The 72,089-nt window shown below is 41.3% G+C and overlaps 1 long non-coding RNA gene and 3 pseudogenes across 1 annotated transcript; 3 read left to right on the top strand and 1 right to left on the bottom strand.

Annotated features, from left to right (window-relative positions):
* Positions 1-38,544: 38,544 nt before the first annotated feature.
* Positions 38,545-38,840, bottom strand: S100a11-ps3 (S100 calcium binding protein A11, pseudogene 3; annotated as a pseudogene).
* Positions 38,841-43,480: 4,640 nt separating this feature from the next.
* LOC120101744 (uncharacterized) lies at positions 43,481-50,346 on the top strand. Its single transcript, XR_015683918.1, has 3 exons — positions 43,481-43,594; positions 48,764-49,004; positions 49,168-50,346. It is a non-coding gene; the product is annotated as an uncharacterized LOC120101744 (long non-coding RNA).
* Positions 45,740-46,855, top strand: LOC148006573 (sperm motility kinase-like; annotated as a pseudogene).
* Positions 50,347-69,638: 19,292 nt separating the features above from the next.
* Positions 69,639-70,348, top strand: LOC134486175 (calcineurin subunit B type 1-like; annotated as a pseudogene).
* The last annotated feature ends 1,741 nt before the right edge of the window (positions 70,349-72,089 follow it).

The following is a 72,089-nucleotide window of genomic DNA, read 5'->3' as shown; positions in this document are numbered from 1 at the left end:
ATTATCAATGAGTGCTTACCATGTGTGTTTTTCTGTGATTGGGTTACCTCATTCAGGATGATATTTTCTGATCCATTCTATTTGCTATGTATTTTATGAGGTCATTGTTTTTGGTAGCTGAATAGGACTTCATTGTGTAGATTTATCACATTTTTTGCATCCATTCCTTTATTCAAGGGCATCTGGGTTCTTTCCGGCTTCTGGGCATTATAAATAATATGAACGTAGTGGAGCATGTGTCTTTGTTGTATGCTGGAGCATCATTTGGGTCTATGCCCAAGAGAGGTATAGCTGGGTCCTCAGGTATTGGAATGTCCAACATTCTGAGGAACCTCCAGACTGATTTCCAGAGTGGTTGTAACAGTTTGAAATCCCAACAACAAAGGAGCAGTGTTCGTCTTTCTACACGTCCTTGCCAGTATCTGCTGTCACCCGAATTTTTTATGTTAGCCATTCAGACTGGTGTGAGGTGGAAACTCAGGTTTCTTTTATTTGCATTTCACAGATGACTGAGAATGTTGAACATTTCTTTAGGTGCTTCTTGGCCATTTGATAATCCTAAGCTAAGAATGTTTTGTTTAGCTCTGTACCCCAATATTTAGTAGGGTTATTTGGCTCCCTGAAGTCTAACTTCTTGCGTTCTCTGTATATGTTGAATATTAGCCCTCTATCAGATGTAGGATTGGTAAAGATCTTTTCCCATTCTGTTGGTTGCCATTTTGTCCTAATGACAGTGTCTTTTGCATTACAGAAGCTTTGCAGTATCATGAGGTTCTATTTGTTGATTTTTGTTCTTAGAGCATGAACCATTGGTGTTTTGTTCGAGGTTCTTCCCCATGTTTTGTTCTATTAGCTTGAGTGTATCTGGTTTGATGTGGAGGTCCTTGATCCACTTGAACTTAAGCTTTGTACAGGGTGATAAGCATGGATCGATCTGCATTCTTCTACATTCTGACCTCCAGTTGAATCAGCACGATTTGTTGAAAATGCTATCTTTCTTCCATTGGATGATTTTGGCACCTTTGTCTAAGATCAAATGACTATAGATGTGTGTGTTCACTTCTGAGTCTTCAGTTCTGTACCACTGAACTACCTGTGTCTGTACAAATACCATACAGTTTTTAGACTATTGATCTCTAATACTCCATGAAGTCAGGATGGTGATTCCCTCAGAAGGTCTTTTGTTGTTGAGTATAGCTTTCACTATCCTGGATTTTTGTTATTCCAACTGAATTTACAAATCGCTCTTTATATCTCTGTACAGAATTGAATGGGGATTTTGATGGGGATTGCATTGAATATGTAGATTTCTTTTGGCAAAATGGCCATCTTTACTATATTAATCCTGCCAATTCATGAGCATGGAAGATCTTTCCATTTTTTGAGATCTTCCTCAATTTCTTTCTTCAGAGACTTGAATGTCTTGTCACATAGATCTTTCACTTGCTTGCTTAAAGTCACACCAAGATATTTTATATTATTTGCGACTATTGTGAAGGGTGTCATTTGCTGAATTTCTTTCTGAGCCTGTTTATCCTTTGAGTAGAGGAAGGCTACTGATTTGTTTGAGCTAATTTTCTACCCTGACACTTTGCTGAAGTTGTTTTTCAGGTTTAGTAGTTCTTTGTTGGAACTTTTGGGGTCACTCAAGTACAGTATCATATCATCTTCAAATAGTGATATTTTGACATCTTCCCTTCAAATTTGTATCCTTTTGACCTCCTTTCTCTGTCTGATGACTCTGGCTAGGACTTCATATACTATGTTGAATAAGTAGGGAGAAAGTAGGCAGCTTTGTCTAGTCTGGCTAAGGGTTTATCTATCTTGTTGCTTTTCACAAAGAACCAGCTCTCGGTTTTGTTGATTCTTTGTATAATCCTTTTTGTTTCTACTTGGTTGATTTCAGCCCTAAGTTTGATTATTTCCTGCCTTCTACTCCTCTTGGGTTTATTTTTTTTTTTCATTTTGTTCTAGAGATTTTAGGTGTGCTATCAAGCTGCTGACATACATTCTCTCTTGTGTTTTTGTTTTTGTTTTTGTTTTGTTTTGTTTTGTTTTGTTTTACAGGCAGTCAGAGATATGAGGTTTCCTCTTAGTACCGCTTTCATTGTGTCCCATAATTTTGAGTATGTTTTATTTTCATTTACCTCAAATTCTAAGAAGTCTTTAATTTCTTTCTTTATTTCTTCATTGGCCAAGTTTTCATTGAGTAGTGCATTGTTCAACTTCCATGTATATGTGGGATACCTATCATTTTTGTTCTTATTGAAGACAAGCCTTAGTCTGTGGTGATCTGATAGGATGAATGGGAATATTTCTTATCTTCTTGTATCTGATGAGGCCTGGTTTTGTGGCCCATTAAATGATCAATTTTGGAGAAGGTGCTATGAAATAGGTTTATCCTTTTGTTTTAGGAAGAAATGTTCTGTAAATATTTGTTAAGTCCATTTGGTTCATAACTTGTTAGATTCTCTATGTCGTTTTTTATTTTCATTTCCATGATGTGTCAATTGATGAGAGTTCCGTGTTGAAATCTCCTTGTATTTTTGGATGAGGTGCAACATGTGATTTGAGCTTTAGGAAGGTTTCTTTTATGAATGTAGGTGCCGTTGTATTTGGAGCATAGTTATTTATGATTGGGAGTTCATCTTGGTGCATTTTTCCTTTGACAAATATGAAGTTTCACTCCTTATCTTTTTGATAACTTTTGGTTGAAAGTATATTTCATTTGGTATAAGAATGGCTACTTCTGCCTGTTTCTTCAGACCATTTGCTTGGAAAGTTGTTTTCCAGCTTTTGACTCTGAAGTAGTTTGTGTCTTTGTCTCTGAGTTATGTTTCTTCTATGCAGCAAAATGCTGGGTCCTCTTTACATATCCAGTCTGTTAGTCTATATCCTTTAACCTGGAAATTGTGTTCATTGATGTTAAGAAATATTAAGTAATAGTGATTGTTTATCCTAGTATTTTTGTTGTTAGAGATGTAATTATGTTTGTGTGTCTCTCTTCTTTTGGTTTCGGTGCAAGGAAATCACTTTCTTGCTTTTTCTAGAGTGTAGTTTCCCTTCTTGTATTGGAGTTTTCCAACTATTATCCTTAGTAGGCCTGGATTTGTAGAAAGATATTGTGTAAATTTGGTTTTGTCATGGAATACCTTGGTTTCTCAATCTCTGTTAATGACAGTTTTGCTGGATATAAAAGCCTGTGCTGACATTTTTGTTCTCTTTGTTTCTGTATGACATCTGTCCGGATCCTTTTGCTTTCATAATCTCTGATGAGATCTCTGGTGTATATGTGATAGGTCTGCCTTTATATGTTACTTGTCCTTTTTTCCTTACTGCTTTTAATATTCTTTCTTTGTTTTGTGCGTTTGTTGTTTTGTGATGGGAGGAATTTCTTTTCTGTTCCAATTTATACGGAGTTCTGTAGGCTTCTTATATGTTTATGAACATCTATTTCTTTAAGTTAGTAAAGTTTTCTTCTATAATTTTGTTGAAGATATTTACTGGCCCTTAATGTTTGGAGTCTTCACTCTTTTCTATACTTACTATTCTTTTTTTTTTATTAACTTGAGTATTTCTTATATACATTTCGAGTGTTATTCCCTTTCCCGGTTTCCAGGCAAACATCCCCCTCCCCCCTCCCCTTCCTTATGGGTGTTCCCCTCCCAACCCTCCCCCCATTGCCGCCCTCCCCCCATAGACTAGTTCACTGGGGGTTCAGTCTTAGCAGGACCCAGGGCTTCCCCTTCCACTGTATACCTACTATTCTTAGGTGTGAATTTCTTATTGTGTCCTGGATTCCTGGATGTTTTGGGCTAGGAGCTTTTTGCATTTTGCATTACCTTTGATGTTTTTATAGGTGCTTTCTATGGTCTCTTCTGCCCCTGAGTTTCTCTATTCTATGTCTTGTATTCTGTTTGTGATGTTTGCATCTATGACATCTGATCTCTTCCCCAAGTTTTCTATATCCAGTGTTTTCTCCATTTCTGCTTTCTTTATTCTTTCTGCATTCATTTTAAATCCCGGTTGGTTTTGGTCAATTCCTTCATCTGTTTGTGTTTTCCTGTAATTCTTTGTGGGATTTTTGTTTGTACTTTTTAAGGGCTTCTACCTCTTTACTTGTGTTGTTCTGTCACTGTTTCAAGGAGTTATTTATTTTCTTTTTAAAGTTCTCTATCATCATCATGAGGTTTGATTTTTAAATCCAAATCGTGTTTTTCCAGTGTGTTTGGGTATCCAGTATGTGCTTTGGTGGGAGGACTGGGCTATGATGATGCCAAGTAGTCTTGTTTTGTGTTGGTTAGATTCCTGTGCTTTCCTCTTGCCATCAGGTTGTCTCTGGTGTAAGCTTGTCTTCCTGTCTCAGTGGCTTGCCCTCCTGTAGGCCTCTGTGTCAGTACTCATGTAGACCTGTTTTCTTTCAGCCATATCAATCAATGAAGAACTCTGCTCTCAGGTTTGTAGGTGCTCCTGTTTTCTGGCTTTCAGTTCTTAGCACAGGCAGAAACTCAAAGTTTCCTTCCCCTGCCTCTTCATAGGTCCTTGTGCCCAGGGGGCACATATGGCCCTAAGTGATTTTCTCTTGGGTCAGAAATGGGGGCACAAAGTAGTTGTCTTCTTTGAGATCTCAGGATTGTCTGTACTTCTGAAGGTCCAACTTTCTCCACCACAGAATTTTGGTGCAAGGAGCTGTGTGACTGGCTCAGTTCAGTGCCAGGCACAGTCAGAAACCAGAAGTGTCATCTCCCAGAGGATTTTTGCCTTTGTGTGTCCTCAGTCCAGCAGGCAGGTCACTTGGAGCAGAAAAGTTGGTCTTCCTCTTCTCTCAGGTGTGTAGCCACTCCTGGCAACTGGCTTTCAGCTCTCAGTGTAGGCAGAAACCAGATGTTATAGTTTTTATCAATTTCTACTTTTTCTGCATTGGCACCTCTAATTCTCATGTGAGGGTAGTAGACTAAGTCCTGCATTCTCCGGGCTCCTATGTGTTAGAAAGATGGAACATTTTACTATGTATAAATGTACTTTCTCAGGTACAATTCATTTGTAGTCAGGTGTCCTCAGTTATCCCTTATGACACTCAAACATGGGCAGGTTTTTGGCATAGATCATAGTTCTATGTGCTCAACGAGTGGAGAATCTACTTGTTGTTGGGCAATCAAGGACACGAGGGCCCAATTTCTAGGGCCACCCACTGGGATGTTGTGTTCTTCTGTGGGTTGGAGTTTAGACCTTCCTTTTGCTGTCAGAAGGCTTCTCTCCCTATAAATAGCACCATGGATATGAATGGTAACAAAGGCACAATGGCTTTTTGTGTATCTTGTCTTTTTTCTACACTAATGCCTTGGTCAGAGGTGCCAGTTCAGCTTTCTTGGCTGACATTCCTACCTTTACTGGATTTCCCTATATGATCTCAGTCTTTGAGTCCACCACTGCTTGAGCATACTAATGTCCATCCTGAATGAGGCTGTTGCCACTGTCGAACAATATTACTTCTTCCTCCATAGAGGTGGTATTTGGTCCCATGGATGTGGGCCAGAATGTCCAAGCAGCCATGCAGAGGCCTATAGATTGAGGCAGGGGGTGGCAAGCTCACAGACCTTGCATCACTGCTGAGGGAATCTTCCATGGCCCCTGGTCTGGGTGCTCACAGGCTATAAGCAAGGCCACAGATGTCTGCAGACATGGAGAGACAGACAAATGGAGACAGGAAGCTGGAAGTCTGAGCAAACACACACACACATGTTGTGGCTTAGCTCCTGCAAACACTCACCTGCTCAGACCACACAGAAAGCTTCTCACAAATTAAGCCACCATGCAATTCACTCAAATATCTGACACTTAGAGTCAGCATTCAGACAGGAAGCAGGAAGTTTAACACAGTGTTAATTATGTAAAACCACAAATATACACATGACCCTAAAATAGTTTTGCTGGCATCAGTATCCTCCATATCATTAGTCCCATGTGTCATGGGGAATTTCCTAAATAATGCACAAAAATGTAGTGCATGGAAGCATTACTGAGCCCCAACATAACTTGTAGAAGACAATCTGGTGCAACTCAGAGCAGCGTCTTTATTCTATTCAAGCTAGCTCTGACCATTCAGCTCACCACAGCAATGGGGATTGGGTATGGTTGGTGGGTGTGCAAGCATCTAATTGGAGAGTTACCCTGGCCTTTAACATAATTGGCTGGTACTGGGAGTCATATCATGTACTTAACTTTTGGTTTCCTCTGCATTGGTGGTCGTTAGGCAGGGAACAGGCTTTTAACAGGCAGGGAGTTCATATTTGTAGGAGTGAATAAGCTGAAGATGCTGGTCTTGTTGTGAATTAACCTAGAGGCTGGAGCTAGACTCAGGCTCTGTTGGGAGGTAACTTGGAAAGTAATACTAGGTACCAGCCTGTTAGATTTCTAAGTTCAAACTTAGGTTAGATTCTGTAAAATGGAGTCTGAATTTAAAAGATTTGACTTCTCAGAACTAGTCACAATACACCTGAAAAGCATAGGAAACAAGTACGAAATCAAAGAGAAAGACAATGGATGGTAAGAAGGAATAAGGATCTAAGCAGAAAAGAAGGACCCCAAAGACATAAATTCAGTGCGAAGTGTATCTTTATTCATAGCACAAAGCAAGTCACTGGTAGCTCAAGTGTCATCGACTAGGGAAGACTAATTCCCATCAGATTATAAGAAATGACGATGTTGCATCGGATGTCACTTGAATCCCGGAGATCTGTGGGCAATGATTTTATAATTGAGAGTCCTCTAAGAGGGAAACCTTAAAGTTCTAGGCACTTTGAACTTTCTGAAATAGAATCAAGCTAACAGAAAACACCTAAGCAGATGAAAAAAGCCAGCATACATCTAATAAGGAAACCAAAACCTGTATCTTCACAAAGGAAGCCCATGACTAGAGGTAATCACCGAGAATTCTCACCAAGGCCTAAAGAAACAACTGTGACCTGTGATCCTCAGGACGTACCTTGAAGTAAGGAGGGAAGGATGACATGCACACAAGAAGCTATTATTATGCCAAATAGAAAGATGTATAAGGACATAATAAGAAACAAAACTATAATATAATTTTCCTGATGCATATAGTGTGGGAAGCCCAACGTTCATACATTACTAAGGAAACGAGTCAGTGAGCAAAGTTCCATCTAGGTAAGCATTAAGCTCCAAAGTCAGCTCTCCAGTGCAAGTATAAAAAGACAAACTTTTGTGGTCAAAATTAAACCAAGATTTCTACTTCATTATCAAATATTCATCCATTGCATGGTCATGTTTTTGTGTGTTCTCAAGAGTCTTTCACTGTTAGCATTCTTTATTTCACTGTACAACACACACTCCAGGACTCATTATGTCCCTTCCAGCACAGTTGCTGCTGAGGGTCTGTTTCCCTATAGGAGGCAATGCTGAAGCTCCTATGCTTGTATACTCACACAGAGACACTTGTTTCTTTCTAGCAGGAAGTGCTTATTTCTAGATTCTCAGTGCTATCAATGTTGTCATCTGGAAATCTTCATATTTTAAGTTTCTGAAGATTGTCTTGCTCAAAACAAATCCTTAGAATCCATGATGTTCTAAGTTTGTCCTCAAGTTGTGTTCCTGATGGGAGGTCTATGCCCATGCTGGGCTTAGGTTATGTAAGGGAAGCATCTCATTAAGAAGACAAAACGAAAAGGGCAGAGGCATTAGTTGAACTCCTTAGAGGTAGAGGAAAATTTGGAAATTGTGTCTGATTTATTGGATAACCAATGGAGAGTCATATCCTCTATTCTGGTTGAATTTGAACTGCCATGTTGGCCTCATATTCAAGATTAAATATGTTGCTTTACTTGGTCATATTTAAATTACTTTGAAGCATGTTTATATCCTGGATTTGCTATTGTATATTTCTGAAGCGATTTTGACAGTACTCTTTCAGGACTGCTTATGAGGAAATGGTGATGGTTTTTATTTTACTCTTGGCTTTGGTTTTTTTAAATCATGCCTCGCTAATGTTTCTTAGGACTTATATGATGGTGGGCTTCTTTGTTGATTCTAATCTCTATAACTGATTAGTAAAATTTTCTCCAAATATGAATAGGAGAAATGAAATTTTGAACAAAATTGCCATTCAAGATATGGATGCTTTGTGACTTTGAGTAGAAGTTGTACAGTTAAAGACAAAATCAATCCTTTCTCTAAAGGAGCTGAATGGGCTTGCAACACCATACGAAGAACAACACCAAACAACCAGACCTCCTAGGGACCAAACCAATAACCAAAGACTATACATCAACTGACCCATGTCTCCAGGTGCATGTGTAACTAAGGGTAGCCTTGTTGGGCACCAACAGAAGGAGAAGCCATTGGTCCTGTCAAACATGGGTGCCCCATTGTAAGAGGATGTTTGGTGGAAAAGGGGAGTGGTTGGGGAGGGGAATACCCTTTTATAATAAGGTAAAGGGGATGGGATAGGGGGCTTCTGTCCGGGAAACCTGGAAAAGGATTAACATTTGAAATGTAAATAAAAAATTATCCAGTAAAAATACAAAATCAAAACAAAAACACAAGCAAAAACAAAATAAAAAACAACATAAATAGGACAAATGTAAGCCTCAGAATGTCAATGGAAAGTACTTAAATGTGTGTGCTGCTGGACACCTTTATTGAAAGTTATCCAGTACAGCAAACACACTGCCACAGCCATCAGATGTCATCATGAGGGTCTGTTTCCATGGAGGGTGGGCTGATGTTTTCTAAGGCTTTATAACTGGTCTGTCACCGTGAGGTTCTTTGCTGCAAAATGTAATTGATCCTTCCTAGGAGGATATGCTTATGTCTAGGTTCTGAGAGTTTCTAAGGCTCACATCTTGGATTTGTACATATGTGAAGTTTGTGACGAGGTGCTTATTGATAATGAATCCTTGAGAGAATCATAGAATGAAACTATGATTATTTCAGTCTCTCTGTAAGTTGTGTACCTGAGGGGAAATGCATGTACATAGTAGTATGGAGGTGTCCACAACATGTGAAGGTTTTAGGGGAAAAATTTCACCCTTGAGATTAATGGCAAAGGTGCTGAGATTGTGGACAAGAAGCATCAGAAGTCGACTGGTTTCTCTATTGTGTATTTAAAAATGAATATGACACAGATGGCAGCAAGGCAGAGATGAACTTATAAAGAATCTGTTGGAACAAGAAATTTTAGATGTGACTAGCATCCTCCATTAGAGCCTCTGGTTTGGCCAGTAACCTGGCTCAAAGAGCAGATGTGAAAGTATGAATAAAAGCAATAAAAAATGCACTTCAAGTCCCAGTTTCAGTAAGAAGAGTGAGAAAATTTGCAAATCAACCTGCATTAGGGTCCTCAACATTGGTCCCTTACCTAAATTTAGGGTCATCAGAAAATACTCATCAGTTGAACTGCTGGAATTAGGGCAGGCTTTTAAACAAGGAATAAAGGAGAATGGTGGAAACACGCTGTGGAACTGTGGGAAAAGAAAGGAATCAAACTGAATCAGTCTGAGTACAGAGGAAGGAGGAAAACTGAGTTATGTAATGTTCCCCTTTTACTAAAGGCAAAGAACACATAATCTGAGACAGTATGAGGGAAACCAGCCTTTAATGGATTGGCATATCAAACCCATGGGGAACACATTGTTAACTCCGGGGCATGTCCCCATAAATATCAAGGGCTGGAAATCCAAAAGAGAGTGATGGGAGCTTTGATGGGAAATCAGAGGAAGAGACACTGTTTGGAGCTCAATTCACCAGGACAAATGAAGTTGTATTCACAGGAAACGTAAAGCAAATGTTTGATCCAGCAGAGAGATCCCTGCTAGTACAGAACTTTAACAAAATTGCTCCACAGTTGTTAGGGCAGGACCTTTAAGTAATAGACAAGGCTTTTGCTGATCTAAATGATTTAGATGATCAAGAATGTGGAAAACAGGAAAAACTGTCTGATTGGGTTGCAGAAAGATGAAGGTAGCTTGATTTGTGTCAAGGTGGAGTCCCCTCACCCCATACACACATAATTTCCAAGAAAAATCAACATTGGTGAAACAGATTTTCTCCTAAGCAGCTCTGGAATGGTTCTGTAATAGAATGATTCAGGTAAAGATGATCAAGTCCAAGGCAAACATTTTCAAAGACTAAGAAATGTTTGGTTTTTTTTTTCTAGGAAAAATTTATGCTAGGCAGGGAGATGCTTTGTTCAACTGTAAACTCTGACATAGTGAAGTTTGTTGAATGAGGGAAGCTAAAGCTATATGAGACAGCTACAGTGCTAACCAAGCACCCCACACTCATACGAAGCCTGCAGGTAGAGCAGGCAAGAGCACAGTCTGGTATCACGTTGTCCTGAGTAGGCGTAAACACATTAATTGAGACTTACTGTGTTGGTGATGGATGAAAATTGTAGAAGGCTCTGTGAAAGAGCTCCAGCATATAAAAGTATAAAAGCTCAGAGAAATTACTTATGATTACAGGGATCTAATTCAGTTAGGAGCTTCTGTCTGTGTTTTATACCCACCTTGATCTGTGGAGGAATTGATACTGATACAAGTGGATAGAACTTTTCCATGGAGTGTTAGACCGTGCTTATGTTCAACTTTAGTATCTTCTTAGTGGTGAACTTCTGGGATCCACTGTCCCTGGCTCAGAATAGATGAAACAGTTTGAGTGCTTCAACAAGGCCACCTTTGTAATCCTTCTGTTTCTTAGGGGATGCTGGTTCAGGACTTGGCTTTGTCCTGCCCATCCTCAGGAAAACATTTTGTTACATGGATGACACAAGGCTAATCTTTGAGTGTTTGTAGAACTGGCAAACGATTTGAGATCCACCCAGGTATGTCTACATTGCAATCCTACTTGGGCTGGGTTCATTTAAAGGAAAAAGTACAAAAGGTACCTGTATGAAAATGGTTCTCCCAGAAGCAATGTTGTAATTAAATGAAAACCCAGTGCAACGGATAAGCTAAGCACCTGAGAGGTGATGGCCATGGAAACCCCTGAGGGCCCACAGAGCATACATTCTATTGCTACTGATGCTGTTATATGCCAGAAGTAAACAGGCAAACACTGAAGATAAATCTTTGACTATAGGACATAGGAAATGAAGCTGGGACTGAACTAGAAACTCCCACCCTGCTGGTAGGCAATCACAGTTGTAGAGGTTGCTGGTAGAGATCAGTCACCAGCATTCCTGTTTACCTATGTACCCTGCTGATTAAATTAGTGACAAGCCAGACAGGATGTTGCTCTCATTCTGTAGCAGCTAGGTTAACATGCATAAGTCCATAAATCTTCTGATGGGAATAAAGACCAACTCCATAAGAGGAAGTTTATATCTGATAATGTAAGTCTGTACAAAAATCTTCAGATTTGCTGGTCCTGGGTCAAAATGGACAACAGCTTCGATTATTTTATTATTTGGATTAGATGTTCCTGTCATATTGCCTTCTAAACAAGTGTGTTTTTAATGCCATAGATTGCTGAAGCTGTCAGCATCAACTCAACCACCACTGAACCCCTTAAGATCAAGGGACTGTTGCTGTGATGCAGTGGGCTGATTCTTAGTCATAAGTGGATAAGTGTGCCCTCCCTTCCTAGGCTCAGGGACCATTGCGGAAGAGGTGGCGGAAAGAATGTAAGAGCTGCAGGATGGGGGTAGAGTGCTGTGTAGCTGTTTCCTGCATGTTTGATCAATTACAGCCTACAGAGAAGATCCTTAGCCAAAAGGTAACCAAGAAAAGTAGCTTGAGAAAGTCCCTGAGCTGACCAGATTCACTAGGGCAAGAGTAAATAATATTGGTTGCTGAGAGTTTTTTCAATGAGGCAAGCCTTCAAAGAAGACTTTCAGACAATGCAAACTGTATAGACTCTCAGATCAGACCAGCTGCCTTGCAGAAACAGAAAGTAGCTGAGCTGACTAGAAGTGGTATAGATTAACTGAGTCACTTTAATGTCTATGCTCCAACCAACTGAGCTGCATCAAAGAATACTCTCCCACTTGCGATGTCTGTAGGCTGTGCAGTTTGTTGCCACTTCCCAGCCTTTTTGAGATCTCACCTATGCTTTCGTGTGCTCTGTGATAATTCTGTATTTGAATAATTTCTACTTCTGTAAGTAACATTATCCCCATAGTTCTGTAAGTAACCCCAATAAAACTCATTGTTCACCATGGTGAAATTTGTTCCTATCTGTTCTTTTTTCTGTCCTGTGCTCTGTGTCTGGGGTGAATAGTTATTTGTGTTATTTCTCAAAAGATGAGTCTCACTCAAATGCCCTTCCAGTTCCACCATCTCTATGGAAAGGCACATCACAAAATATAGCACATTTTAAAGAACTAAGCCTGGTGTCCCACATCTGTAATGTCAGTATTTAGGAAGAGGAGGGAGGAAGCTGGAACACCTCTTCATTCCCTGCACAAGTTGCAAAATGCCATTTGCACTCCTTACCAGCCCCCACCCCCACAGAGATAATTCTCTGCCAGTTGCAGCAAACTCTGAACCAACATATCATCAAGCCTAGTCACAATAGTTTCCAGCAACACAATCAGGAGTGCTTACATGGGTTCAGGTTTTGAGCATCTTTGGACATAATCCCAGCTCATACCTTACAAGTCACCACCATCCCAAGACACATAAGCCCCCTCCCCTGGCTTGCTAACTTAGAAGCATGACTTCCCTCTTTTTCCCCTGTGAGATCTCTGAATCCACTGGACAGCTGCTTCCTAATAAATATTCCCTTAGGCAATAGAACATATTTGTTAACCATTTTCTTATGTATATATACTTCACAATAGCATACTCTAAGTGTAGTGGTCATATGCAGCATGGGTTTTGTGTATGTGTAGGTGAAAGTCCATCTTTTGAGAATCAGTCTGAACAGAGGTCATCTAGATTAGAGGCAGGGGCCCTTATCTGTGAATTCATCAACAGAAACCTTCATATTCTCTCTCTCTCTCTCTCTCTCTCTCTCTCTCTCTCTCTCTCTCTCTCTCTCTCTCTCTCCCTCCCTCTCTCTCCTTGTTTCTGTGTATTCATTTGCTTTTCTTTGTGTGTTTGTGTCTGTGTATATATCCTTTTGTGGTTGGGCGGGCATACTGTGTGATTGGAAGGTACATTCAAGGGTGTAAATAGTCCATGACAGATGCTTAAAATCATAGGATAATTTTATGAAAATTGTTTTTCCTTCCATGTTTACATGGTTTCAAAAGATCAAATTTCTCCCATCAGGGTGAGTGCCAACTCTCTTTATCAATTGAGATTCCCTGCCAACCTCAGAAATGAGATACTTATTACACACTTTGGAATCAGCCATGTAGCACACCAATGTAAGCTGTGATAGGAAAAGGGTATGTCCTCAACACATAACACACGTTCTACTGTTAGGCCCATTCGTATGTCCTCAACACATAACGCACGTTCTACTGTTAGGCCCATTCGTATGTCCTCAACACATAACGCACGTTCTACTGTTAGGCCCATTCTAGTACATACTACCATAAAACACAAATTGGTTTTGGATAATAAAATCATTAAAACATATGAACCATCATATTCTAGTTGCTCTGAATGACATTCTATGACACACAAATATAAACAAGCATCAAGGGTTCACACTATTGCTGAACTTACTATAGTCACTTGCAGTTATCCTCTGGTGATCTCAAGATTCAGGTGTATCTAGAAGGTGTATCTAGACTCCATCTCAGAGCAGATGGCCACACCAGTTAACTGACCTTCTTTGTAAACAGGAACCTACCCCATATCTTCTTTTTTTTTAATTCTTTCCACTTTATTTACAATTTCTATTGAAACAATCCATTATACTTTATTTTTTTAATTCATTACCCATTTTATTTCAAATTAACTTTTGACTGTTGGCATGCTCATAAACCTTTTAATATAGCCAATATTTTCTTTTCTTTTTTTCTTTATTAACTTGAGTATTTCTTATTTACATTTCAATTGTTATTCCCTTTCCCAGTTTCTGGGCCAACATCCCCCTAGCCCCTCCCCCTCCCCTTCTATATGGGGGTTCCCCTCCGCATCCTCCCCCATTACCGCCCTCCCTTCAACAATCACGTTCACGGGGGGTTCAGTCTTGGCAGGACCCAGGGCTTCCCCTTCCACTGGTGCTCTTACTAGGCTATTAATTGCTACCTATGAGGTCAGAGTCCAGGGTCAGTCCATGTATAGTCTTTAGGTAGTGGCTTAGTCCCTGGAAGCTCTGGTTGGTTGACATTGTTGTACATATGGGGTCTCGAGCCCCTTCAAGCTCTTCCAGTCCTTTCTCTGATTCCTTCAAAGCCTACCCCATATCTTATACCTGTCACCACATGTAATATATGCAACTCAAGATAGTCTACTCACTCACGTTTATATCCCCAGCATAGCTTCCACTGTAGTACACTGAAAGTTACATTTGGGAGAGTCAGATCTTACACGCACATTTTCAGCTCTAGCAGATTTTATGCTTCCATTTCCTGCTTGTGATCATAGTCATCAATTGTATCAATGATGATGTGATATGAAGACAGATTAAAGACTTCAGGTGAAAGGTTGTCAGAATGGAGAAGAATAAGATCCAACTCTGTCCTACCTAGAAGAAAGAGAGCTGTGGGAAAAGACGTCTATTGTTTTCAAATGTGTTTCGATGCTTCAGTCCTGCATTGATGGGGACACAGGACAGTCAGGAGAGGTAGAGGGAGAGTGGAACTGGGAGAGGCAGAGGAGGGGTAATGAGGGGGAGGAAAAAAAGGAGGCAGTATCTGGTACTGGTGGGGACTGGGTAGAGGTACAGAGGGTCAGGAAATCAAATAAAAATATGTAGCATTGGGAATGAGGAAATGGGGGTGGCTACTGGAAGGTCCCACATGCCAGGGAAGCAAAAGGCTCCCAGAACCAAAAGAAGCTGACTTTAGCCAAAATCCTCAGGGAAGGGGAGACAGAACTTGTAGAGACTACCTTTAGAGAGTGTCTCCCAGATCGAGGGATGGGGCCACCCACTCATCTCAAAGGTTTTAACCCTGAAATGTTCCTGTCCAAGGGAATGACATGGACAAAAATAGAGCACAGATTAAAGGAAGGGCCATCATGAGACCACCACACCTACGGATTTATCCTGACTGCAGACAAAGGAATGACAGGGACCAAAAAATAGAGCACAGAATGAAGGAAGGGCCATCACGGGGCCATCCCACCTGGGGATTTATCCCGTCTGCAGACACCAAACCCCAACACTGTTGCTGTTGCCAAGAGGTGCTTGCTGACAGGAATGACCACAGCGTTATGGAAGATACACGTGAGGGTGAGCCTGAAACTCTAGACCCGACACCTAGAAGAATGTGCCTTTCTTAGAGGCAGCACATAGTTGATTGCACTCTTGTTCCCTCTGACAGGCTTTAGAGCATCTTCATATGAAGAGATCAGAGAAGTACTGCTCTTCTTGGACTTGAACAAATCCTGAGTGGACAGATGTGGTGACCAACATACCTGCCCTGGTCAGCATGGGTGACTTTGCAGAGGAAGGAGAGGCAGAAAGCAAGAGTAGCCTGGCCCACAGACAGCTAGGGCTTTTCTATGACTGGCAGACCCACAAAGGTCCCAGGAAGAACTGGACTGGGCCAGTCTGCATCAGTGACACAGCATGTCTTAGTGTCAGCAGGAAACAGATACAAAAGAGTGATATGACATTCCTTTCCCACATTACAGGTTGAATACTAGGTCACAAAGGAAGTCCCTTGGGCACACTGTGAAAGTGACCCCTCTTCATGATCCTGTTCATCCCGCTGGCTGTGGAAATAGATGGAACCCAGTCCCTGGCTTATCATTCTCATTAGAAATTTGCCTCCGGAACCAGCAATGGGTCTGTCATCAGACAACACTCTCAGGACCCGTTAAACATCAGACTAGTAAAAGACTCTAGGGACTAGTTTTCTGTTTTGTATTTCTCAACAAGGGTCAAGACACCACAAAAAACCACAGAATAAAAAACCTGAGGTCATAGGACCTCACAGAAGTTGCACTCCTTTTTAACCAGGGAACCTGTATGTGTCTGACCTAGGCTCTTTGCACTAATTGGAAATTGATATGTCATATTTGGTTGATATCCCTGAGGGGTGGCGCTGCAGTTTTCTGAAAGAATCAGGAGTGGGCTGTGGGATTGTGCACAAGGACTTGAAGGAAGATGAAACTATAGTTAGGGTATAATATATGACAGAACAATAAGAATGTAATAGTAGGTAGGAAACGGACTATTCAAGGATTTACACGTGACTCTGCAGGGACATTATTGAGTTCAACAATACTAACTTCTTTTAGATTGAATCAAGTTGAGTTCATATTAGTGTAAACCATAAACCAATAATGCTAGTGGGTAAGGTGGAGACGCAGGGAGTAAGGGAAGAGGATGGGAGAAAAATGTGGGGTTTAAAGGCAGGCAGATTTTCAAACACTGACTCTACAAGGCAAAGAACCAGGACTTGACAGCCAATCTGAATCTAGGTGTGACAGTCTCCATGAGCCTCCGGAGGAATCAGGTATGAAAACAGATGGATTTTAAAGTGTTGGATGCCAGTCTGAGACATGATCCATTTTTATTTCAGGAAAGTGTTGGCCCCATTGAGTTGTAGAAGTTCTATCACTGTCTTACATAAGGTTTTATTTCGGGGCTGGGGATTTAGCTCAGTGGTAGAGCGCTTACCTAGGAAGTGCAAGGCCCTGGGTTCGGTCCCCAGCTCCGAAAAAAAAAAGAACCAAAAAAAAAATAAGGTTTTATTTCTGTGACCAGACACCATGATCAGAGCAACTCTTATGAAAGAAAACATTTAATTGTGGCTGGCTTACAGTTCAGTCCTTTAGTCGATTGTCACCATGCAGCATTGGGCATACAGACAGTCATAGTGCTGGACTGCTAGCTGAGAGATCTATATCTGGATTGCAGGCAGCAAGAAAGAGACAATAAGCCACTACTCCTAGCTTGAGGTTTGGGGATATCAAAGTCCACTCTCAGCAAATACCTCCTCAATGAACACCATGGTTACCTCAACAAGTCACATCTGCTAAGAGTGCCATTGCTTATGGGCCTTTGGGGGTCAACTGAGTCAGACACTCACACTGAAACTTATACACAATCGAAGATGGGGATTTGGGGAAGCACTCTGTGGAAACTAATTCTGGACATTACAATCAGGTAATATCCTTCAGTAAACATGTTTCAAAAACCTAGGTAACCTGCTTCATATGTGTTCCAATTCTATATGGTAAGAAGCAGAGAGCAAAGCTGTGGACTACCTCAGGATAGAAGTAAAAAATGGGGTTCAGAGCTAAACAAAGAATTCACAGCTGAGGAATGCCGAATGGCTGAGAAACACCTAAAGAAATGTTCAACATCTTTAGTCATAAGGGAAATGCAAATCAAAACAACCCTGAGATTTCACCTCACACCAGTGAGAATGGCTAAGATCAAAAACTCAGGTGACAGCAAATGCTGGCGAGTATGTGGAGAAAGAGGAACACTCCTCCATTGTTGGTGGGATTGCAGACTGGTAAAACCATTCTGGAAATCAGTCTGGAGGTTCCTCAGAAAATTGGACATTGAACTACCTGAGGATCCAGCTATCCCTCTCTTGGGCATATACCCAAAAGATGCCCCAACATATAAAAAAGACACGTGTTCCACTGTGTTCATCGCAGCCTTATTTATAATAGCCAGAAGCTGGAAAGAACCCAGATGCCCTTCAACAGAGGAATGGATACAGAAAATGTGGTACATCTACACAATGGAATATTACTCAGCTATCAAAAACAATGACTTTGTGAAATTCATAGGCAAATGGAGGGAACTGGAAAATATCATCCTGAGTGAAGTAACACAATCACAGTAAAACATACATGGTATGCACTCATTGATAAGTGGCTATTAGCCCAAATGCTTGAATTATCCTAGATGCACAGAACACATGAAACTCAAGACAAATGATCAAAATGTGAATGCTTCACTCCTTCTTTAAAAGGGGAACAAGAATACCCTTGGCAGGAAATAGGGAGGCAAAGATTAAAACAGAGGCAGAAGGAACACCCATTCAGAGCCTGCCCCACATGTGGCCCATACATATACAGCCACCCAATTAGACAAGATGGATGAAGCAAAGAAGTGCAGGCAGACAGGAACCGGATGTAGATCTCTCCTGAGAGACACAGCCAGAATACAGCAAATACATAGGCAAATGCCAGCAGCAAACCACTGAACTGAGAACGGGACCCCTGTTGAAGGAATCAGAGAAAGGACTGGAAGAGCTTGAAGGGGCTTGAGACCACATATGAACAACAATGCCAACCAACCAGAGCTTCCAGGGACTAAGCCACTACCCAATGACTATACATGGACTGACCCTGGGCTCCAACCTCATAGGTAGCAATGAACAGCCTATTAAGAGCACCAGTGGAAGGGGAAGCCCTTGGTCCTGCTAAGACTGAACCCCCAGTGAATGTGATTGTTGGGGGGAGGGCGGTAATGGGGGGAGGATGGGGAGGGGAAGCCCATATAGAAGGGGAGTGGGAGGGGTTAGGGAGATGTTGGCCCGGAAACCGGGAAAGGGAATAACATTCGAAATGTAAATAAGAAATACTCAAGTTAATAAAGAAAAAAAGGAAAAAAAATAAAAGTAGTAATAGTAATAATAGATGGGTTTTACACATGGTTCCCTGACAGCTACCTAGATTCTTCTAAGTCTGGATTGTACTTTTATTCTATTCACAATACTTGTTTCAGACACATATTTCAGAAAATTTGTTTTATGCTTTTTATTTTTAATTTTTTATTGTTATTTCTCTTATTTGTTGAGATTTTAAATGAAGGAAAAAATAAATAAAAAGGAAAGGGCATGGCCGCTCCTAGGTATGGTAGAGGAGAAAGTTTACTCTAGATAAAAAGGTGAGCATAGGCTGGGGCGTCTGGGAGAGTCCAGAGTAGACACAACTCTGAGCTGTGTGAGGAGAAGGGAAGAGGAAGGCATGGGAAAAGTCGAGGACCAAAGACAGCAAAGAGTTCCCGGTCCACCTTAAAAAGGACAGGGAACCACAATGACTCAATTTATATAGGGAACAGTATCTTAAGGACAACCCAGCTTCTGCGTTGAGAAGTTTAAAGAAGGGGGCGTGGTATGGCAGCCAAGAGGGCTCTAACAGGTAGGGACTGAGGGGCAGCCAGGTCCACTATGATATATTAGATCAATGCCCCAGCCTTTGTCCCTGGTTTGAAATCTAACATCCCAGCCTTTTGTTGAAAGTAAACGAATGATAAGGGTTGACCTGTAATCTTCAATGACTACGTCCTGCTGATATTGAGACATTGTCATTAGGGACCCAAAAGAGCTGGAGTGCAGAACAGGTCGGGGAAGAGCAGGTTGTTTCACTCTGTCCAGGCTGTGCAGGAGCATTTGGGGCTAGGGAAGTGGAGGTAGTGTCGGATCAGTCTGTGACGCTGGACCATCTGGGGCTGGTCCCTTGGAAACTGTCCAGGATGCAGGTTTTCGAGGGAACACCTGGAACTGGGAAGCTGCTGGAGCGTACTTAGATCATTCCCTTCTTCCCTGTCCTTCCAATCTCCAACTTGGTGTGTGTGTGTGTGTGTGTGTGTGTGTGTGTGTGTGTGTGTGTGTGTGTGTGTGTTTGCATGTTGCCTGTGGAGGACAACTTTGTGGAGTCAGTTTTCTCCTTCCATCTTGACTCAGGTCATCAGGCTTATGCAGTCAATGCTTTACCCACTGAGCCATCCCAAGGGCCCATAGTTCAGAAATATTTTCAAGTCATCTTTAGCATTCTTCACACTGAACAATACACACTCCGGGGATCACTGTGTCCCTTCCCGCACAGGTGTTGCTGAGGGTCTGTTTCCCTATAGGAGGCAATGCTGAAGCTCCCATGCTTGTATAGTTACGTGGAGACACTTGTTTCTTTCTAGGAGGAAGTGCTTATGTCTAGGTTCTCAGTGCTATCAGTGTTGACATCTGGAAATCGTCATATTTTAAGTTTGTGAAGCTTTTCTTGCTGAAAATAAATCCTTGGAATCCATGATGTTCTAAGTTTGTCCTCAAGTTGTGTTCCTGATGGGAGGTCTATGCCCATGCTGGGCTTAGGTTATGTAAGGGAAGCATCTCATTAAGAAGACAAAACGAAAAGGGCAGAGGCATTAGTTGAACTCCTTAGAGGTAGAGGAAAATTTGGAAATTGTGTCTGATTTATTGGATAACCAATGGAGAGTCATATCCTCTATTCTGGTTGAATTTGAACTGCCATGTTGGCCTCATATTCATGATTAAATATGTTGCTATACATGGTCATTTTCAAATTACTTTGAAGCATCTTTATATCCTGCAATTGGTATCCCATATTTCTGAAATGATTTTGACAGTCCTCTCTCAGGACTGCTTATGAGGAAATGGTGATGGTTTTTCTTTTACTCTTTTTTTTTATCATGGCACACTACTGTTTCTTAGGACGTATATGATTGTGGGCTTCTTTGTTGATTCTAATCTATATAACTGATTAGTAAAATTTTCTCCAGACATGATTGGGAGAAATGAAATTTTGAACAAAAATTATTATTCAAGATATGGGTTCTTTGTGACTTTGAGTAGAAATTGTACAGTTAAAGATAAAATCAATCCTTTCTCTAAAGGAGCTGAAGGGGCTTGCAACACCAGACAAACAATGACACCAATAAACCAGAGCTTCTAGGGTTTAAACCAGTAACCAAATACTATACATCAAATAACCCATGTCTCCAGCTGCATATGTAGCTGAGGGTGGCCTTTTGGGTACCAATAGAGGGAGAAACCGTTGGTTTTGCAAAGGCGGGGCCCCCCATTGTAGGAGAATGTTTGGGGGAAAATAGGGTGGTTGGGTATGGGAACACCCTTACAGAGCTACCTTACAGAGTAAAGTATAGGGGATGGGATAGGGGGTTTCTGTCTGAGAAACCTGGAAAGGGATTAATATTTGAAATGTAAATAAAAAATTATCCAGTAAAAACATCAAAACACAAACAAAATAAACAAGAACAACATAAATACGACAAGTGTAAGCCTCAGAATGTTAATGGAAAGTACTTAAAAGTGTGTGCTGCTGGACACCTTTATTGAAAGTTATCCAGTACAGCAAACACACTGCCACAGCCATCAGATGTCATCATGAGGGTCTATTTCCATGGAGGGTGGGCTGATGTTTTCTAAGGCTTTATAACTGGTCTGTCACCATGAGGTTCTTTGCTGCAAAATGTAATTGATCCTTCCTAGGAGGATATGCTTATGTCTAGGTTCTGAGAGTTTCTAAGGCTCACATCTTGGATTTGTACATATTTGAAGTTTGTAAAAAGGTACTTATTGATAATGAATCCTTAATAGAATCATAGAATGAAACTATGATTATTTCAGTCTCTCTGTAAGTTGTGTACCTGAGGGGAAATGCATATACATAGTATAATGAAGCTGTGCACAACACAATGAATATTTTAGGCGAAAATTTCAGCCTTGAGATTAAGAGCAAAGGTGCTGAGATTGTGGACATGAAGCATCAGAAGTCGACTGGTTTCTCTATTGTGTATTTAAAAATGAATGGGACACAGATGGCAGCTAGGCAGAGATGAACTTATAAAGAATCTGTTGGAACAAGAAATTTTAGATGTGACTAGCATCCTCCATTAGAGTCTCTGGTTTGGCCAGTAAACTGGCTCAAAGAGCAGATGTGAGAGTATGAATAAAAGCAATAAAAATGCACTTCAAGTTTCAGTAAGAAGAGTGAGAAAATCTGTAATCCAACCTGCAGTAGGGTCCTTAACATTGGTCCCTTACATAAACTTAGGGTCATCAGAAAATACTCATCAGTTGAACTGCTGGAATTAGGGCAGGCTTTTAAACAAGGAACAAAAGAGCCTGGTGGAAACTAGCTGTGGAACTATGGGAAAAGACAGGAATCAAACTGAATCAGTCTGAGTACTGCGGAAGGAGGAAAACTGAGTTATATAACATTCCGCATTACTAAAGACAAAGAACACATAATCTGAGACAATATGACGGAAACCAGTCTTTAATGGATTGGCATATCAAACCCATTAGGAGCACATTGTTAACTCCATGGTATGTCCCCATAAATATCAAGGGCTGGGAGTCTAAAAGAGTGTGATAGTATCTTTGATGGGAAATCAGAGGAAGAGACACTGATTTGAGCTCAATTCACCAAGACAGATAAAGTTGTATTCACAGGAAATGTAAAGCAAATGTTTGATCCAGCAGAGAGATCCCTGCGAGTACAGAACTTTAACAAAATTGCTCCACAGTTGTTAGGGCAGGACCTTTAAGTAATAGACAAGGCTTTTGCTGATCTGAATGGTTTAGATGATCAAGAATGTGGAAAACAGAAAAAGAAGTCTCTCTGGGTTACAGAAAGATGAAGGTAGCTTGATTTGTGTCAAGCTAGAGTTCCCCCCCCCAACCCATACATACATAATTTCTAAAAAAATCAACACTGCTGAAATGGCAAATTTTCTCCTAAGCAGCTCTGGAATGGTTCTGTAATATAATGATTCAGGTAAAGATGATCAAGTCAGAGGCAAACATTTTCAAAGACTAAGAAATGTGTATATTCTTCTAGGAAAAATTCATGATAGGCATGGAGATGGTTTGCTCCGCTATAAACTCTGAAATAGTGAAGTTTGTTGAATGAGGGAAGCTAAAGCTGTATGAGACAGCTACAGTGCTAACCAAGCACCCCACACTCATATGAAGCCTGCAGGTAGAGCAGGCAAGAGCACAGTCTGGTATCATGTTGTCCTGAGTAGGCGTAATCACATTACATCAGACTTACTGTGTTGGTGATGGAAGAAAAATGTAGAAGGCTCTGTTAAAGAGCTCCAGCATATAAAAGTATAAACGCTCAGAGAAATGACTGAGAATTACAGGGACCTAATTCAGTTAGGAGCTTCTGTCCATGTTTTATACCCACTTTGATCTGTGGAGCAATTGATACTGATATAAGTGGATAAAACCTTTCCATGGAGTGTGCTTATGTTCAACTTTAGTATCTTCTTAGTGGTGAACTTCTGGGATCCACTGTCCCTGGCTTAGAACAGGTGAAACAGACGGTTTGAGTGCTTTAACACAGTCACTTTTTAATCCCTCTGTTTCTTAGGGAATGCTGGTTCAGGATGTGGCCTTGTCCTGCCCATTCTCAGGAAAACATTTTGTTACATGGATGATACAAGGCTAATCTTTGTTTTGCAAATTTGGCAAACTATTAGAGAGCCGCTCAGGTACATGGGTAATTCTGTCTACCTTAAAGTCCTACTGGGGCTGGGTTAATTGAAAGGAAAAAGTACAAAATGTACCTTACCTGTATGAAAATTATACCCAGAAGGCACGTGGTAAATAAATGAAAACCCAGTGCAACCAATATATCATCAAGCCCAGTCCCTTTAGTTTCCACACCCAGGAGTGCTTAAGCAGGCGTTCTGTTTTTGAACATGTTTGGACATAATCCCTTTTCATACCTTACAAGTCACCACCACCCCAAGACCCATAAGCCCCCTCCATTGGCTTCCTAGCCTAGAAGCATGACTTCCCTCTTTGTCCTCTGTGAGATCTCTGAACCCACCACACAGCTGCTTCCTAATGAATATGCTTTTATCTACTTCTAAATCTGCTCTAATCTGGCCTGTTTCTGTCTCACTGAGGGACAGTTAATGCCATTTAATAAGCTTGGGGCAGTCTGAATTTTATACCCAGTTCCATTCAATCTTTTCTGTGAAGTGGCCCCTGTGTCAATCACAAAAAGAAACAATGAAAGAAAATACCCTAGACACAGGACTTTAGGAAACATAAGATAAGTTTCTTAGATGACCACACAAGAAAAGGAAATTGAAGAAATCTTCAATATTTCCTGAATTCATTATACAGTGGAGATTCTTATCAACTCCATGTAGATATGAACCAAACTACAGAGCTCAGCAGAAGTTCCTATGCATAATGAACCCTACAGATCTTTTTGAAGCATTTTTTTCATGTGTATGTGTTGTTTACATGTTTACATGTGCACTGCCTTGACTACCCTGTGCTTGCAAGGCTAGAAAATGGCAATGCTCATTGGAACTGACATTATAGATTGCTGTGATCTGTATGTGTGTTTTGGGTGTTGACCCCAGGTCTTCTTTTTTTCTCCTTAGATATTTCTTTATTTACATTTCATATGTTATTCCATTTCTCAGTTTCCTGTCCATAACCCCCCCTATCCCCTACACCTTCCCTTCTTCTATAATTGTGTTCCCCCTCCCCATCCTCCTTTGCTACCCTCTGCCACATTCCCTTACACTGGGGGGTCCAACCTTGGCAGGATCAAGGGCTTCTCCTTGCTTTCTTGCCCAACAAGAAAGTAGTATCCTCTGCTACTTATGCAGCACATCTGTCCACTCAGGATTTGTTCAAGTCCAAGAAGAGCAGTACTTCTCTGATCTCTTCATATGAAGATGCTCTAAAGCCTGTCAGAGGGAACAAGAGTGCAATCAACTATGTGCTGCCTCTAAGAAAGGCACATTCTTCTAGGTGTCGGGTCTCGGTAGAGTTTCAGTCTCACCCTCACGTGTATCTTCCATAATGCTGTGGTCATTCCTGTGTAAAGGGTCGGAAAGAGGATCAGAAATCAGAGCCTGAGTTCCTAAACACTATTTGCACTTCAGCCTTACAGCCAGGACAGAACTGCTGGACAATCCCAACTTCTGAATGATGAAAAGGTATAGAACTACTATTTTAAGTTTCTGCCTGTCACCTGCCTGACCAGATTCTTTCTCCTGTTCACAGAAAAATGATCTTTAATATCAATAAAGCCCTTCTTGCTCATTCTTTCTTTACTCAGTGATTGCTGCTATAGCTTTCAAAGCACAATTTATTATTATTATTATTATTATTATTATGTCATTCCATTTATTTACATCTCAAATGTTATCCTACTTTTGCTTTACGCCTCCATAAATTCTTCCTCCAACATCTGCCCACTCCTCCCCTTTCCCTATGTGAGTGTACTACACCACAAACCCATCCTCTCCATTCCCATTGCTCCAGCATACTGGGGCACCAAAATCCCACAGGGCCAAGGGCCTCCCTTCCCATTGACATAAAACAGGCAATCCTCTGCTACCTATGTACCTGGAGCCTTAAATCCCTTCCAGTATGCTCCTTGGTTGGTGGTCTAGTCCCTGGGAGGTTTTGGGTGGTCCACCCAGTCGATGTTCTTTTTATAAAGTTGTAATTCTCCTCAGCCCCTTCAAACCTTCCGCCAGCTCCCCCACCAGGGTCCCTGACCCTGACCTCAGTCTCCAAGGGACCACATCTGCATTGGCCAGTTGCTAAGTGCCTCTTGGCAACAGCAACAGTGTTGGGGTTTGGTGTCTGTGGACAGGCTAAATCCCCAGGTGGGGTGGTCCTGTGATGACCCTTTCTTCAATCTGTGCTCTATTTTTTTGTCTCTATCGTTCCTTTGGACAGGAACACTTCTGGGTTAAAAACTTTGAGATGGGTGAGTAGCCCCATCCCTCGACTGGGGGAGACAATACCTAGAGGTAGTCTCTACAGGTTCTGTCTCCTGTTCCCTGTGCATTTTGGCTAAAGTTAGCCCCTTTGGGAACTGGTAGCCTCATGCATCCCTGGCATCTGGGAGCCTCCAGTTGCTACCCCTTTTCCTCATCCCCGACTGCTACACATTTTTATTTGATTTCCTGACCCTCTGTACCTCTCTCAACTCCCCTGCAGTACCGGATACTGCCCCCTTTTATCTTCCCCCTCATCTCCCCCTCCTCTGCCTCTCCCAGTTCCCCTCTCCCTCCACCTCTCCTGACTGTCCTGTGCCCCCCTCAATGTAGGACTGAAGGATCAAAGCACATTTGAAGACAATAGAAGTCTTTTCCCACAGCTCTCTTTCTATGTCTTTAGGACAGAGTTGGATCTTATTCTTCTCCATTCTGAGAACCTTTCACCTGAAGTCTTTAATCTGTCTTCATATCACATCATCATTGATATAATTGATGACTATGATCACGAGCAGGAAATAGAGGCATAAAAATCTGCTAGAGCTGGAGCTAACCCAATCACAGAAAGACATACATGGTATGCACTCATTGATAAGTGGCTATTAGCCCAAATGCTTGAATTACCCTAGATCCCTAGAACAAACGAAACTCAAGACGGATGATCAAAATGTGAATGCTTCACTCCTTCTTTAAATGAGGAAAAAGAATACCCTTGGCAGGGAAGGGAGAGGCAAAGATTAAAACAGAGACTGAAGGAACACCCATTCAGAGCCTGTCCCACATTTGGCCCATACATATGCAGCCACCCAATTGGACTAGATGGATGAAGCAAAGAAGTGCAGACCGACAGGAGCCGGATGTAGATCGCTCCTGAGAGACACAGCCAGAATACAGCAAATACAGAGGCGAATGCCAGCAGCAAGTGACATATAAAGGGAGAGTCATATCTTACACGCACATTTTCAGCTCTAGCAGATTTTTATGCCTCTATTTCCTGCTCGTGATCATAGTCATCAATTATATCAATGATGATGTGATATGAAGACAGATTAAAGACTTCAGGTGAAAGGTTCTCAGAATGGAGAAGAATAAGATCCAACTCTGTCCTAAAGACATAGAAAGAGAGCTGTGGGAAAAGACTTCTATTGTCTTCAAATGTGCTTTGATCCTTCAGTCCTACATTGAGGGGGGCACAGGACAGTCAGGAGAGGTGGAGGGAGAGGGGAACTGGGAGAGGCAGAGGAGGGGGAGATGAGGGGGAAGATAAAAGGGGGCAGTATCCGGTACTGCAGGGGAGTTGAGAGAGGTACAGAGGGTCAGGAAATCAAATAAAAATGTGTAGCAGTCGGGGATGAGGAAAAGGGGTAGCAACTGGAGGCTCCCAGATGCCAGGGATGCATGAGGCTACCAGTTCCCAAAGGGGCTAACTTTAGCCAAAATGCACAGGGAACAGGAGACAGAACCTGTAGAGACTACCTCTAGGTATTGTCTCCCCCAGTCGAGGGATGGGGCTACTCACCCATCTCAAAGTTTTTAACCCAGAAGTGTTCCTGTCCAAAGGAACGATAGAGACAAAAAAATAGAGCACAGATTGAAGAAAGGGTCATCACAGGACCACCCCACCTGGGGATTTAGCCTGTCCACAGACACCAAACCCCAACACTGTTGCTGTTGCCAAGAGGCACTTAGCAACTGGCCAATGCAGATGTGGTCCCTTGGAGACTGAGGTCAGGGTCAGGGACCCTGGTGGGGGAGCTGGCGGAAGGTTTGAAGGGGCTGAGGAGAATTACAACTTTATAAAAAGAACATCGACTGGGTGGACCACCCAAACCTCCCAGGGACTAGACCACCAACCAAGGAGCATACTGGAAGGGATTTAAGGCTCCAGGTACATAGGTAGCAGAGGATTGCCTGTTTTATGTCAATGGGAAGGGAGGCCCTTGGCCCTGTGGGATTTTGGTGCCCCAGTATGCTGGAGCAATGGGAATGGAGAGGATGGGTTTGTGGTGTAGTACACTCACATAGGGAAAGGGGAGGAGTGGGCAGATGTTGGAGGAAGAATTTATGGAGGCGTAAAGCAAAAGTAGGATAACATTTGAGATGTAAATAAATGGAATGACATAATAATAATAATAATAATAATAATAATAATAATAATAATAAATTGTGCTTTGAAAGCTATAGCAGCAATCACTGAGTAAAGAAAGAATGAGCAAGAAGGGCTTTATTGATATTAAAGATCATTTTTCTGTGAACAGGAGAAAGAATCTGGTCAGGCAGGTGACAGGCAGAAACTTAAAATAGTAGTTCTATACCTTTTCATCATTCAGAAGTTGGGATTGTCCAGCAGTTCTGTCCTGGCTGTAAGGCTGAAGTGCAAATAGTGTTTAGGAACTCAGGCTCTGATTTCTGATCCTCTTTCCGACCCTTTACACAGGAATGACCACAGCATTATGGAAGATACACGTGAGGGTGAGACTGAAACTCTACCGAGACCCGACACCTAGAAGAATGTGCCTTTCTTAGAGGCAGCACATAGTTGATTGCACTCTTGTTCCCTCTGACAGGCTTTAGAGCATCTTCATATGAAGAGATCAGAGAAGTACTGCTCTTCTTGGACTTGAACAAATCCTGAGTGGACAGATGTGCTGACCAACATACCTGCCATGGTCATGTCAGGAAAGCCCTAACAGGCCCTAGAGCAGCACCACTGAGCACAGTGCACCACATCTTGGCAATGGCTCCTGGCAGACAGCCTTGCTTTCCTCCTTTCCTGAGTGTCTCACTCCAGTCCTAGAACAGTGTTCTTTCTAAAATCCCTTGTCTTTGGCCTTGAGAGTCATTCTTCATATTTTTAAGATAGTGGCCAGGGGTGAATCTGTAATCCTAGATAAAGTACAGGATTGAGATCAAATTAGTATGAGTATGCAACATAAAAATAAAATTATTTTACACATTGCATTTTGATTATGGTTGAACATCCTGCAACTCATTCCAGATCCTCCCAACCCTCCCACTTATCCAAATCCATATCCTATCCCTATATCTTGACAAAACAAGCAGGCATGTAAAAAGAAATAAGATGATTATTAAAAAGTATGGCAAAATTCAAACATTACAGTAGGACAAAACAAATGGACAAAAAGGAGCTAAAGATAAAACCTAAGAAACACATACAGATACAGAGACACACACATTTGTATGCACAAACAACCACCCACCCAAACACAGAATCAAAATCCTGTGTATGTAAGCAAAAGTCCCACAAGTTAAAAAGACTAAAAGAAAAACAAACTAAAGCAAAAACCTGAACCAAAGCCTTGTGAACCCAGCAGGCAGGCAAGCAAGCAGCAATCCCTAAGAAGCACTGAATTTATTTTGCATTGTTTGCCTAGTTTTGGGCATTGGATCTACCCTTAAACATGCTTTTTAAACCCACTGACACCTATTTGGAGAGAACTAATCTTTTTCCTATGTAAACTCTTATCAATTGAAGATAGTTTCTGGGAGGAGGCTCTGAACTCATGATCTAATGGCCACACAATGGTAATCTGCTAAGACCATCACTCTGGGGCAGAGTCTCAACATACAGCTTTCAGGAACAAACCATTCAGACCTGGGCATGACTTACTCACCAGAAAGAGACCTGGTAAGCACTCACAATGCTTCTTCCCCTCCCTGCAGTGGCTTGATTGTCAGATGTCCCTCAGCTCAGGTGGTCACCAGTTAGTAGCACTGTTAGAAGTGCTGCCCAGTTGAGAAAATGAGTCTCTGGAAGTGAAACGTGAGATATTTACAGATGCATGAAAAGGTACCTGGAAGTGTGTGTGGGGTGTTCTGTGATCAGGATGTAAAGGGAATCAATAAATTAATACTAAAAGCTATTACAGTTTCCACTTTCTGTCTGCTTTCTGCTTCTCAATGAGACACAGTGTGACCTCACATCACTGCCATTGTGCTGGTCCCTACCCTCAGACTGTAAGTTAAAATAAGCCCTTCTGCCCTTAAGTTCCTTTATATCAGCATTTGGTTATAGTAACATGAAAATTAAGTAATTCACTCCCTGTCTTGCAAGGTCAGCTTCATGCTGCAGGATCTGGGAATGACATACACAGGGTATTTAGTTATTTAAGTTGTGGGAGAGGGAAGCTGAGGAAGACTGGTGGAAAGGGTAGATCTGGAGGCCATAGGTAGGAGGTGGGCCAGAAGACAAATAGCTGAGAAGAGTTTGGGGAACAACAGGGTCTGCTTTCTGGGACTGATCAAATTCCACTCTCTGCTCTGTCTCATGGTTTCCTGTAGAATGTCAAACCTCAGCTGCCTTCATGGCGAACAGACTTCTTTACTGTGCTCACACCCATGGTCCAGAGACCCTTTGCCAGGCATCTCAGCCCTCCCAGTAGGTCCAGGACAGCAGGAGGATCCTCTAAGACAGTGATTCTCTTCTTTTGGTTCTCTACTTTCAATTCTCAAAATAACTGCATCCCACAAAGAATTAAGAATTACAGTTTCCCCCCAAAGTCTCAAGTATCCCCTATTCTCAGGCCTGTGACCAAAATAATAATAATTGCAAACTTATCATTATTTAAACTTTAACTTTTGACTTAATATACTTCAGAGTTCCGAGGTCAGCTACTTTCATTCTCCTGGGAAGCTCTAATGATAAATGACATGGGCAAAGCTGCCAGGCAGTGACTAGAAAGAATCAGTTAACCCTTAACTCAGTAGTTTCACTAGCTTTATGTTTATTTACATTGCACACAATGACTCTTGCAAGAGTCGCAGTATTTTGACTTAGTTTTACTAGTATATAGTTTTATGCATTCTATACTTCTTTATCCAGGAACCACTCTCAAATATTATGCAAAACTTATATCCTAACCAATAATTTTTCCTTTCTTGGGGGTCTCAATGTTGGCTACAATTCATTTTCTTTTCTTTTTTTTTTTTTGGTTCTTTTTTTTCGGAGCTGGGGACCGAACCCAGGGCCTTGCACTTCCTAGGTAAGCGCTCTACCACTGAGCTAAATCCCCAGCCCCTTCTTTTTTTAATATTGGATATTTTTATTTACATTTCAAATGTTGTTCTCTTTCTGATTTCCCGACCATAAGCCTCCTATCTCTTCCCCATTCCCTTTTTCTATAAGGGTGTTCCCCCTCCCCAACCACATCCCTTTCCTGCCTCTCTATGCAGACATTCCCCTACATTGGGGGATCCAGCCTTGGCAGGACCAAGATCTTCTCCTCCCACTGGTGCCCAACAAGGCCATCCTCTGCTACATATGCAGTTGGAGACATGGATTTGTCAATGTGTAGTTTTTGGTTGTGGTTTAATCCCTCAGAGCTCTGGTTGGTTGGTATTATTGTTTTTATGAGGTTGCAAGTCCCTTCAGCTCCTTAATCCTTTCTTAATTCTTCCAATGGGAACCCTGTTCTCAGTTCAATGGTTTGCTGCTAACATTCCCCTCCGTATTTGTCGCTTTCTGACTGAGCCTCTCAGGAGACAACTATATCAGGCCCCTGTCAGCATGCACTTCTTGGAATCTGTTTCCTTGGAGGATGCGTGGCTAATTTTGAGTCTTGTATTCTTGTGTGCTTACTCTGAGATTCTAAGATAGAAAAAGATATGATACAAATCTGAGGACATGCTCGTGTCTAGATTCTGAGAGCTCTGAGTGGAAACATCTTGTTTGGTTCATAGTTGAGGTCAGTGAAGATGAAACCTCTGAAAACCAGCTTAAGAAGAGTGAATATATGACACTGACGTGGCTGTCAGGAGGTCCTGTTCCTGATGTCAGAATAATACCCATAATGGTGTTACCTTTTGTCTAGGAAATTGTTCTTTAAGGAATAAGGATCAACAGGAACTGTGGTCCAATGCCCTTTCTTGTCATCTTTAGATAGCTCAGCAAGAGGATGCAAAGTCAAGGTGTGAAGGAGTTGTGCATTCAGATTCCCTCTTCGGAGGCAGAGGGAGGTTGGAAGTTTGTTTTGGGGTCACTGTACAACCCTACTCTCTATTGTGATCACATTTACACTGCCAGGTAAACTTCTTCTTCATACCTGATTCATTGCCACTACAGGGTTGTGTTTGGATGCTTTAAGACATCTCTGACTTCCTGTATTTAGGAACCATTAAAACAATATCTAATGCTTTTTTGGGATCTGGGATTCTTTGGGTTTCTTCTGCAGAAATCCTCGTTCTGTTTTCATCAGGGCTCAGCCATGATTGCACCATCCCTACCAGAATCACAGGACTCTGTGTGAGTCCATCTTCAGTAATTGATCTAGTAGAACGTTAAGCTCTGCAAACAGGAGTTCTGATATCCACTTTGGCATAGAGTCAAAGTCTGCTTTTTGATTTTTGAATTCTCTGAATCTCTGAAAGGGAGCTGTGTATTCATTAAAATTTAGAGGACATAGTAAGGTTCCAGACGCCAGTTGAAGCATATGCTTTGTGCCTCAACACCTTGAGGGAACAGTATTCAAGGGTCCCCTAAGTGCCCTTGACCCTGGACCCTTGAAAGGGTGTAATTTGGGTGGAAAAAACTCAGGGAGTCCCTATGATGGCTATGAACCTGACTATGGAAATGGTGGATATGGTAGCAAAGCGTTTAAACAAAATAGAAACAGACTGCACTTCTTAGCAGGAGAAATAATGATGTCGGCAATGTTGTCAGGAAAGCTATAGAATATTTTGAGACAGTCATCCCAAGTGAATTAAAAGAAGTGTAAAAATTTGCCACAGAAGGCATGATGATCCATAGTCAGAAAAGTCATTGCAGCTTAAACAGGAAACCTTTCATTTTTCATTTCATTTCATTTCATTTCATTTCATTTCTTTTCTTTTCATTTTTAGTTGGAGGCTGGTTTAAACTTTTATTTTGTAACGAGCAGGCTCTTTCTATGTGTAGTATGAAAGAAATGGTTTTCCAGGAGATAGTTTTGTATTCTGAAATTTTCTGTTTACTACCCATGTGGATGCATATAAAGAAAGTCTAACTGCCGTTGCTTATAGGTAAGGTTGGCTTATCTTATCTGAGTTTATTCCCTTCCCCAGGATCCCCTGTCCCTGGGAAATGTAAATCACTTTTCATTGAAGCCTTGAGTACCAAGGAAAGACCTCTCTGGTCCAGTTTCATCTGCTAATGGCAATAGTAGTAGATTTTTAACTCTGAAACCGGGGCCATCTTGACTGAGGAATGGGTAAAAGACTACAGGCTCCCATGTGGGCTCACTTCTCTTTTTTAATTGGATATTTTTTATTTACATATTTTATTTACATTTTTTATTTACCTTTCCCGAATTCCCATGCATAAATCCCCCATCCCCACTCTTCTTGTATGACTGTGTTCCTCCACCCAACTCCACATCGCATACTAAATTATTGGTTGGAAAAAATATAAAATTTGAACTTTCTGAAGATCTTAGAAAATGCTTATGGAAAATGTTTGAGATTGATAAATGCAAGTAATGAAAAGTAGAGGATGTAAAGCAATTTGAATGGTGATTTTAAAATAAAAATGCTTCATATGAAAACTCTTTAAATTTGGTAAATGCAAGTGATATTCATTGACGGTTTTAAAAAGATGTTTTAAGTCAGATGAAGTTATAGAGATATAAGAAATTGTTTAAGGCATAAAATGGGGAAGGATTCATATTTCCACTGCATACTATTGCTATTTCAAAATTTAAATTTTAACATTAATCAATGAGGTTCTGAAAAGGTAATGGAACACTGGCAGTTTTCATTTCAGGCACAAACTCAAGAAGTTAATTTGTCTTTGGTTATCTTTTGAATATAAACAAACATAAAGATGCTTCTACTCCTGCTAAAATCATCTCTGTTCAAGCTTCATATGTAGCTTTCTGGCTCAACAAGAAAATGTTCTGTGGCTTTAAAGCCTATATCTTTTACTAGGTCTCAAAAGCATGAGTCTACTTCTATTTTATTTTTTCTCCATCTGTATTAAATTGGGTATTTCTTATTTACATTTCAAATGTTATTCCCTTTTCCAGTTTTCAGGCCAACATCCCCTTAACCCCTCCTCCTCCCCTTCTATGTGGACTTCCCCTCCCCATCTTTCCCACATTACCGCCCTCCCCTCAAGAATCCCGTTCACTGGGGGTCAAGCCTTGGCAGGACCAAGGGCTTCCCCTTCCTCTGGTGCCCTTACTAGGCTATTCATTGCTACCTATGCAGTTGGAGCCCAGGGTCAGTCCATGTATAGTCTTTGGGTAATGGCTTAGTCCCTGGAAGCTCTGGTTGGTTGGCATTGTTGTTCATATGGGGTCTCAAGCCCCTTCAGCTCTTTCAGTAATTTCTCTGATTCCTTCAATGGGAGTCCCATTCTCAGTTCAGTGGTTGGCTGCTGGTATTCGCCTATGTATTTGCCGTATTTTGGCTGTGTCTCTCAGGAGAGATCTACATCCGGTGCCTGTCAGGCTGCACTTCTTTGCTTCATCCATATTATCTAGTTTGGTGGCTGTATATGTATGGGTCACATGTGGGTCAGGCTCTGAATGGGCATTCCTTCAACCCCTGTTCTCAACGATGCCTCCCTATACCCTCACAAGGGTATTCTTGTTCCCCTTTTAAAGAAGAAGTGAAGCATCTGCATTTTCATCATCCTTCTTGAGTTTCATGTGTTCTGTGCATCTAGGGTAATTTGAGCATTTTGGCTAATATCCACTCATGAATGAGTGCATACAATGTGTGTTTTTATGTGATTGTGTTACTTCACTCAGGATGATATTTTCCAGTTCCATCCATTTGCCTATGAATTTCATAAAGACATTATTTTTGATAGCTGAGTAGTATTCCATTGTGTAGATGTACAGCATTTTCTGTATCCATTCCTCTGTTGAAGGGCATCTAGGTTCTTTCTGGCTTCTGGATATTATAAATAAGGCTGTTATGAACATAGTGGAGCATGTGTCTTTGTTATATGTTGGAACATCTTTTAGGTATATGCCCAAGAGAGGTATAGCTGGGTCCTCAGGTAGTTCACTGTCCAGTTTTCTGAGGAAGCTGCAGACTGATTTCCAGAATGGTTGTAGCAGTCTGTAATCCCACCAACAAGGGAGGAGTGTTCCTCTTTCTCCACATCCTCACCAGCATCTGTTGTCACCGGAGTTTTTGATCTTAGCCATTTTCACTGCTGTGAAGTGAAATCTCAGGGTTGTTTTGATCTGTATTTCCCTTATGACTAAAGATGTTGAACATTTCTTTAGGTGCTTCTCAGTCATTCTAAATTCTCCAGCTGTGAAATATTTTTTTTAGCTTTGAACTCCGTTTTTAATAAGGATATTTATCTCCCTGCAGTGTAACTTCATGAGTTCTTTGTATATTTTGAATATAAGTCCTCTCTCAGTTGTAGGATTGGTAAAGATATTTTCCCAATCTGTTGATTGCCATTTTGTCCTAACAACAGAGTCCTTTGCCTTAGAGAAGCTTTGTACTTTTACGAGATCCCATTTGTCAATTCTTGATCTTAGAGCATAAGCCATTGGTGTTTTGTTCAGGAAATTTTCTCCAGTGCCCATGTGTTTGAGAATTTTCCCCACATTTTCTTCTATTAGTTTGAGTGTATCTGGTTTGACGTGGAGGCCCTTGGTCCACTTGGACTTAAGCTTTGCACAGGGTGATAACAATGGATTTATCTGCATTCTTTTACATGCTGATCTCCAGTTGAACCAGCACCATTTGCTGAAAATGCTGTTTTATTCATTGGATGGTTTTCACTCCTTTGTCAAAAATCAAGTGACCATAGGTATGTTGGATCACTTCTGGGTCTTCAGTTCTATTCCACTGGTCTATCTGTCTGTCTCTGTACCAATACCATACAGTTTTTATCACTATTGCTCCATAATACTGCTTGAGTTCAGGGATAGTGATTCCCCCAGAACTTCTTTTTGTTGAGGATAGTTTTTGCTATCCTGGGTTTTTTTTTATTCCAGATGAATTTTCAAATTGTTCTGTTTAACTCTATAAAGAATTGAATTAGAATTTTGATGGTGATTGCATTGAATCTGTAGATCGCTTTTGGTAAAATGTCAACTTTTACTATATTAATCCTGCCAATCCATGAGCATGGGAGATCTTTCCATCTTCTGAGGTCTTCTTCAATTTCTTTCTTCAGTGTCTTGAAGTTCTTATTATACAGATCTTTCACTCGCTTGGTTAAAGCCATATTTTATATGATTTGGGACTTTTATGAAGGCTGTTGTTCCCCTAATTTCTTTCTCAGTTTGCTTTTCTTTTGTGTAGAGGAAGGCGACTGATTTTTTTTTTTGAGTTAATTTTATACCAAGGCACTTTGCTGAAGGAGTTTATCAGGTTTAGTAGTTCTCTGGTGGAACTTTTGGGATCACTTAAATATACTATAATATCATCTGCATCTAGTGATATTTTGACTTCTCACTTTCTAATCTGTATTCCTTTGATCTCTTTTTGTTGCCTGATTGTTCTGGCTAGGACTTCAAGAACTATATTGAATAAGTAGGGAGGGAGTGGTCAGTCTTGTCTAGTCCCTGATTTTAGTGGGATTGCTTCAAGTTCCTTTCCATTTAGTTTAATGTTAGCTACTGGTTTGCTGTATATGGCTTTTCCTATGTTTAGGTATGGGCCTTGAAATTCCTATTCTTTCCAGGACTTTTATCATGAAGTGGTGTTGAATTTTGTCAAATGCTTTCTCAGCATCTAATGAAATGATCATGTGGTTTTGTTCTTTCAGTTTGTTTATATAGTGGATTACATTGATGGTTTTACATATAGTAAACCATCTCTGCCTGGCTGGGATGAAGCCTACGTGATCATGACGGATGATTGTTTTGACGTGTTCTTGGTTCGATTTGCAAGAATTTTATTGAGAATTTTTGCATCGATATTCATAAGGGAAATTGGTCTGAATTTCTCTTTCTTTGTTGGGTCTTTGTGTGGTTTAGGTATAAGAGTAATTGTGGCTTCATAGAAGGAATTAGGTAGTGCTCTGTCTGTTTCAATTTTGTGGAATATTTTGGATAGTATTGGTATGAGGTCTTCTAGGAAGGTCTGATAGAATTCTGCACTAAACCCATCTGCACCTGGACTCTTTTTGGTTGGTAGAATTTTATTGACTTCTAAATGCTTCTATTTCTTTAGGATTTATGGGGTTGTTTAAATGGTTTATCTGTTCCTGATTTAACTTTCTTACCTGTTATCTGTCTAGGAAATTGTCCATTTCCTCCAGATTTCAAGTTTTGTTGAATATAGGCTTTTGTAGTAGGACCTGATGATTTTTTAATTTCCTCTGATTCTGTAGTTATGTCTCCCTTTTCATTTCTGATTTTGTTAATATTTGGACACATTCTCATTGTCCTCTGGTTAGTCTGGCTAAGAGTTTATCTATCTTGTTGATTTTCTCAAAGACGCAGCTTTTGGTTCTGTTGATTCTTTGTATAGTCCTTTTTGTTTCTACTTGGTTGATTTCAGCTCTGAGTTTGATTATTTCCTGCCTTCTACTCCTCCTGGGTGTATTTGCTTCTTTTTGTTCTAGAGCTTTTAGGTGTGCTGTCAAGCTGCTGTTATATGATCTCTCCTGTTTCTTTCTGCAGGCACTCAGAGGTATGAGTTTTCTTCTTAGCACAGTTTTCATTGTCCTATAAGTTTGTGTATGTTGTACCTTCCTTTTCATTATATTCTATGAAGACTTTAATTTTTTTCTTTATTTCTTCCTTGACATGGTTATCATTGAGTAGAGCATTGTTCAACTTCCATATATGCGTGGGTGTTTGTTCATTATTGTTATTGAATACCAGCTTTAGCCCATTGTGGTCTGATAGGATGCATGGGATTATTTCTATCTTTCTGTATCTGAGGAGGCCTTTTTTGTACCTGATTATATAGTCAATTTTGGAGAAAGTACCATGAGGTGATGAGAAGAAGGTATATCCTTTTGATTTAGGATAGAATGTTCTATAAATATCTGTTAAGTCCATTTGGTTCATGACTTCTCTTAGTCTGTCTACATCTCTGTTTAATTTCTGTTTCCATGATCTGTCCATTGATGAGAGTGGGGGGTTGAAATCGCCTACTATTATTGTGTGAGGTGCAATGTGTGTTTTGAGCTTTAGTAAGGTTTCTTTTATGTATGTAGCTGCCCTGTATTTGGAGTATTTATATTTAGGATTGAGAGTTCATCTTGGTGGATTTTTTCCTTTGATTAATCTGAAGCGTCCTTCTTTATCTTTTTTCATGACATTGGTTGAAAATTGATTTTATTGAACATTAGAATGGATACTCCAGCTTGCTTCTTCAGACCATTTGCTTGGAAAGTTGTTTTCCAGCCTTTTACTCTGAGATAGTGTCTTTCTTTGTCTCTGAGTTGTGCTTACTGTAGGCAGCAAAATGCTGGGTCCTCATTACGTATCCAGTTTGTTAATCTGTGTCTTTTTATTGGGGAATTGCATCCACTGATTTTGAGTGATATTAAGGAATAGTGATTGTTGCTTCCTATTATCTTCATATTTGGTGTGAGATTATGTTTGTGTGCTTCTCTTCTGCTTGTTTTGTTGCTAAAAGATCAGTTTCTTGGTTTTTTATGGTGTAGCTTGTTTCCTTGTGTTGAACTTTACCATTTATTATGCTTTGTAGGGTTGGATTTGTAGAAATATATTGTGTAAATTTGGTTTTTTTTCTAGAACATGGATTTCAGTACAATCCAATAAATTATGCACATCCTTTAGTAAGGAAAAGTTAGCATAAGCTCAGGAAACCAAGAGACCACGGACATGGATCTGCCTACCACAGATTATATAGACTCCAGATCAGCATCCCTGCTTATTCCTTTTTTTTAACATTAAAAAATCTCATTGTCCCTATCATGCATGGGCTGCATGTGTGGTATGCTTGGTGGGCTCAGCCCAGGTGTAGAAGGGGTAGGGGGGTGGAAGTGGTGATGACGTGGTGGCTGGAAGTGAATGGACAGGGTTAGATATGCTTCTTGGAAATTCTCAGGAAAGACTCATGGCATGATATAGCTAAGCCATCAATAAGTTTGGGAAACTCTTGGAAATCTAGGTGCCCATCACTGTTGAGGCCCAGTTTATTCATCATGCAGTCAAGGACACCGGGGCCCTTCTGGTTCTTCCTAAAGAGGCCAGCTCCGTGTTCACGAAGGAAAGGAACTCAGTGTTAGAGAGTTGGCAACTATTTCTATCCTTCCCATTGTGCTTTTGGAAAACAGCAATCAGGGACTCGATGCATCTCTCAGTTTCTGTAGGCATTAGTGCCAAGTTGAACAGCAAGGCCCAGCTGCTATGGTGGCTGGGACAAGAACTCCTGCTTATTCTTAAAAATGGGATTTTCCCCTTGGTCTTGGGATTTCTTACCTTCCTCAACTACTAGACAATTTCAATTTCTGTTGCGAGTCTGCACTCATCTCAGCACATGTTCCCCTGGCTGACAGACTCCATCCAGGGATCACCTGTGCTGAACTCTGGACATGCTAAAAGCTGATGTTAACCAATCCAGCTGCTGTGGTTGTTCCTTCTCTTTCATCTGCATCAGCTTCTGATAAATCCCGCATTGCCCTGTCTTTGACTAGCATCTCCTGTGTCCCTTTGCATATCCTAATGCGAGCAGGAAACAGATACAAAAGAGTGATAGGACATTGCTTGTCCAACTATACAGGTTGAATGCTAGGTCTCAAAGGAAGTCCCCTGGGCAAACTGTGAAAATGACCCATCTTCATTATCCTCTTCATCCTGATGGCTGTGAAAATAGATGGAACCCAATCTTGGATTCATCATTCTCATTAGAAATTTGCCCCCTGAAACTAGCAATGCGTGAACACTTCCAGTACCCGTTAAACATCAGACTGCTAAAAGACTCTAGGGTCTAGTTTTCTATTTTGTATTTCTCAAGAGGGATCAAGGGCACCACAAAAATCCACGGAATAAAAAACCTGAGGTCATAGGACCTCACAGAAGCTCCACTGCTTTTGAGTCAGGGAGCTTGTATATGTCTGACCTAGGCCCTCGGCACTAATTGCAACTTGATATGCCATATTTGGCTAATATCCCTGTGGGATGGGGCTGCAGTTTTCTGAAGCAAACAGGAGTGGGCTGTGGGATTATGCACAAGGACTAGGAGGAAAGGAGGGAGATGAAACTATAGTTAGGTTGTAATATATGATGGAAGAATTAATAAGAATGTAATACTAGGTATGGAAGGGACTACTCAAGGATTTTCACAGAAGTCTGCAGGGACATTCCCTTTTCTAAACAATATTAAGGTCTTTTAGATTGAATCAAGTTGAGTTCATATTAGTGTAAACCATAAACCAATAATGTTAATGGGTAAGATGGAGAGACAGGGAGTAAGGAGATAGGATGGGAGAAAAATGTGGGATTTAAAGGCAAGCAGATTTTCAAGCATTGATTCTACAAGGCAAAGAACCAGGACTTGACAACCAACATTGAATCTAGGTGTGAAAACCAAACTCCATGAGCCTCCTGAGGAATCAGTTATGAAAACATATGGACTTTAAAGTCTTGGATGCCAGTCTGAGGGATAATCCATTTTTATTTCAAGGCAATGTTGGCCCCATTATGTAATATAAGAGTTGTATCACTGTCTTACTTATGGTTTTATTTCTGTGATGAGACACCACGATCAGAGCAACTTTTATGAAAGAAAACATTTAGTTGAGGCTGGTTTACAGTTCGGTACTTTAGTCCATTGTCACCATGCAGCATTGGGCATACAGACAGTCATAGTGCTGGACTGCTAGCTGAGAGATCTATATCTGGATCTGCAGGCAGCAAGAAAGAGACAAAAAGCCACTACTCCTAGCTTGAGGTTTGGGGATATCAAAGTCCACTCTCAGCAAATAACTCCTCAATGAACACCATGGTTACCTCAACAAGTCACATCTGCTAAGAGTGCCATTGCTTATGGGCCTGTGGGGGTCATTTTTATTCAAGTCAACTGAGTCAAGCACTCACACAGAAACTTATATACGTACAAATTGGGGTTTATGGGGATGCATTCTGTGGAAATTATTTGGGATATTAAAATGGGGTAATATTCTTCAGTAAATACATTCTAAAATCCTGAGTAACCTGCTTCATATGTGTGCCAACTCTATATGATAAGAAGCAGAGGTCAAAGCTGTGGACCATCTCAGGACAGAAGTAAGTGAAGGAGACAGCTCTCACTGTTTCTATTGGGTGAAAAAGAAATTATCCTGTTGCTGTTGGATACACTAAAGGCAATGCACCTTGTCTAAGTGCACTCTTCTCATTTGGGAACTACCAAAGATAGGTTATTTCCAAGACAACCTAACATATCCATGAATTTGACATACATAGAAATGTGAAGATACAGGATAAAATAGTTAAGCATTGTAACTTTGTTACATGGGTTTTATAAGGTAAGCTTTCTCTGTAGCCCTGGCTGTCTTAAAACTTGCTCTGTAGACACAGACTGATGTAGAACTCAGAGAATTGCCTCTAGCACCATCCGGAATGCTGATTAAAGGAATTCACCAACTCAGACCTTTGCTATGCTTAGTAACTATTGAAAAATTTTTAACACATTCTACATTTAGGTCCTTATCACATGTGGCAAGAATAATACTACAGCTTCCCACATGTTGGGACCCTCTTTGAATCCTTAATGATGAAGCAGTATGAAGGCCCATCATCTGTTTACCCAGAAGCCTTGCACCCTGCAGCAATGCCTGGCCAAGGACTTTACCCAGAAACTTTATATTCTTATTCACTGCCAGCCCAGAAGCTCTTGCACACCAGGTTGGAGCAAGGAAAGAATAACATATTCTATTCTTTTCTCCCAGGCAGCATTGTGCATAAGTAAATATAAAGGATTTCTGCTAAACTGCATGCAGAAATACACTCCAGACTGATATGGTGGTAAGCCCACAGCAAGCCTCATTTTTCCAAGTAGTGGAAGTCAACTGTAACTAGGGATTTATAAAAACTTGCAGTGAGTTAGAGTGAAGTGTGTGTCCCAAAGTGGGTGAGTGTCACATTCAAGGTACAGCAGTGAAGACCATGGAATTGAAGACTTGAGGTTGTGATAACCTGAAGGGACAAGGTATGAGGTCTATATCCTTTTGGGAAGGTGCTCAGGAGTTACAGTTTTGTCAGTTACACAGCTGTTTAGGTTCGTGGGAAGAAAGGATTTGCTTTTGTGTTGTTGAAAATGAGGTATTGGCAATCTAGCAGAGAAAACAGTCAAAACTCCTACAGTGTTGCTGCGGCTCAGATGAACAGTTAAATGCATGCTTTCCTCCCAGTCAGCACTTTCCTCCAGAAAATACCTAGTTTGTCTAGAAGAGATTACACGAATTGCCCAGGAATATGGAGTCTTTATTCTCAGAAGATTTGAAAGGTGCAGACGCTCTGGTCATGGATCATCACTATAAACAGACTGATATTGGAATCCTCTGCTGTTGTTGGCACAAAAGCACTTGGGTATAAAGACTGCTGTACAAGGATTTCTCCAACAGCTGTGGAGTCAGAATGCTAGACTAACATTCAGAGCTGTCCAGAGAGCATTATATGGACATGAACAAGGGAACTAGCTTGCCCTCCCTTGTTCTTTATAACAGCTAAAGGAAACCTAACTCCAATGAGACTACCACATGCACAGTGTTTAGAGAATGACATAGATCTGCACAGCAGGCCCTGGGAAACCCAACTCATGAGTTTCTGTCTTCCATGCAGCTACATGGCTAGCCTGGTCAAAGATGCATCATCTTTTTAAGGTTGCCAGAATACAGCAAATACAGAGGCGAATGTCAGCAGCAAACCACTGAACTGAGAACAGGACCCCTGTTGAAGGAATCAGAGAAAGGACTGAAAGAGCTTGAAGGGGCTTGAGATACCATATGAACAATAATGCCAACCAACCAGAGCTTCCAGGGACTAATCCACTACCCAAAGACTATACATGGACTGACCCTGGACTCTGACCTCATAGGTAGCAATGAATAGCCTAGTAAGGGTACCAGTGGAAGGGGAAGCCCTTGGTCCTGCCAAGTCTGAACCCCTAGTGAATGGGATTGTTGGGGGGAGGGTGGTAATGGGGGGAGGATGGGGAGGGTAACAGCCATATATAAGGTGAAGGGGAGGGGTTAGGGGGATGTTTGCCTGGAAACTGGGAAAGGTAATAACAATTGAAATATAAATAAGAAATACCTAATTCAATAAAGATCGAGAAAAAATAAATAAATAAAAGAGGTTGGATGTAGGCTCAGTCATTTTTGTATATCTTCTGTAAGAACCAGCTTTGAAATGTGTTGATCCTTTGTGTTGTACACTTTGTTCCTCATTTATTGCTTTTTGCTCTTATATTTATAATTCCAAACAATGAGATTTGAATTTTTATTTTTTTCAACTGTTTGAGTTTCATCATTAAATTAATACAATTGTTTTTCTTACTTTTTAGTGTTAGCACTTACATTTCTATTTTCCTCTTAGGACTACTTTCAGTGTGTCCCACTGGTAAATTGATGTTTGAATTTTATTGTTTCACATTTTTATATAATTTATTTGATTTGTTCATTGACCTATAATTATTAGCTTTTTCTCCCAGGCATTTGAACATTTCTTAGGGAATTATTTGTTGTCAGTTTTAAGATTTATTACATTGTGCTCATATTGTAATCCCTGAGTGGTGTGTAGTTGTTATCGCTCCCTGCCTCCATTCTGTGAGGTTCAACTTGAGGTACAGCTGAAGAAGCTGCCAAGGCCACTGAACCTCCTTTCCTGCCTCAGTCTGGGGACCACTGTGAGGTAACTCAGCAGGAACTGCCAGGACAATGGTACTTACTCTGTGACTCTGCCTGCCATCAGAGTGAGGTAACACCACAGGGGCTGCCAGGGGGGCAGAATGTCCTCTCCACACTTCCTGAAGAGCTCCATGACTGTGCCCTAGAACCTAAGCTGAAGAAACCTGTGGCCTGAAAGGACTTCCCATCATGAACAATGGACCATGTGTAGGAACAAACAAGGTGAAGCACGCAATTAAACCAAAAAACAAAACCTGGGTAACCACTAAGCAAGAAAAGGTACCAGATCCTAAAGAGAAAAGCCACCAAGCTCTGATCTCCATAAGAACAGGACATGAAATTCCAACAATCCTCACCTTTGAAATGTCTACCCTTAGAAATCTCTGCACACTAAGAAATCCAATCTAAGCCTTGACTGCTGTTCAATTTGTTTTCACTTGTTCTGGAGCAGAGTCCTCTCAGAGGTTTTTTCCCCTCCAAATCTCCTATGTGAATTTTGCAATACTTGTACACATCTGGTTGGAAACACACACACACACACACACACACACACACACACACACACACAGAGAGAGAGGGGGGGGAGAGAGAGATATCACATTTCTTGCTCTTTCCCCTTCTGTAAATATCTAGATGTCCCTCCAAGTCCATTTTCTCTTGTCTCCACCCCTATTTAATACATTGTTTTTCTCGTGGAACTAAAACTCCAGTGGGGGAATCACAACATTCTCAGCAAACCCCTCATAGCTTGATCCTAAATAAAGCTCTCCTTCTCTTAAAGTGTCACTTGTCAGGTCACTCGTCTCCCTAAAATGATCAATAAGAGATAGAGCCTCTTGGTACTAAGAAGTGAGAAAGCCACTGTGGGTTGGGCCAGCTCTGAGTGGTCACTACTGCTCTGCTGTGTAGGCTCTCTTGTGTCCTATGCAGAGAGAATTTGGGGGGTGGACTATAGGACTTGGCAATTGATAGTTGGATTGGTCAGTGGTTGGATCGGATTTAGACTTTGGTGATTGTTTGGATTTTGACACTGATCATTAGCTACACTTCCATAGAGTAAGTTCTTTTATGCTGTTTTCTTTCCAGGAGCTCAGATATTTGCTTTTCTGTTTATGTGACTTTATTTATTTGGGGGCTTTGTTTACAGCTTTGCCTTCTTCTTTTTTGTTTGTTTAAATTTTTTTCACTTTGCTTTCTGGATTAACATTCATTCACTTTCCTTCCTTCCCGTTCTTCTTCCTTTCTCCTTCCTTCCTTCCTTTCTCTTTCCTTCTTTAGTTTGGTTTGGTTTTCTTCTTATTTGGATATTGGAATTCTTTGTGTGGCCTTGGCCAACCTGAACTTTCTCTGTAGACCAGGGTATCCTGAAACTCAGAAATTTGCCTGTCTTGCCTCCCGAGTGCTGTGATGAAATGTGGGAAGAAAGCTGAGTAGCACCCTGCCTGGCTAATATCCATATTTCTTTTCCTGACTTTTCTTTTGACTTTGTCACTTTCTGTTTCTATATAACTCATCCTGCCTCTTATCCTCTCAGTCAAATCATAGTTCCCCTTTCTTCAGTCCATCCCTAAACCACCAGGATCCTTCATATAAGGAAAATTTTGTGGTATCTGTCTCTGTTGAAATAGGTTATTACATGTAACTATGACCTTAAAGTACATTGATTTTCAAAAAAAATGACTAAGTTTCATTCTTATTCATAGGTGCCTTGCAATTTTTGCCCCTATCCTGTGTATATACTGTTTATCTACTGGGGCATCCCAGGTTGCATCCCATGCATTTCTAGGTAACGGTAACTTGTTGCTCAAATGTGGCCTTTAACTCAGTGCTTTCCCTTCTTAATAGATATCTTAGGTAAGCTTGTCAATGTGTTGTCCTTTAAAAGGGAGATCCTGGTTCTCCTGACAAAATTGTTGTCTTCCATTGCCCTTGCTTTCTTTCTACTGTGAGCCTTCTTTCTTATTCCCATCCATTGTGTTCGTCTTTGTTTTGCACTAGTTTCCCTGTGTCCTTGAGTCATAGGCAGACTTTTCTTTGAAGGTATATCTAACTTGTAATCTTTGGATCTCTAGCAGTAAGCTTTCCTGGAAGTAATTCTAATTTGTTTCCCTACCATCTTTACATGCCGTAGCTTGTGATGACTCTGACAAAGGAGGCGAAAAGAGGTTGATTTCAAGGGAGCTCGAGGCCAGTTGCCATGAAAGGAACACTCTGACACAGGGTTACTACATCCCGGGCACCCTAGATGAAGGGTCCTTTGTATAAGTCAAACTGGTGCTCCACTTTATGACCCAGACCCTAGTAGCCATCAAGATATTGACACAGGGCACAAATATAGACTTCCTAGTAATCTCTGAGACTGAACTCATGTAATCCTTATACCACAGGCATATAATATAGTTTCTTCAGGTCATTGAGACCAGACACAAAACATACCTTGTGACAGAATGTGCAGCACAGAGATCCTAGCAGAAACACATCAATAAGTATGGGTGTCTGGATGAGGAAGAGGTATGCAGCATATTTAGGGAGATGTGTTTAATCCATAAACTATATCCATAGTCAGAATATTGCCCACTGAAACATCAAGGCTGAGAACATCCTATTGGACTTGGAGGGGCATGTAAACTTACTGACTTTGGCTTAAGCAAAAGACTGGCCTCTGGGGAAAAGTTCAAGGGCTTTTGTGATACAGTACAATATTGTGCTCTTGAAGTGTTTGGTCACACACCATATGATGTCCTTTCAACTGACATATGGAACCCAAGAGTCCTATTATATTATTTAGTTGTCAGATTCCCCCCATTTAGAGAAAGATCACTTTCCAAGATAAAGTATGAAATCTTCTCCTGGAGCCGTTGGATCCCATATCCCCTCTCCCTAGAGTTTCAAGACCTATTGAAGAGATTAATGACAATAGACCCCACAATGAAACCAACGATCAAAGAAATATTGACCCATCCATACTGTGCCATGATCAAGACACATTGAGCAGCTCAGAAAAAGTCCGTAGAAAATCAGAGCAGCCCAACATTGCCTTTGACATGTTTTTGATAAGGTGTAACATTCTAGAGCTTGGAGATGCTTTGAGGGAATGGAAGTATAGTCATGCCATGACAACCTACCTGATTATCAAAAAAAAAAAAGTCAATGTGGCAGCCCTAATTTTATCACAATGGAGGGATGGTGGTACCCTGGACACTTTAGAAGCTCCCAACCTACCTCGTCCTGTAAGGAGGTTAACCAGTGTCCTGAGCCTTCCTACCTTCACTTTGCACATTCTCTCTGAGGTGCCTGGAGATGAGAGGAAAGAGTTATGAGGGGGCACACTGTACCTCTTCCCTTTCTTTCCTTAAGAGAAGCTTCCTGCAGCATCCATTCCACAACTTCATCTTCAAGAAAAGTAAAGGCAACAACATCAACAATGACATCACCAGGAACCACGTGCTCACTGTTCATATCCTCACAAACCTCAACCTTTGAAAACACACAATATGTGGCCAATAAGAGCTCTGAGTCTACAGACACAAGTAACAGCACATCCTCTTGGTGGTCCACAACCTGAGTCCCTTCCCCAGTAAGAAGATCCAGGAAGAAAATCCAGGCACCTTACAAGACAACACCTTGGTCTCCAGGGAAACAAACCATCAGGAGTAACTATAAAGGCAGTGCCAGCATGTGCCCAGAGTCCCTCTGAGAAAGTTGGACTGGAAAAGTCTGAAGAAGAGGATTTCCAAAGCCTTAAGAATCTTGTGCTACGGCTTCCCAGTGACAAATAACAAAATTGTGGAAGCCAATGAAGAGTGCTTTAGAGAAACAAGCTAAAACAAGTAGATGGGGTGTGATGGAAAAAGATACAATCTCTAGTTGCTTCTTCCCTTAAAATATTCTCAGCATGAACATTGAGGAGTTTGATGACATTGTAGCTATCATGCCAGAAAGAAAATCCCATCCTGTCATCGCTCCTATGAGAAGTCCTCCAAAACTTGAGCTACATGTAGACAGCAGAAGATACTGGCCCAATGTTGGGCAAGGATGCTGGAGGTTGGTAAAGGGATCCAAGGAGCACTTTGGAGGAATCAGCCTGAGGGCCCATGCCAGCACAGGACCAGCCCAGCCAGGCGTAAGTCCTGCAGATTTCTACTAAGATGTTTTGTGTCCATATCACAAGCTTAAAATAGAGGCACAATGTTGTTTTTCCCTGAAGTATGATGGAAAAATCTGGAAAGAAAGTCTGAACAGTGTTCCTTCTGCCCATTTCACATAGGGAGCTCCACACTGAGCAGCAGCTCCACAATACTTGTGGTCCAGTGCATTGCTCTTCACAGCACACAGAATCCTTGGAAAAAACATCCATTCAGTGCTGGTGATTACCAAAGGAAAAACACCAGGACTTTGAGAACCTACATGCACAGTGAGGATGTCACTTCAGCTGCATATGTCCAGATGTACTTGTGAGCTGAGGAGAGAGTGGTCCTGGAGGCAGAAAAAGGAACTCAGAGGACCATGTTCCATGTGTCCAAGAGATATGTGTGACCAGGTTAGAGGCAGCAACAGAACTGAGTAGTAGCAAAAGTGCATCTGGAATCCAGAAAGGAAGTCAGAGGGGCAGAAATCCTCAGCCCCACAGCTCTGCTGCAGTCCTTCATAGTATCCTGGATAGTACTCCAACCCTGAGGGATATCCAGAAGCCCTTAAAAAGCTACCAGCTCTAGTCTCTGATTGTTAAGATTACATTAAAACTTGAGCCATTTCATGGGTATTCTTTCTATCTTGTTGGACAAACACACATGAACACAGACACTCACACTAGTACACACATGCACACACACACACACACACACACACACACACACACCTATGCACAGTGGATAATAATGAATATTCCTTGAAGTTGATAGAATCCTTAGCAAACAAAGTAATTTCACATTTTCAGAAATTTCTCCTTCTGGAAACATTCCTCCAACTTCATTTGTTTAGTCTCCACTCCCCTTTGCCATATCAACTTCCTATTCTGCTGCTTTCTAGGAGTCATGGGAAGACTGGATGGGCTTTGTTTCCCACTTTGCCCCAGGGTATGCAGCCCTTGTAAGGTGGGGCTTACCTATGGACTGTCATATGATGAGATACAAGGTGAGGCCTGAAGTGCTTTGCCACTAGAGTCCAGAGAAGTTGCTGGTAAGAAGTATTGCATGGGCAGGGAAATGTTGATGGTAAAACAGATGAGATCCCTTGATATGACAGTGTGGGGTTTCCTGTGGATATCCCATTGTTATTTGCCACATTCCCACCAATAGAAAGACCCAGAGACCCTCAAATGTGTTAAAGAGTAACTGGATTCCTCTGTCCCCTCACCCCACTGTCTATTAAAAACTGGTGTATATTGTTCAGTTTTACCATAGAGCTGGCTCCTGGCATGTTTATGTCCTTGCTACCTGTGTAATCTCCATTGCTGCTGCTGCTGCTGCTGCTGCTGCTGCTGTTGCTGCTGCTGCTGCTTCATTGTTTTCTCCATTGCAAACTGGAAAGGGCCAGGAACTTCTAAAGCCAATCACTCAGCATTCAAAAGCCTTGTGCTCAGGAAACTACAGAAAATGCCAGTAACATCACTCAACACAGAACAAGGCTTGGAGTAAGACTCCTGGGCAGGGACATGGGAAAGGGCCACCCTTTTGAACACATAAAACCTGAGGCACAGAAGTGGTACATTTTGATTCAGGCCATGGGGAAGGGGTGGACATTTACAGCTTCACAACTAGCCTTTTGTAATTCTTTTCAAAACTCCTTGTTTTCAGATATCCTTCATCCAAGAGGCTCCCGTTGATTGATACAGATGTAGGGCAAAGCCAGACCCACAAGTGGGTGGGATGAGAAGAGCAAGAAAGATGTGTTCTGATTCCAGGAGCACCTAGCACACTATCCTGATCAGGGTTGTGAGAGAACACTATCTGAGGCAGCTTGAAGATCTTCCTCACTGGGAACAGTTCCTTTCTGTTTTTCCAAGAGCCAAGTGACCAGGGTAAGTTCTTCTCAAGTCCCCTCCTTCCATCACCTCCACTGCTGTGTACATGACCCAAAGAGAGATAGCTGTGGGCTCTTTATGTTGGTACCACCCACAGCAGTGACATCACCACATGCCTACAGAACTGATCAGTTTTCCAAGGACCCCAAATTTGAAAGTTGTGTGGTTGTTGATATTAGGCATTGTATGTCTGGGTGAAGATTACCTTTCCACAATGTGTACAGATTGCTGGACTGCATGCTCTGACCACAACACAAGTGTTACCAAGAAGACCCAACAGCAACCTGGAATAAACCTCTTTTTCTGCAAAGGAAGGTATTTTCTCTTCAAAATAAATGTTATTGACTGCTTCAGCTGCCCAATGCCACCACTATTTCTTGATACATCATCTCATCATACCAGTAGGCTTGGTGAATAGAACATGTGCAATTCACAAGAATCCACCGCATACATTGCCTGCAGTGCATCTCTGACCTTCTCTTGTTACCCACTGGCTTATTTCCCTTGTTTTTACGCCAACATCCTCCAATCATTTTAGCATCTCTTTTTAGGTTGCTCTATCCAATATTTTCCTCCTTTTTCTGATTCCATTACTCAGCATATTACCCTATCAATTTACCTCTCTTGACATAAATGTAAGGATCTTTTAGCCCTTTCCTTCCCTGAAGCATGCTGCTAATGTGAATTGCAGGCTGGCCAGTAGTAACTCACACCTATTTCTGGATCCTGGGTGCTGTGGAGACAGGTTTATTTCTCTTGCATTTTTAGGCCTAATTTGTAAAATTCCTCTTCCTAGACAAGTTTCTTAAGCAACCATTTCATGGGTTCATATCACTATACATGTGTTGACACCTTCATAAACATTTTCTATGACTAGAATTTTTCTGTACTTTTTTAACATGCCTATTTTCTTCGGTTCATTAAAGAGTTTATGGCTTGCAGATGATCTCAGGAGCTGTCTTCGGTGTGGAGGAACTTTCTTCAAGTGTCTGTCTCACACCCAGTCTATGTGTCTCCTTCTAGAACAATAGGCAGAGGCCCAGTTGTACACATTCTCCAGAGTGATCTCAACAAGCATGGCACTTTCATTCAAAGGTCCCACTATGTATTCCAGTTATGGGTTGCAGCCTGGGGTTGGTTGGATGGAATGTTCATTCATTCATGAGATGACAGTGTTATAAGGGTCTTGGATAGATGTAGTATGTTTATCTAGGGAGTATGTCTAGTCCATAAACCCCCTAACACCTCCCTCTCCCCATGCTTCTATAAGGGTGTTCCGCCACCCACCCACCCTTTCCTGCCTCCCGGCCCTGACATTCCCTACACCAGGAAAGCAAACCTTGGCAGGACCAAGGGCTTCTCCTATTGGTGACCAACAAGGCCATCCTCTGCTATATATGCAGCTGGAGCCATGGGTCTGTCCATGTGTACTCTGCATGGTGGCTTAGTCCTTGGGAGCTCTGGTTGGTTTGGTTTGTTATTCTTATGGGGTTGAAAGCCCCTTCAGCTCCTTCAGTCTTCTCTAACTCCTCTATTGGGGACCTCATTCTCAGTTCAATGGTTGACTATGAGCATTTACCTCTGTATTTGTCAGGCTCTGGCTGAGCCTCTCAGGAGACAGCTACATCAGGCTCCTGTCAGCTTGTCCTTTGTGGCATCAGCAATATTGCCTGGGTTTGGTGGCTGTATATGTGCTGGATTTCCAGGTGGGGTAGTCTCTGGATGGCCTTTATTTCAGTCTCTGCTCCATACTCTTAATGCTAAATGTGTGGAGCCATCTTGCAGCCACCTTGAGACCTGCCAGCAGAGCCTGACAGTAGATGAAGAGCTTCCTCTTACCTTGCATGGTGTTAAAAATCCAAGTCTGGGTGAGTTGAGGGAAAGCAAACATCAATAGGTGCTTGGTTACTGGTGGGCTCCCCTGTGGGGTCAGGAACCAACTTCTTGGTCTCCTTTGTGAGGAAGGAAACCTTTACAATGTGGTAGAGGTAACATGTCTCATTTTAATATATCCATCAAAGTAAAAGTCACTACATCAAAGTCATCTCATAAGGAAAAACACAAACACAACGCTCAAAAATGCAAATATAACTTTCCCTTCCTATCAACAGAAACAAGAAACAAACATAAAGTGGCAATCATGCGAAAGACCTCTCTATAATGCCTAAAACACAAGGTCAACCTTTTCTCTCTATCAGGCAGAAACGAGAAACAACCTAAAGTGGCACACACAAAGAAGAAAAGACTCAGATTGGTGGGCTTATATTGGATTTCCTGAGTCCATGCCCACTCTCCTTGGCCAAAGCTCCCAGACACATGTTCCCTAACTGAAACAGGCCTAAAGAAACCAATTCAAGGTCATTGTTCCCAGAAAGATGTGGCACTGTCTAGAATCAGTGAACATAGAAGGTCACAAAACAAAAACCAGGCAAGAGAGAAAAAGATACAGCACCGAGTAACAAGAACCAACCAGATGTGGCAATCACAAACAAGACAGATGTTGCACCACTAAAAATCTGTGAACACAATGACTTCATGAAATTCTTAGGAAAATGAATGGAACTAGAAAATATCATCCTGAGTGAGGAAATTGAATCACAAAAAATGCAGGGTATGCACTCACTCATAAGTGGGTATTAGCTCAAAAGTTCAAAAGTCTCTGAGGTGTGTTTCCTGTAGGCAGCAGAATGCAGGGTCCTCATTGCGTATCCAGTTTGTTAATCTATGTCTTTTTATTGGGGAGTTGAGACCATTGATGTTGAGAGATATTAAGGAATAGTGATTATTGCTTCCTGTTATATTCATATTTGGATGTGAGGTTATGTTTGTGTGCTTTTCTTCTCTTTGTTTTGTTGCCAAGACGATTAGTTTCTTGCTTTTTCTAGGGTGTAGTTTGCCTCCTTATGTTGGGCTTTACCATTTATTATCCTTTGTAGTGTTGGATTCGTAGAAAGATATTGTGTAAATTTGGTTTTGTCATGGAATATCTTGGTTTCTCCATCAATGTTAATTGAGAGTTTTGCAGGATACAGTAACCTGGGCTGGCATTTGTGTTCTCTTAGGGTCTGTATGACATCTGTCCAGGATCTTCTGGCTCTCATATTCTCTGGCGAGAAGTCTGGTGTGATTCTGATAGGTCTGCCTTTATATGTTACTTGACTTTTTTCCCTTACTGCTTTTAATATTCTTTCTTTATTTTGTGCATTTGGTGTTTTGACTATTATGTGACGGGAGGAGTTTCTTTTCTGGTCCAATCTATTTGGAGTTCTGTAGGCTTTCTTGTATGTTTATAGGCATCTCTTTCTTTAGGTTAGGGAAGTTTTCTTCTATGATTTTGTTAAAGATATTTACTGGTCCTTTGAGCTGGGAGTCTTCACTCTCTTCTATACCTATTATCCTTAGGTTTGATCTTCTCATTGAGTCCTGGATTTCCTGTATGTTTTGGACTAGTAGCCTTTTCCATTTTCCATTATCTTTGACAGTTGTGTCGATGATTTCTATGGAATCTTCTGCTCCTGAGATTCTCTCTTCTATCTCCTGTATTCTGTTGGTGATGCTTGTATCTACGGCTCCTTGTCTCTTCCTTTGTTTTTCTATATCCTGGGTTGTTTCCCTGTGTTTTTTCTTCATTTCTTGTATTTCCATTTTTAATTCCTTCAACTGTTTGATTGTGTTTTCCTGGAATTCTTTCAGGGATTTTTGTGATTCCTCTCTAGAGGCTTCTACTTGTTATGTTTTCCTGCGTTTCTCTAAGGGAGTTCTTCATGTCTTTCTTGAAGTCCTCCAGCATCATGATCAAATATGATTTTAAATCTAGATCTTGCTTTTCTGGTGTGTTTGGATATTCCATGTTTGTTTTGGTGGGAGAATTGGGCTCCAATGATGCCATGTAGTCTTGGTTTCTGTTGCTTGGGTTCCTGTGCTTGCCTCTCGCCATCAGATTATCTCTGGTGTTACTTTGTTCTGCTATTTCTGACAGTGGCTAGACTGTCCTATAGGCCTGTGTGTCAGGAGTGCTGTAGACCTGTTTTCCTGTTTTCTTTCAGCCAGGTATGGGAACAGAGTGTTCTGCTTTCGGGCGTGTAGTTTTTCCTGTCTACAGGTCTTCAGCTGTTCCTGTGGGCCTGTGTCCTGAGTTCACCAGGCAGGTCACTTGGATCAGAAAAGTTGGTCCTACCTGTGGTCCTGAGGCTCAAGTTTTCTCATGGGGTGTTGCTTATGAGCTCTCCATGAAGGCAGCAACCAGGAGGACTTGAGCAGCCTTTTCCGGGATCCCCCCGTGCACCAGGGTCCCAGATGGTGCTTGGTGTTTTCCTCTGGAGTCAGAAATGTGGGCAGAGTGTAGTCTCTTCCGGCTTCCCAGGTGTATCTGCCTCTCTGAAGGTTTAGCTCTCCCTCCCAAGGGATTTGGGTGCAGAGAACTGTTGATCAGGTCCCTTCAGGTTCTCCTGGTGTCTGGGGCACAGGGGACCTGCAGCTCCAGTGCCTCTATCTTCTGGTTCCCAGAGGCTGTATACAGTTTCCTCTTGGGCCAGGGATGTGGGCAGGGGTGGGCAGTATTGGTGGTCTCTTCTCCTCTGCAGTCTCAGGAGTGCCCAACTGTCCGGGCGGTGAGCTCTCTCTCCCAAGGGGTTTGGGAGCAGTGAGCTGCGGGCGGGGATCAGCAAGGTTGGGAATCCAGCTAAAAACCGGAAGTGTTCAGTCCCAGAGGAATTTTGCCTCTGTGTGTCCTGAGACCACCAGTCAGGTCGCTTGGAGCAGAAAAGTTGGTCTTACCTGCGGTCCGTGGCTCAAGTTTGCTCGTGGGTGTTGCTTTTGAGCTCTCCATGAGGACAGCAACCAGGAGGACCTGCACCGCCTTTTCTGGGAGCCCCCCCCCCCCCGTGCACCAGGGTCCCAGATGGCATTTGGTGTTTTCCTCTGGAGTCAGAAATGTGGGCAGAGTGCAGTCTCTTCTGGTTTCCCAGGCATGTCTGCCTCTCTGAAGGTTTAGCTCTCCCTCCCACGGGATTTGGGTCGAATATGCACAACTAAGTCAAAACACTGGGACTCTGAGGAGAATAATTGTGTGCAATGTGCAGAAACAGAAAAGCTTGCGGAACTGCTGAGTTAAGGGTTAACTACATTCTTTTTGGCCATTGCCTGGCAGCTTTGGTCTTGTCATTTATCATTAGAGCTTGACAGGAAAATGCAAGTAGATGAACTCTGAGCTACTGAGCTCTGAAGTATAGTAAGTCAAAAGTTAAAGTTTAAATAATGATAAGTTTGCAATTATTATTAGTTTGGCCACAGACCTGCGAATAGGGGAAGCTTACAACTTTGGGATTAATTGTAGTTCTTAATTCTTGTAGAATGTGGTTATTCTTCTGAATTTGATTTGGCAATGATTATACGATGTCTTTTTTACCTGCTTTTGGAGTATCAATAAAAGACTGGGGCAAGAGAAAGGATAGAGATTGAGTGAGAGAGCGAGTGAGGTGAGTGTGGAGAGCATGTGAACATACGAAGAGCAATTGGAAACAAGTAGAGAGTGAGGTGTTCATAAGGTGTGTGTGTGTGTGTGTGTGTGTGTGTGTGTGAGAGAGAGAGAGAGAGAGAGAGAGAGAGAGAGAGAGCATGAGAAGAGCATGTGAAGAGTGAATGAAGAGAGAATGTGAGGTGTGTGCGAAGAAGTATATATGTGAGTGAAAGAAGAGCACATGTGAGTGGTGTGTGAGGTGTGTATGAAGAGTGTGTGAGAGTGAAAGGGGGACAAGTAGAGGTGTGTAGGAGTGTGAGAGTTCGAGAAAAGAAGAGCACACAAGAGAAAAGCAGAGTACACAAGAGAATTCAGATTACGTGCAGTCTCAAATTTGTAAGCAAGTGAGAGAGAAAGAGAGCAGAGAGAGAAGAGTGTAACTTTAAGTCTTGAAAAATTGCCTGTCAGTTTGTACCCCTCCCCCCAAAAAAAGCTGTTCTTGTTTGAAAGTGAAAGCATGGTGGTAGAATCACTGTGTCTGTGGGATACACACACACACACACACACACACACACACACACACACACACACCCCACACCACACCACACCACACAGTACTATCACTAACATCAAAATAACAGGAACTAACCATCCTTAGCCATGTATATCTCTCAACTCCAGTGGACTCAACTCTCCCAATATAAGCCGCAGGTTAACAAAGTATATGTATAAACAAGATCTTTCACTTTGCTATATATAGGAAACACTCCTCAGCACCAACAGTAGATACTACCTCAGTATAAAGGGCTGGAAAAAGGTTTTCTATGCAAGTGACCCAAAAAACAAGCAAATGGCAGGTCACCTGGAGGGATGTGTTTCCTGCTTCTCAGGATCTGAGACATCATCCTTTTTTACAAGGAGCTGCTGCGGACTTCTGAGATATCTCCATCCTGGCTTACTGCTGGTAGTTCCATTCTTCAGCATTTAATGTCATTTACAACCCAATTTTCTACCTTCATATTCTCCTAAAAAATTGTTCAAAGGCATAAACAGCCACAAATTCAGTTGTTCTACTAAAACTAAAAGAGATATAGAAGGGCACCTCATGTTTATTAAAGGATAAACCCACCAAGATGATGTCTCATTTCTAAATATTTAGACCCTAAGGGCAACAATATATGTAAAAGAAATATTCCAAAAATTACATCATATATTGAATTCAATAAATTATTAGTGGGAGGCTTCAATCTACCACTCTCACTGAGGGTCAGGTCATCAAAAGAGAAACGAAATGGATAAATCATGAAACTAAAAGAGATTGTGAAAAAATGATCATAACAGATTTTTACAGAATATTTGACAGGAGCACAAAAGAATGTACTTTCCTCTCAGCTTCTCATTAATCCAAATTCGGCCAAATACTGGGTCACGAAGCAACCCTTAAGATTTACAAGAAATTTGAAATAACCCCATTATATCATATCAGGTCACCATGGAATAAAGCAGGATTTTAACCACAACAGAAACAGAAAGCATACGAACTAAGGGAAAGTGAACAATTCTCTATTCAATGATCACTAGTCAAAGAGTTAATAAGAAAGAAATTAAAGACTTTCTAGAATTCCATGAAAATAAAGGTACAACATACCCAAACTTATGAAACACAAAGAAATCAGTGCTAAAAGGATAATTCAAAGCATTAAATCCCTTCCTAAAAATTAGATTTCATATTAGAAACTTAACAGCATACCTGAAATCTTTAGAAAAAAAAGGAAACAAAGACAGACACCAGGAGAACATGGCAGGAAATAATGAAAAGTAGGGCTGCAATCAATCAATTTGAAACAAGTAAAATAATACAAAGATTCAATGAAACAAAGAGCTGGTTCTTTAAGAAAAATAGATGGATCAGTGGGTTAAAGTGCTTGCTTTCAAACACGATGACCTGAGTTTGATACCAGGGAATCACATGGTAGAAAGATTTGAGCCATTCCTGGAAGTTGTCATGTGACATCCTTTCGTGTGTGTGTGTGTGACAAAATAAAGTCAAAAGAGAAAGAAATAAAAGCTCTACTACTAGACAAGCATTATTTAAACGGTTTTGCTCTTTAATCAATACCATCACCAACAACCACATTCACATTTGTATTTTCTTTTTAGACCATTTTAAACCAAACTAAAAATAATGGTTATTAATTTTCATGATATTATTCACATTTTATTATGAACTCATCATTCAATGTGCACATATTTTTCAGGTCTACTTGACACTGGAACTGTAAGTTTCTGAAGATTTCTATATCCATTTCCTATGTTTAGGCATATGGGATAATAAGTGTTACTGATAATCACCCTATCAAGATGATCAGATATCTCTGTATTATTGAGTATACAAATATGAGCATCACCTTTTGTAATTTTGTTTTACTTTCAAATTTTTACAAGATATTATTATGCTAGACATTTTAATGTATAATCCTATTTTTTCATTTCTGCTATCATATTTTATACACAATACACAAAAGCTTTTAAAATACCTGGGTTGTACCATACATAATAATGTACTATCATTGTTGAAACATTATCTTATGAATGACAATTAATTCTCTCTTTCAGTTGTTTGGTATTATGACCAATATTCCACGAAGTACCAATTGTTTCCGATTATCTGGGCCTTTTCTGGCTTCAGCATGGAAAGTTTCAAATTCTAGGAAACATCTCTGTTCTGGGTAAACTGAAAAAAATAGGTTACTACAGTTTGATTTTTTCTATTTATTTTTGTTCACTTGTATTTTTGCTGCCATTACATCTATTCCCAGGAGTGAGATTACCAGGTCTGACTTGATTCATATTTGATGCTCATGGGAAGTAGAACTGAAATGGGATCCAGGTCCGTATAGGGTAGAGAATGTAGTGAGGGAGACACAGAGTAAGATTTTGGTCTGTACTTCAAAGAGCAATTCTAAAGTTCATGTAAATCATTTTCTTTATATATTAATCTTATATATTAATCTATGGGTTTTCAAAATGTGTCTATGTGTCTTTACAGTGTGTGAATGTCATACTGCATGCATGTGTGTGAACATATGGAGACATGAAGGCTGACATTAGGGTCTCTTTCCACATTAGGGTCTCTTTCTTAATCAGTTTCCCCCATATCAATTAATACAGAATTCCTTTAACTGAACTCCCTAATGACTAAGCATTCAAACATATGAATGGAGAAGCATTCGTTTTTTTATTATTATTTTATTTTTCTTGGATATTTTTATGCAATTACAATTCAAATGTTATCATACCCTCCCCCCCTCACATAAGCCTCCCTCTCCACCTGCTTGTATGAGGATGCTCCCATCGCCACCCACCGACTCCAACCTCAACACTCTGGCATTATCCAACATTGGGGAAACGAAGCTTCATTTGAGAAAGGGCTTTTTTTTCCTATTGATGCTGGACAGTGCCATCCTCTGATACATATGTGGCTGGAGTCATGGGTCCCTGCATGTGTACTCATTGGTTGGTGGTTTAGTCCATGAGAGTTCTGGTGGGTTTTGGTTTGTTGATATTGTTGTTCTTCCTGTGGTGTTGCAAACCCCTTCAGCTCCTTCAGTGTCCCCTTGTTCAATCCAATGGTTAGCTGAAGTCATCCTCATCTGTATCAGAAGAGCTCTGGAAGAAACTCTCAGATGACACCCATATGTGGCTCCTGTCAGAAAGCACTTCTTGGCATAGCAATAGTGAAGGGTTTGGTGGCACCATAGGGGATGAATGACCTTTTCTTCAGTCCCTGCTCCACTTTTTGTCCCTATATTTCATCCCATGAGTATTTTGTTCTCCTTTCTAAGAAGGAATGAAGCATCCATATTTTGGTCTTCCTTCTTCTTGGGCTTCATATGATCTGTGAATTTTTTCTTAGGTATTCCAAGCTTTTGGGCTAATATCCACTTATCAGTGAGTGCATATGATCTGTGTTCTTTTGGGACTGGGATACCTCACTCAAGATATTTTCTAGTTCTGTCCGAATGCCTAAGATTTTTATGTAGTCATTATTTTTAATAGCTGAGTAGTACTCCACTGTGTAAATGTACCATATTTTCTGTATGTATTCATCTATTGAAGGGCACCTGGGTTCTTTCTATCATCTGGCTATTATAAATAAGGCTGCTGTGAACATAGTGAAGCATGTGTCTTTGTTATACATCGGACCATCTTTTGGATGTATGCCCAGGAGTGGTATAGCTGGGTCCAATTTTCTAATGAACCTCCAGACTGATTTCCAGAGGGTTGTACCACCCTGCAATCCCACCAATAATAGAGGAGTGTTCCTACTTCTCCACATCCTCAGCAGCATCTACTGCCACTAGTGATTTTGACCTTACTCATCGTAATTGCTGTGAGGTGGTATCTCAGGGATGTATTGATTTTCATTTCTCTGATGACTAAGGATGTTGAACACTTTTTAGGTGTTTCTCTGTCATTCAGTATTCCTCAGTTAAGAATTCTATGTTCAGGGGCATCTCTTTCTTTAGGTTAGAAAAGGTTTCTTCTATAATTTCGTTGAAGATACTTACTGTCCCTTTAATTTGGAAAGTTTCGTTCTCTTCTATACCTATTATTCTCAGGTTTGGTTGTCTCATTGTATCCTGGATTTCCTGGATGTTTTGGGTTAGGAGCTTTTTGGTTTTTGCATTTTTCTTTGATTGTTCTTTCGATGTTTTCTATAGAATCTTCTGCCCCTAAGATTCTGTCTTCAATCTCTTGTGTTTTGTTGGTGATGCTTGCATCTGTGACTCCTAATCTCTTTCCTAGGTTTTCTATCTCCAAGGTTGTCTCACTTTGTGATTTCCTTATCGTTTCTATTTCCATTTTTAGATTCTGGATGTTCAATTCCTTCACCTGTTTGGTTGTGCTTTCCTGTAATTCTTTAAGGGATTTTTGTGTTTCCTTTTTAAGAGTTTATACTTGTGTACCTGTGTTGTCCTGTATTTAAGGGAGTTGTCTATGTCTTTCCTAATGTCCTCTATCATCATCATGAGATGTAATTTTAGATCCAAATCTTCCTCTTCCAGTGTGTTGGGACATCCAGTATTTGTTTTAGTGGGAGAACAGGGTTCTGATGGTTCCAAATAGTCTTGGTTTCTGTTGCTTAGGTTGTTGCACTTACCTTTTGCCATCTGCTTATTTCTTGCTTTCTATGAGTGGGGCTTGTTCCTCCTGTGAGCCTGTGAGCCTGTGAGCCTGTGATGTTTGGAGTGAGAATGCTCTTGGTAGACCAGCTCTCTTCTACCAGGTTTTGTTCTGAGAGCTATGGGACTGCCCTTGCTCTGAGCACAGATAGAGACTGGAGCCATCCTGCAGCTCCCAAGAGATCAATGCATTCCCAGTGTGTCTCTCCTTGAACACCTTGTCAATGGGGAGAAAGTGGAGTCTCACATGTGAGCTGAGGGCTTAGGAGGGATTGTGCTGCTGGCAGACCAGCTCTCTGCTGACAGGTTTGGGTCTGAGAGCTGGGGTACAGCATCTTCCGTGAGCACAGATGGAGAATGGGAGGTTCCCATCCCAGGCTGCTCTTAGGCTCTCAATCCCTGTGCTCTTCAGGTTGGTCTCTTTTTGGACAATCAGTAGAAAATGGGGTCCTCGTGGGGAAGAGAGCTGAACACCCAGAAGTGCAGACATCCTGACACTGCAGGACAGTTGCCATTTCTGCACACCTCTGCCCACATCCCTGGTCCAAGGGGAAACTGCACAGTGCCTCTGGACACAGGAACCTGGGACCAGTCAGCTGTCAGTACCTGAGGTTCTGGTTTGTGCCCAGGACTGAACTGAACTGGCCAAACAGTTGCCTGTACCCAAATCCCATGGGAGAAGAGAGATTATACCCTCAAAATTGTGGACACTCCTGAGAAATCGGAGGGGACTATCCTCTGCCCACATTCCAGACCCAAGAGGGAATGGCCAAGTGCCAATTGTGCCCCTGGGCACAAGGACCTAGGAGCAATCAGGGGCAGGCCCTGTCTGGTTCCTGCCCTCACCTAAAGCTGAAAGAGAGTCACCAGGAGTGCCTACACACCTGAGATTAGAGCACCTGTTCTCAGAAAAGGCTGAAAGAAAACAGGAAAAACAGTTCTACAGGAGTGCTGAAACAGAAGACTACAGGAGCATCAAGTCATTCTGAGAAACAGTGAGACAAGCAAACACCAGAGACAACCCAGTGGCTAGAAGCAAGCCCAGGAACCTAAGGAACAGAAACCAAGACTACTTGTCATCATCGGAACTCCGTTTTCCCACCAAAGAAAATACTGGATATCCAAAAACACTGGAAAGCAAGATTTAGACTTAAAATCACATTTTATGATAATCATGGAGTACTTTAAGAAGGACATAAATAACTCCCTTAAAGAAATACAGGACAACACAAATAAACAAGTAGAAGCCCTTAAAGAGGAAGCACAAAAATCACGGAAAGAATCTCAAGAAAACACAACCAAACAGGAGGAGGAATTGAACAAAACTGTCCAGGATTTAAAAATGGAAATGGAAACAATAAAGAAAGCACAAAGGGAGATAACGCTGAAGATAGAAAACTTAAGGAAGCGACAAGGAGTTATAGATATAAGCATCACCAACAGAATACAAGAGATAGAAGAGAGAATCTCAGGGGCAGAAGAGACCATAGAAAACATCAACACAACCATCAAAGATACTGTAAAATGCAAAAAGTTCCTAACACATAACATCCAGGAAATCCAGGACACAATGAGAAGATCAAACCTAACGATAATAGGTAGAGAAGACTCCCAAATTAAAGGGTCAGTAAATATCTTCAACAAAATTATAGAAGAAAACTTCCCTAACCTAAAGAAAGAAATGCCCATACACATACAAGAAGCTTACAGAACTCCAAATAGATTGGACTAGAAAAGAAATTCCTCCTGTCACATAGTAGTCAAAACACCAAATGCACAAAACAAAGAAAGAATTTTAAAAGCAGTAAGGGAAAAAGGTCAAGTAACATAAAGGAAGACGTATCAGAATTATACCAGACTTCTCACTAGAGACTATGAAAGCCATAAGATCCTGGGCAGATGTCATAAACAGCCTAAGAGAACACAAATGCCAGCCTAGGCAACTATATCCATCAAAACTCTCAATTAACATAGATGGAGAAACCAAGATATTCCATGACAAAACCAAATTTACCTAATATCTTTCTACACATCCAGCCCTACAAAGGATAACAGATGGAAAACTCCAACACAAGGAGGGAAACTACATTCTAGAAAAAACAGGAAGTAGTATTCTTGCAACAACACCAAAAGAAGTGAAACACACAAACAGAATTCCAACTCTAACAACAAAAATAACAGGAAGCAACAATCATTAGTCTTTAATATTCCTTAACCTCAATGGATTCAATTCTCCAGTAAAAAGACATAGACTAACAGACTGAATACCTAAAGAGGACCCAGGATTTTGCTGCATACAGGAGACAGACCTCAGAGACAAAGACAGACACTACGTCAGAGTAAAATGCTGGAAAACAACATTCCAAGCAAATGGTCCAAAGAAACAAGCTGGAGTAGCCATTCTAATATTGAATAAAATCTACTTTCAACCAAAAGTTGTCAAAAAAGATAAGGAAGGACACTTTATATCCATCAAAGGAAAAATCCACCAAGATAAACTCTCCATACTAAATATCTATGCTCCAAATACAAGGGCACCTACATTCATAAAAGAAACCTTAATAAAGCACACATTACACCTCACACAATAATAGTAGGAAATCTCAACACCCCACTCTCATCAATGGACAGATCATGGAAACAGAAATTAAACAGAGACAAAGACAGACTAATAGAAGTTAAATGAACCAAATCATCCCAGGTATGCAGGGATGGTTCAATATATGGAAAACCATTAACATAATCCACTATATAAACAAACTCAAAAAAAGCACATAATTATTTCATTAGATACTTAGAAAGCATTTGACAAAATTTAACACCCCTTCATGATAAAAGTCCTGGAAAGAACAGGAATTCAAGGCCCATACCTAAACATAGTAGAAGCCATATACAGCAAACCAGTAGCTAACATTAAGCTAAATGGAGAGAAACTTGAATCAATCCCACTAAAATCAAATACTAGACAAGCTGCCCACTCTCTTCCTACTTATTTAATATACTACCTGAAGTCCTAGATAGAGCAATCAGACAGCAAAAGGAAGTCAAAGGGATACAAATTGGAAAGGCAGAAGTCAAAATATCAATATCACTATTTCTAGATAATATGATAGTGTACTTATGCACACTTGATCTTTGACAAAAAAGCCAAAAATATACAATGGAAAAATGAAAGCACCTTCAATAAATGTTGCTGGTCTTACTGGCTGTCTGTATGTAGAAATATGAAAATAAACCCATATTTCTCACCTTGCACAAAGCACAGGTCCAAGTAGATTAAGGACCTCAACCTAAAGACAGGTTTACTGAATCTAATATAAGAGAAGTGGCAAAGAGCCTTAAACTCTATGTTACAGGGGGAAATTCCTAAACAAAACTCTAATAGCTCATGCTCTAAGATCAAAGATTGATAAATGGAACCTCATGAAACTGGAAATCTTCTGTAAGGCAAAGGACGTAGTCAATAAGACAAATCAGCATCCTACAGACTGGAAAAAAATCTTCACTAAGCCTACATCCAATAGAGGGCTAATACCAAAAATATATATAAAGAACTCAAGAAGCTAAGCACCCCAAAACCAAACAACACAATAAAAAATGGTATAGAATTAAACCGAGAATTTATAATAGAGGAATCTCAAATCGCTGAGAAGCATCTAAAAGTGTTTCAAAGTTCAAAGTTCAAAGTGATCAGAGAAATGCAAATCAAACCAACCCAGAGATTTCACTTTACACCAAGCAGAATGGCTAAGATCAAAACTTCAGGTTATGACACATGTTGGCAAGGATGTGGAGAAAGAGGCACACTCCTGCATTGCTGATGGGATTGCAAATTAGTACATCCACTTTGTAAATCAATATGGAGATTCTTCAGAATATTAGAAATAGAAGATCCAGTAATACCACTCTTAGGAACATACTCAAAGGATGCCCCACTATGTTTGCAGTGGCCTTATTTGTGATAGCCAGTACCTGGAAACAATCCAGATGTCCCATGACAGAAGAATGGATACAGAAAATGTGGCTTCATTTACACAATGGAATACTACTCAGCTATTAAGAATGAAGACGTCCTGAGTTTTGCAGGCAAATGGGATGGAACTAGCAAACATCATCATGTGTGAGGTAACCTAGACCCAAAAGGACATGCATGGTATGTACTCACTAATAAGTGGATATTAGCCAAAAATAAGTACAGAATACCCAAGATAGAGTCCACAGGACTCAAAAAGTTCAACAAGCTGAAGGGCCCATGTGATGATGCCTCAACTCCTCTTAGGAGAGAGAAGAAAGCAATCACAAGAGGGGTGGGAAAGGGGACAAGAGAGGAAGAGGGAAACATGATCTGGTACTGGGTGAGGGAAAACGACTGAAACCCTGAGGGCCAGCAAAAAGAATGGAAACAGGGAACCTCAAGAGGTAGGAGGTGGTGGAACCCTCCAGAAGGTACCAACGACCTGGGAGGTGAGAGAGTCTCTGGACTCAAAGGGAGAGACCTTAGATGAAATGCCCTACAGTGGGGAGAGGAAACTTGTAGAGCCTACCTCAAGCAGAAAGAGAGGGCATCAAGTAAGGGATAGGGTTACCATCCCACAGTCAAAACTCTGACCTATAATTGTTCCTGACTGAAAGAACTGTAGGGACAGAAATGGAGAAGATACCAAGGGAAAGGCAGTCCAGTAACTGTTCAAACTTGGACGATATCTCAAGAGGAGGCTCCTAGGCCTGACACTATTACTGAGGCTATGGAGTGCTCACAAAAAGGAACCTATCATGACTTCCCTCCTAAAGATGCAACAAGCAGCTGAAAAAGTCAGATGCAGATATTTGCACCCAACCAATGGACAGAAGCTTCTGATCCCTGTTGTTGAATAAGGGGAAAGCTATAAGAAGCTGAGGAGGAGGGTAACCTTGTGGGAGGAGCAGCAGTCTCAATTAACCTGGACCCCTTGAGATTTCTCAGATACTGGATCACCAACCAGGCAGCATACAAATGTTGATCTGAGGCCCCCAACACATATACACATACAGAGTACTGCCAGGTGTTGGTTCAGCCAGAGTGGGGAGGAGGTATGGGATGAGGGACAGAGTGTGATGGTGCAGGAGGGATAAAATTTGGAGTGTAAAAACAAAGATTAAATAAAATCAAAAGAAAAAAAAACCCAAATGTCCACCACTAGAATCTTTAAACTTCCCTCTGAATCTTCACAAGCCACCTCCACTGTCCACATTGCCCTCAATATTCTTATCTTCAAAGCTCCTGCAGAACAGCTCACCAAGCACTGGACACAGAATGGCTTTTCTTGCGCAAAGTTCCAAAGTCCTTCCACAACATTCCCAAAACAACACGCTCGGGTCTATCCTAGGCTGCATGATGAAAGCTCGGGTCTATCCTAGGCTGCATGACGGAAGCTCGGGTCTATCCTAGGCTGCACGACGAAAGCTCGAGTCTATCCTAGGCTGCATGATGAAAGCTCGGGTCTATCCTAGGCTGCATGACGAAAGCTCGGGTCTATCCTAGGCTGCATGACGGAAGCTCGGGTCTATCCTAGGCTGCATGACGAAAGCTCGGGTCTATCCTAGGCTGCATGACGGAAGCTCGGGTCTATCCTAGGCTGCATGACGAAAGCTCGGGTCTATCCTAGGCTGCATGACGGAAGCTTTGGGTCCTGGCCTGTTGCACTGTGGGAAGCAGTGGAACCCTCAGAATGTGGATTTCAGTGGGATGGAGTGAAGTCACTCAGGACGTCATTAACAAGGGCGTGGACACACTGTTCTCTTCCTGTCTGACTTGAATTCCTGGCCCTTATCATCGCACACAGTACAGTTCACTAGCACGCCTGTGGCAAATCAGGTCATCAGCAGAGTAACACTCTATGTAAACAATCAGCTCAGCAAGAATCAAACTGCCCTTCTTCTCTTCCTCTTGCACTTCTCAGAGGCATTCTCCTCAACGTGGGAAGACCCAGCTTCCTAACTTCAGGGTTTCAGGGTTTCAGCGCAGCACTGTTTGTTCTAAAGCAGTAAGTCCTGTTCTTCAATTGCCTTCGGACCCTGGAGAAGATGCCTGTTAGACAGAGCTTTGGGCCTTCTCCTCCAGTTTCTAATTTTGTAACTTTAAGAGGCATTCAAAATGTAAGAAAGTAATTAATTGATTAATTGATGGTGGTTGACACATCTTTGCATGCCTGTGAAACTTCCTGAGAGAGTCTTCTCAATCTTCCTTAGTGCCCTCCCCAAACAGCAAAAAGCACAGTACCCTTCTGGATGCCCGGAAACTAGTACTGTGGCACAGGTTCTCTATAGGGCATCAGACAAAGATGAATAATAAAAAAGGAAACACATGACTTCTCCGAGGTATGGTGGAGAAGAAGGTTTATTGTAGATGAAAGGGAGAACATAGTCAGAGACCAGGCAAGGACATCCTGAAGAGTCTAGAGTGAATGCTTGAGCTGGGTCATGTAAAGAGAGGAGCAGGGAAGAGAAGAGAGAGCCACACCAAGAGGCCAAGAGAATAAAGGGTAGACCAAAACTGGGCCATGTAACCAAAATGGCTGGATAATACTGGGAAAGGCATCTGGGGGAAGATCAGTTCAAATTATATCTCTGTGATACAGAAATTTAGGGTAGAAGATGGGGTATGCCCGCCATACCCTGTAACAGTTAGGATCTGAGGGATGCTGGGAGAACCTGGTGGCTAGGTCCACTTTGGCATGTTAAATAGGCACTACGACTGTTTGTTCTGGATTTGAAACCTAACAAGGAAGACCTGAGGGGAGTGAAGATTACTAAAATCTACCTCCTGTGAGGCCAAAGGCACTGAGGCACCTAGCCCGGAAATAGAAGGAAGAGACTTGATAGAATATCGTACATCTTGTACTTTGATGGGATTGAGGCTTCTATGATTGTGGGATCACCTCTGGCTTCTGAGTGGTGAGGCTCTCATTCAGTTCCTCAGGCTGTGCTCCTCAGAGGCCTTTGGTGGTAGCTCACTCTCAAGTCCATTGGGCAGATGGTAGGAACTTTTAGGGGAGCTGCCATTTTATGGCCTTGTTCTTACACACACACACACACACACACACACACACACACACACACACACACACACTGCTATATTGAGGTTTCAAGGGCCAGATGGCTGGTTTCAGTGCCAAGGGAGTATCTGCATCTGCCCTGATGTTCACACTTTGCTCCAGGATCAGAGAGCCCAGCCTCGACCCATCCACCCTTAGTTGGCTTTGACTTGTTATTATTTAACTCCCCCCCCCCAAGTTTTAAAACTGGTTGGCAACTGGATCTCCACAGCCTCTGTTTTAGAATTATTGTTGGGTATTGCTTGAGTGCTTTGCTTTAGACACAGGAAAGAGTAAATACATGAGGCCAAGTGGTTTTATAAGTCTCTACAGCCATACTGCCTGTGGTACTATGGCCCAGAGTTTTAACAACAGAGTGTTATGTTTTAAAAATTGACATAAATTGACCCAGAGGTGAAGGAACTCTTTGACCCTACTGTGCTAGTCAGCTTTCTGTCATTTTCAACAAAATACCTGAGATAATTGATTCTGAAAGGTTTATTTTGGCTCACATTGTGGTCAGATCTGGTCTATGATTGGTTGACAATTTGCTATGAGCTTGTGCTGAGAGAGAATGTCATGGCAGAGACAAAAGGTGGAACAAAATCCCTCACATCCTCACAACTCATGGGGCTAAAAGAGAGGGTGGTGGGTGTGGGACCATGATCCCAACTGATGATGTAAAGACTTCCTGCTGTGACCCATGTTGTGGGGCAATGTTCACTGAACTTATCCATATCAAAGGTCATGGCCTAGTTCTCAGAAATCCCACCACTTCTGAATAGCACCTCCCTAATAACTAGGCCTGTAGAAGATAGACACTCAAGATACAAACTGTAGTATCTGAGTTAAAAGAACAGAGGTCAGATAAACTCAATAAAGTTATGGTAGTTGAAAAAGATATGGGTTAATTGTGTGAAGGAATCCCAGGACATTCTCCACTTCAGTATAGGATTTTCTTTGTGCGTTCTTCAATTAAACAATATTTAGCATATGTGGTAATAGAAAAGCAACACTGTTATCTTTGGTAGCTTGGTCTTATATTTATAAAGAAATATCACATTCAAGCATCTTCTAGCATCTGAACATTTCCAAAGTTCTCAAATTCAAAACAGCTACAGAGTGGAGCCATGTTGTGAGGCAATGTTCACTGACCTTCTGCATATCCAAGGTCATGTAGCATCAAGCAGAGCAGTAATGTAAATCCTGAGCAAGAATCGTGATTCTCCATCCCCTGGATATGAGGATCCTTTATCCTGTCACATTCCTGAAACCACTGCCTCTGGGAGCCTTTCTCTGTCCTTCGCCGCTGTAGAAACAAGGCTTCACAGAAACAATGGTTCACTCACATACAAATCTCACTTGGTCATTAACTCCAAATCTTCAACACAGAATCCAGGAATCTGCTCCTACCAATTGCTCCTCTTCTGGTGAACCAATAACACGGAACGATGCTGTAATTATGAGGATGACAGTGAAAATCAGAGGAGAACATGAGAGTGAAAGGGAAGTCCATGTCCTGGAATCAGTGCAGGACATTCACAGACACCAAATTCTCAGCACAAAGCAACCTCCCTGCTCCTGCAGCTCTTACAATCTGCAAGGCCTCTCTCTCTTTGCCAACCCTTAGCAGTAGGAGTACTTTGTAGCTGTAACTCTGGGACTGGGCTCAATGGCTTTGTACTTTTATTGGTGGTCAGTTTCTGCAGTGATCTCTATCTGTTACAAAGAGAACTTTCCCTGGTGAGGGGAGGACTCCACTGCTCTGGGAGGAAAGGGATAAATGTTCATAGACTGTTGCTACAAGTTATGCTGATTTAGTAAAGCAAGGGGTTAGATTCTCCCTCATTAACCAACTCAACTAACATGGAGTCGTTTACTCGGTTTCCAGTCCTAGGAGACGTCTTCCTCTTGTTGAGGGGTCTTAATTCCAATTAGAGAGCTGGTAGATACGGCCAGTGAATGCATGCTACTACTTCACTGTGTTCATTATTCTGCTATGTCGGTTGCTGTCATGTTTCATAGATGTCATAACAGGCTAGGGACTGTTGGTTTCCTCCCTACTTTGGAAGTTTGCATGTAAATTCTGATACCAGGGTAGCTAGGGTTCAGACACTGTTTGTCCAAGAATTAAGGCCAAAATTGACAAGTGGGAATCCATGAAACTCAGAAGCTTCTGCACAGCTGAAGAAATAATCAACTGGATGAATAGGAAGCGCATAAAAGCAAGAGAATGGTTCCTACCTGTACATCTGACAGGGGTTTAATATGCAGAGTATAAAAAGAACTCAAAAAGCCAAAGTGAGGAGGTTTAGGTCAGCAGGGGCTGCTGCAGAGAGTCGGGCCGCCCAGGAGCATGAGGCTGCAACCTTTCCTCCCAGTGCTGATGCAGCTCCTACCCTGACTCCACCAGCTGCCTCGCTCTGGCCCAAGTCCGGTTGCACCCTGCGGGGAACCAGACACCATAGCTGCCATCCCTGAGTCCCGGGGGACCTACGGCCGCCGCCAGCGCCGCCCTCTGACCAAGATGGAAAACGAGGTGAATTATCCTTTGAAAATGTGCTCAGTCGGTGCTGATGAAATTAAAAGGCTGAGAAAGAGATTTAAGAAGTTTGATTTGGGCAATTCTGGTTCTTTGAGCATGGAGGAGTTCATGTCTCTGTCTGAGTTACAACAGAAAACTTTAGTACAGTGGCTATATAGATATATTCAATACAGACCGGAATGGAGGAATAGACTTCAAAGAATTCATTGAGGGAGTCTCTAGGTTCAGTGTCAAAGGCCATAGGGAACAGAAGTTGAGGTTTGCTTTTCCTATCTATGACACGGATTAAGACAGCTATCTTTCCAATGGAGAACTCTTCCAGGTGTTGAAGATGATGTTGGGCAACAATCTGAAGGAAACGCGGTTACAGCAGATTGTACACAAAGCTATAATAAATGCAGATAAGGATGGAGATGGAGGAACATCCTTTCAGGGAGTCTGTGCTGTTGTAGGTGGCCTAGACGTCCACAAAAAGATCGCCGTGAGTGTGTGACTCTTTGAAGAATACCACCCAACACTTTGATTTTCTTCTCCATCTCTGAAGACCTGCTCAAGACGTCCAGCAATGCTGTCTGTGTGTTTAAATGGAAGTATTATTCTCTGGGAAGCCACATTTCCCAACATGAGCTTCATGAAACCAGCTAAGCGTTATTGAACTCCTACCCTCTCAATACCTCAGTGTAGCACTTTAAAGTTTGAAGGACAGCAGCAGGAAAAGGGCATATCAGTGTGGTGGAGAAAGGGAAGGGACTGGTTATTTTTCTTCATCTTTTATAACAATAAATTATCTATGTATTCACATGTAAATATTTATAGATGTATGTAGCTTTCTATATGTTTAATAGGTTGGCTTAATTTGATTTACTTGATTCAGAAACAAAATGTTAGAGTACAAAAGTGCCGAGCAGAATGTAAACCATCCTTACTTTTATTTCACACAGTTCTATATGAAGATAGAAAATTGAACAATTTGAGCCAGGTATTAGGCCAGTTAGTTTCCTTTCGCTGTGCTTTCTCTTTTCGGGATTGACAAAGCATTTGTTAATGCCCTATTATTTACCTTAATTATGCTTTTGTAAAAGAATCTGTAACTTTATTCATATTTCTGAATATCTTTTCTGGGGCTGTTTTATTGCCAGGCAGTACTTAATCCATCTCTGTTGGACATCTAGTTCATTGTGTTGCCAAGAGTGGGTTCTTGTATCCATAGAACCACATATACTATGACTGCTATAGGCTGATACTTTTTAAGTAGTCACTGTTATTTTTATTAAGGGTCCCTGAGAAAATGTAATTAGCAGCTGTGATTTTATAAAGGTCAGAAGTTTTCTGAGGCAGTCATGACTTAAATGTATTGTTTAGTGAAGAAAACCCAAAGCAATCATGTAATGACTTAAAATACTCTTGTTTCATTGTACACAGGAAATACTTATCACTAAACTGTATGGATTTATTTTCTTTCCGCATTTCAAAATAAATAATCCTAACCTAAAAATTCAACCAATACTTAATGAGGACATATTTATGTAAAATACCATTTGTGGTTAAAATGGGGGAATATCTTGCTAATATATATGCCATGGCAGAGCAGATTTTGTTCACATTTATATTTTTAAAATTTATTTGTCAGAAGGCTAGATAGCACATTATGGATTTATGCTGTTTTGCCGAAACAACTAGTGATTGATAATGATTTAATAAATTCATGTGACATAAAGGTACGTCGTGTTCTACCACTTGACATTATCCCTCCCCTTCTCTGCAAAGGTACTATTGACTGGAGTAAGACATTCTGGATAGTTTTCTATGGCCGTCTTCCCTACAAAGTTTTTCTATAAAAATTGGTTTTATGATCATGAATGGTAAAGGGTGGGTTGAATCAAGGTGAGGGAATATTAAATTGAGTATACCTGCCTACCACCGCTCTCCCTTCAACTGAGTGCTGCCCATTATGGCCTCTGTCTGTGAGAGAAAAATCCCCATGCTTGGTGTCTTTGCATGACGTGCAGTTTTGCATGTAGATCAATGTAAAAATGTACCTCTTTTTACATAATTTGCATAATTTAAAAATGATGTTGCCAAACTTTGGAAATGTTAATACTCAAAACGAAAATCTCCATTCCATGTAACTACTTTCTCCCTCGTGAACAGTACCTGGCTTGTTATTCCAGCCAGTGGTATGATCTGTCCCAGTGTCAATGGCCATGTGCTTTCTTCAAGACAGAACTAGTCTTTTGTGATTTTTTTGGGACATAATTATTTGTTACAAATATTTTAGCAAATGCTTTCTTCACCCCTTGCTTGTGCATATCTTGACTGCTATTGTGGACAAAAATAGTGCAAACTATTTCCTTGCTGGCAAATGAGGTGTTTTCTTTTTTACTTTGTGTGAGGGAAGTGGGAAGGGCATGGTTTATGTTAAATGTTTAAGTT

Source organism: Rattus norvegicus, chromosome 3, assembly GCF_021556685.1.
Source record: "Rattus norvegicus strain SHRSP/BbbUtx chromosome 3, alternate assembly SHRSP_T2T, whole genome shotgun sequence".
In the NCBI taxonomy this organism is placed as follows: domain Eukaryota; kingdom Metazoa; phylum Chordata; class Mammalia; order Rodentia; family Muridae; genus Rattus; species Rattus norvegicus.
Note: the sequence above shows the minus strand (reverse complement) of the source record. Positions and strands in the feature narration are given on the sequence as shown.